General features: G+C 33.2%; 1 protein-coding gene across 1 annotated transcript; it reads left to right on the top strand.

Moving 5' to 3' along the window:
- The first annotated feature begins 34,677 nt into the window (after nt 1-34,677).
- Nucleotides 34,678-37,202, top strand: LOC149534753 (CASP-like protein 2BC2). The gene is made up of 3 exons (XM_089805215.1): nt 34,678-34,971; nt 35,136-35,268; nt 36,645-37,202. The coding sequence occupies exons 1-3, from the start codon at nt 34,781-34,783 to the stop codon at nt 36,885-36,887; spliced, it is 567 nt and encodes a 188-aa protein (XP_089661341.1). The 5' UTR covers nt 34,678-34,780; the 3' UTR covers nt 36,888-37,202.
- The last annotated feature ends 34,887 nt before the right edge of the window (nt 37,203-72,089 follow it).

A 72,089-nucleotide genomic window follows, 5' to 3' on the forward strand; every position in this document is an offset into this window, starting at 1 on the left:
ATGAAAGATAGTCGCAAGATTGCGACTTGAGTCTCCAAGGGGATAGAGCATATAAAAGCTTTAACTTAGGAAAATTAAGGGATAAGCCAAAGTTTGAATATATCTTTTATAAAATTTGATCATTTGAATATTTGAGTAGATATGACCGTTGGACATGCTTGATAGGAAAACTCTCTTTTTTTGTGGGAGGGAAAATATGGCTAACAATTTTGGTGACTCATAAGGGATACTAGCCTACTATGTATGTGACCAATGACCTTAAGCATCAATTGGGCTATGGAGTCATAAAAATTGAGATCTTGTGCATTATGAAACCATAACTCTGCCTCTAATTTCTTTGCAACTGCAAAACTTCAAAGCCTAGCTATCTTACAGAGAGATAACCTATGTTCAACACTTCTTGGAAAAATGGAAACTAACCTAATATGTATAAAAAACCTTAACCCTCTTTTAGAAGTAGGGTTTGAGGTAAATCCCATTAACTAGAATGGGTAGAACATCACCATTGGGCCTAGATAGCTAGAAAGCATTAGGCTTCTTGCAAGTGGTGATAACATAAGGCCTACTCCTGATAGCATCAAACTTAGAATGCCTTCCTGGCTTGGCTTTGTCAACATCCCACTTGAGAACAAGATCTCCTTCCCTAAAAATTCTAGTTGTAGCCTTTCTGTCAAAACTTCTTTTGACCTATTATTGACGAGCCTCAAGTGTATGGATAGCCTGTTGCCTTTTTTCTTCTAATTTAATTAGTTCTACTAACCTAATTGTCATGGGATCATTTTCCTCTAGCTCCAATTAATGAGCCAGCTCAAGAGAGGGGAATTTCAAGGAAATAGGAAGCCTAGATTCTCTTCCATAAACTAGCATAAAGGGTGAATTCCCAATTTCTCTCTTGGGTGTAATTTTGTCAGCCCAAAGGGTTGTCTTCAACTTGGCATGCCAACTTCTCTGATTGTCTCCAGTTTTCCTCCTCATGATCCTAATGAGGTTCTTGTTAGAGGATTTGACCAAGCCATGGCCTTGGGGATAATAATTTGAGGAAGTGCTCAGTTGTATCCCATATTCTAGAGCCCAAGAACGTATGGGAGCTCCAACAAAAGATTTGGCATTATCAGATATGATAGTTGAGGGAACACCAAATCTTGTCACAATTCCATCCAAGAATTCAACTATTGATGCCTCTATTGCATCCTTCAAAATCATTACCTCAGTCCATCTTGTGAAATAATTTGTGGCTTCCAAGATCTATTTATGACCAGCACTAGAGGGTGGATTTATTGGACCAATGAAATCCAAACCTCATTCGGCAAAAGGTTGGTCAACTTGAATGAGATGGAGGCGAAGTGTAGCCAATCTTTGCTTTCCTGAGAAGAAAGAACATTTCTCACACTTCCTTACCCACTTATGACAATCATTAAATAGGGTGGCTAGACCTCATTATCTTCATCATAGTGACTTTGGCTGAGAAATGACCACTAGTAGGACCATCATGAAATTCCCTCAGCAACCTGCTAATTTGATCTGTCTATATACATATGGGTAGGACTCTATCAAAATCCTTTTTGAATAATACTTCATCCACCAAGACATAGGGAATAGCCTGCAATCTCAATTGTCTCCTCTTAGCTTTGTCTAGGCCTTGGGGGCATCTTCCTTCTATCAAGAAGGTAGTCATGTCCTATAACCAATCAATCTGATCTTCATTCTCTAATAGTTTCTCATTTTGGATTAGGATGATAGCCTCTTCATGTGTCTCAAAAGATGAAGCCATCTGCTCATACAATCCCTTACCTCTTACTAACTTGGTGATCTTAATATCAATATCATATTCCATAACTCTAATAATCCATCTGGCTCTCTTGTCATTGATATCCTTGTCCAAGAGGAAATCCTTTACACTTGCATATGGAACTAAAAGTTGGACCTTGTTGTGAGACAAGAGATGTCTAAACTTTTTGAGAGGCCTCACAACAAAAAGGACCTATTTCTCTGCATAAATGTATCTTTCCTCATAATCATTAAGCCCTTCACTAAAAAAAGCAATGGGCTCTTCCAAATTTTCATCATTTAACTATGTAAGAATAGTTGAAATGCTTCACTTTCCTCCAAGGGAGTAAAGGATGAAATCTTTGTCAAAATTGGGGTTGACAAGTGTAGGGGTTGATGCAATTGACTACTTGATTTCTTCAAAACTAGCCTTTCCCTCTTTAGTCCAAGTGAACACCAGATTCTTCTTTAACATAGTTGTGAGAGGCTTTACCATAGAAACAAGGTTAGGGATGAACCTCCTTATGAAGTTGATCCTACCAAGGAAACTCGACAATCCTTTCTTATGGGTGGGAAGTGGGAGAGCAAGAATTGCTTCTACCCTCTCTGGATCTATTTTTAACCCATTTCTTGACACAATATGCTCTAAGAGCTTTCCTTGGCTAGTACAAAATACACACTTCTTGGGGTTTAGGGACACACCATACTCTCTGCATCTTTCAAATACTTGTCTTAGATGATCAAAATGATCTACTGCATGCTTTGAAAAGACAATTATATCATCCAAATATACTAGCAAAAATTTTCCCAACATACCCTTGAAGGCCATCTCTATTGCCTTCTGAATTATGGCACCTACATTGGTTAGTCCAAAGGAATCCTACAATAAGCATAATTGCCCCATCTAGTAGTGAAAGCAATCTTATATCTGTCAAACTCTTATACTAACACCTTATTATAGCCTAAAAAACCATCTAAGAATGAAAACCTTTTTGAACCACTAACCTTGGATAGGACTTGTTCCATGGAGGGAAGTGGGTGGTGATCTTTAAGAGAAGCCCTATTAAGGTCTCTAAAGTCTACACATAGTCTAATCTCTTCACTCTTCTTCCTAACCAGAACAAGGTTAGCCACCCATGAGGAGTGCTTGATAGGGAAAATAATGTTGGCCTCTATGAGCCTTGACAATTCTTTTCTTATTAGTGGTTCAATCTTAGGGTTGACTAGCCTCTCCTTTTTCCTAACAAGCTTAGAGTTATTATTTAAATATATGGTGTACTAAGATAATTTTGGGTCAAAACCCTTTAGATTGTCATATGTCCAAGCAATAAAATCATTGAATTATTGACATAATTTAATGAAGGGCTCTTGTTCAATATTAGTACATACCTTTCCCAAGTTAAGAGTCCTTCTATTAGAAACAATGATAGGTATGTGATCATCCTTACTTGCAATCAAATTTGAACCATTACCCTTTGCTTGATCGTTAGAGTTGAAAATTCCCTCCAAGATGACTAGACCTTTAGGTAATTTGTTGGAGTTTAGGTTCAAAATCTCGTCCCCATACTAACTTTGGAACTTAGACTGATTCTTAGAAGAGAACTCTACTTCATTTTGCAAGAAATTGACAATCTGCACATCAGAGTCAAAAACCTACTAATTTGTGCAATTATCAGGGACAATAGACCTTACAAAATTTTTGATTTGTTGCTCCTTTTTGTCAACAACATGCTCTGTTATATCATAAGAAGCACTAATTGTTACAAGCTAGTCAGCATGTTTATTTTTTCTTCTAGGGACACTCTAGATGTTGAATGCTTGGAAGCCCTCAAGTGAATCCCAAACTCTATGCTTATATGATTTGAGGAGGTTGTTCTTGGTAATATTCTAGCTTCTTACTTGATGACTGACCAACTCACTATTCCCATATACCTTCACGGGTTTGATCCCTCTCCTTTGGGCTAGTTGAAGACCTTGGATTAGAACTACTCTGCTACATTATTAGTGCAACTAAATTGGAGCCTATCAAAAAAATATTATTTTTCCAATTCAAGGGAAATGAGCATGACACCAGCCCTTGAACCATTCTTATTTCTTGAACCATCAAAATCATGCTCCACAATCAGTCAATATTCTCTTCCTTCTTTATGAGATTAGGAATGGGAGCATCCCTCTCTAATATGCAATATGTACCAAGGCCTATCTCTAGAGCTTCTTGTACTAGATCAAAATGATGAGCAGTGGCCTCATCCAAAAGAAAGTCAAGAACTTCTACCAAAGTAGTAGACTCATGTGCTATATCTCCATACTCTTCTTCAAAAATAGTGCAACTCATGTTTATGGGACTAGGGGTATAGGCTTCTATATGATTGAGGGTTAGAAGCTCTACTCTTATGGAAGCTATCATTTCATACCTATAGCCACCTCTTTGTGTAGTAAAATCTTTGGAAAGATAGATGGCAAAATGTGGTTTGACCTCAACTACTAATATATCTTGTGTTATAATACAACCAGGGCAGGCATGTAATGCCATCTCTACATTCTTTAAGACTCCTATGGTCTTGACAGAGCTGCCATCTAATTGGAGCACATCTCTAACCATTGGTTCATATTTGATACCCATGATGTCAGCTACACACCTAGGCATTACAAAGCTACTAGCTCTTGAATCTATCATACAATTATGGACTAGTTTATCTCCTATGATTAAAGAGACATAGAAAGGAGGCTTGATTTTCTTACTTTTTTCTCCTTCTTTGGTTGGTTGCACCAGGCTTGTTGCATTCCCCTCTCTAGGTGGCTGATCTTTCACTTCTATGCTCTCTAGCTCTTGCTACAATAGCTTCTTCTATGCTGGTATAGTAGCAACAACATCCCATATAGAGATATTGAAATTAGTCTTTTTCATTTGATCTACCACATTGAATGGAGGAGCACTGCCTACTTTGGCTGAAGCTTTAGGAATTGTATGGATAAGTGGTTGAATTTGAAGAATCTAAGGTCCAGTAAACTTCTAAATGCTCATATCTTGTCTCCATTGAGGAGTAACATCAAATTGTACATTCATCACTAGCACATGAGAAGCAACATCTAAAGATGAATCTTGAGTTGGTGGAGGAATGGCATCCTCAATAGCTCTTCTCTTACTTCTGGTGATGTGTGTAGACACCTAAATTTGATTACACTATTTTAGTAATCCTATTTAGTTATCTAAAAAGGCAGTATTAATTAAATTTCTATTTAATTAATCCTTTGTCATCCCCTAGTTGATTAATTTAATTAATCATCTATAGTCCTAATTGATAAATCAAATAATCTATTATTTATCAATTAAATCCTATTCTTCTATCTAATTCCAAAAATCCCCATTTATTAAATAAATCTATTTGATAAATGAAATCCTCAAATTCAAAAACCCCTAACCTATCTCTAATCCTCCATTTAGCCTAATCCACCCCATCCACCCATACTAACCAAGCTTAGCCACTAACTCACCCACCCTCATTAATGCCATCCACTTGCACATCTCTAACATCCCTAATCTAATCCTAAACCCAAGCCTAATCCACCCCCTAATGTTGTCACATTCCTTAAACAAGTTTAAGACTTTCCTAATCCAAACCAAAGTCTCCCCTCAAAAAAAACCCAACCACTAAGTCATGAGTGCTCTTACAAAACATAAAGACTCTTACAAGCCCACTCATGACTCTTACACCCATCTTCCACACTCTTCCCTCTTCCACACTCATTCCTCTTACATCCCTCTTACATACTCAACCCCACTCATCATGACTTTAACCAACCCTTAACCCTACCCTCTCACACTCATCCTCCTTGTGACAAGTGTCACCTTCCCATTGGTGCTAAACAAGCACAATCCATGTGCTCCCCTTTGAGTGCATCTTAGCCCTCCTTAAGCCTTCATCCATCCTTGCATCTAAGCCCTCCATCCCTCTACCCCTTAGCCTATAAATTGAATCCCATCCCAAGCCATTTCATCAACAATATTTGAGCTAAAGTTACCATGCTATTTTGAGAACCAAAGCCATCAACCATACCCTTATAATGCCAAATTGAGAGCTCACAAAGCTACCAATTTGCCATTACCCATCTCCATTGAAGCAGCTTTTGAGCATCTTGAGCATACATCCACAGCAAAAGGACACATCTACAGAATCAAGAAAGCATGGAGTGTTTTCTCTTGTGAGGTTTGCACTTCTTATTTTCTTTCTTAGTCTAAGCATATATGTGAATTTAGTTTTTGGTTTGTGAATGTTTACTTCATTTGTTAATGTTCTTTGCATACTGATTCTGGTTCTACAATGTGAGCTATGACATTATGATTAGTATGAAAGTGTTCCTCTAAATGATGGTTCATGAAAGAAAAATCACCTTGCTATTGTAGATGAGAAGCATCAGTAGGCTGATTAGCATTGTGTTGCTACCCTAATACTTACTCTTTTGTAGTTAGTGCTAACTAAGACTGCCCTCTGGCACATGCAATATCCATAGGAATAGTTACAAGAAGGTCATTAATCTTGATCTTGAGAAAGATTATTTTGAGGGACTAAAGCCCTATTTAGGTTGGTATTCATAGAATGGGTGTTGTCAATAGGTCTACTTTGATAGTAGGGTACATGACTCTGGTTTGGGGATCTATTATGTATGGGACCCTGATACTGAAGTTGGGGAGGCTTATTATTTTGAGTTTGTTTCCTCTTCATAGTCACCAACTCATTAGTAATTTTTTGCATCACCACACAATTGTCCTCCATCTTCTTTTCTTGATCCTACAATTTCTTGTCTATATTTTGCATCAATTTTTGCATCATGGCCTCAATCTTATCAACTCAATTAGAAGATGTGGAAGCTATTAGGACCACAACAAGGGACTAACTTGTAGAGGAAGTAGGAATAGGGGCTATTGTAGGTTGATGATTGGGCATGTCAAGAAAGAAAGGCATTGGAAGCCTTGGAGCTAACTTCCCTCCTTGTATAAAGATATTTTATGCCCTTATGGCTATCTCAAAAGAATTTGGTAAAGTGTCTCCTCCCATAGATTGCAAAGTCGTAGCAATATCACTATTAAAGGCTCTAAGGTAATACGAGAATGCATTACCAAGAGAAGGCTTTACTACAGTGGGTATTCTATCCCATGTCTTTTGAAACCTATAATTAAAATTAGTCATGTATTCATGGATTTCTCTCTTGATGGTTGTCAGTTGCTCTAAAAGTGATAGGTGATCACTTTTATCCTCAAAATGCTTACAAAGCCTTGCTCCTAACCCATCTCAATCAGTAATAGAATTATGAGGCAAACCTCTATACCATTGTAATGATTTTCCCTTTAAGGATGAGGCTAGAAGCCTAATAGCAACATCATCTTCTGTAGTACCATGTATATTGTAGGCATTTGAAATCTCTTGAATATATTCTACAGGGGAGATGGAAGTTTCACCAGTGAAATCAAGTATACTTTTGAGAGCTAAAACTTGGATATCATGTCTTTGAGCCAAAAGGAGAGGACTCCCACCATTAAAGGTGGAAAATGCATGTGCTCTCGGTTGTTCCATAATGAATAATGCCCTATTTATATGAAAATATTGTAACCTAGGTTGTGATCTATAAAGAGAGATTTTGCAGGTGTATGTGTTACTATTGCACTCCTAACTAGGGATAGAGATAATCTATTTATCTTTCTCCTAGGGTTTGAAAATGAGAGCTCAGTGTATTGAAAATTACCTCTAGAATATTCCCTTGTGTGAGCCTTGCTCATGAATCACAATAACTTTGATCTAGAAACCAAAATGTAGAGATGGAGTCACCAAGTACTTGAAAATGAGCCTCTTGAAGATGTGGAATACTGAGAGCGGCATTATCTTCTCAGCATATATTGGAACTTTTCTTCTTTAACACCAGTGAACTTATAATGCTACAAGTGTTGGTCTCACCGAGCATGCAAAAAATTGTTGACACAAAAGTTTGCACCCTCACCTAAAGTCTTACCTAAATGCAACCTTTTGTAACATGGAAACTATCTAAGTGTGGGACTTTGTGACTTGAGATTGAGTCTTTGGAGAAGGTCAGCTTCCTTACTATCATGATGCACCTAACTATTTCTTGAGAGGAAAAGGGAGAAGGAATGTATGAAAGAAAAATACCTATTCTAATCTAAGAGGATGTAACACACCAAATAGTATGTTCAACCTTATCTCTACCAAAGAATGCATAGTTCATCAATATAACCTCAAAGGATACAGATTCAACCCTTTCTTAATCCAACAACCATATGTAGATTAGAACCAAAAGAATACTATAAGGAAGAGACTTCACTTTATATCATTCAAAAGCCAAGTAGATACAATCATACAGTTGAGAAATGAAAACAATACATTAACACAAGGGAAAGAAGGTATTGCACTGTATATTAATGGGAGAAAGAGATACAACAAAGGAGTATATTAACTCAGAGGAAAAGGAAATTACAGTAGCAGAGCATAGACATGCAATGCTACAAAATCAGAGAAAAAGATTGACTCTAAGAAAGGTTACCAAATCTTTTTTTATAGTTCAAGCATAACTTAGATAGCTTCTACCCTAAGGCAAAACTCAACAACTACATTCAAGATTGCAAAGAAAAATCACTGCAAATCTAGGAAAGATTTGACCATGGCACAAATCCAGATGTAAGAAAATTAGTTATTTACCAAATAGAACCTTGAGAAAACAGAAACAACAGCCATTATCATTCTGACTGATTAGATGGATCACTAGGCAGTGATGAAGTGTCCATTTACGTTTATCAAGCTTGGGAAATGATGAAAGTGGTTGAAGGAGATTGCAAAAATCGGATATGTTATCAGAGAATTACTTCATTTTTTATCAACACGCGAAGTCAACCATGTCATTGATCAAATATAGTCAATCCTCAGGCTTTTCAATGTGTACCATTCATATTCTATCTTTCATGTTTGACCTCTAACTAGAATTGATCACAGCTTCACAACCCTTTATCGCCATTAACTTTTTTACCTTGCAAAACTGTGAACAAACCAGATCGCTACTTCATAGCATGTCCTTAACATCTTCCCCTAACTATCACTATCAAGAAATGACATGAAACTAGCATCTTCACATCATCACCACTTAATATCCAAATTAGCATTAGATGCCTATGACCATGTAGAACTATGATCCAAACTGACAACATACCATTCACATTATCACAACTTGAACCCTAACTTGACATGAAATGCCCATGATTGTGAAAAAATAGACTTAACTAGCATTGCTTGCTTTCCACCTAGGATTATCTTAACTCATTGCAACAATACAAATAGGAAGAGATGCATGATTGCAGAGCTAACTGTGGTTCAAGCCACAACTCCAGCGAAGCTAGGATGACCATCTAGTCTACTCATTTTATGTTATCATTGTTTTGTGGCTTGATTTTTTAACCCATCACTAACTCTAGTGACCATACACAAAGGAGATTCATGAATTTTCCATCTTGACCATGGTTAACACTAAACTCTCTATGATCATGCGAATGAGGAAGGGTCATGACATCACAACTTAAACCTTGAGTTAAAGTCATAACCCTTCGATCGAGCAATAAAGAGAGATTGATATGTCACCACTCATAACTAGATGTTATCCTTCTAAACTATGAAGCCACATTGACCATTGAAAAGATTGTGTCACACATTCACACCTCCTCTGATGATTAAGCCATAGATTACAACAACTAGCCAATGAAGGATAGTCTCAAGATTGTGACTTGAGTCTCCAAGGGGATAAAGCATAAAAAAGCTTAAACTTAGGAAAAATAAGGGATAAGCCAAAGTTTGAATATATCTTTTATAACATTTGATCATTTGAATATTTGAATAGATATGATCGTTGGCCATGCTTGAAAAGAAAACTCAATTTTTTGGCAGGAGGGTAAATATGGCTAACAATAAATCATGTTTGTGTGTTTATATGAAAGGATTCAAGAAGAAGTTTGGAGAAGCTTCTAGAATAGAAAAGAAGAGATGAAATTTTGGAAGGATTCGATGAATTTTACCTAATCCTAAGATCTGTGGTGGTGTTTAACCAGCAAAAGATTAGAATTACCTATTTAAGGAGGTACAAGGGCTAACCTAATCAAGGTTGGAGCATTTTGTTGATGTTATTGATTGGTGAACTTAAGAAGATTGCTGAGAAGAGTTGAGAAGATGTTAATAGCGATTGCTTAAAGGGTTGCGAAGTGAATCAGAGACTAAGATGACAATGAAGGCTAGTCAGTGGATAAGCATGTGATATAAACTATGATATATATTTGCAAAGTAAGTTTTATTTGGTAGATTAAAACCTGGTATTATTTTCTAACTATTGTATTAGTATTGAAATCCTTTAATCAAGGTTAACTTAATAGTCATATTTAAATCCTTTAATCAAGGTGGCATTCTAATAAAATGTTCTAAAGTCCTCTAACAAGGCCATTCCTAATAGGGTGATTAAATCCTTTAACAAAATCACATTTAACAGAGTGTTTTGTAACCTTTAATAGGGTTGCTTCCTAATAGAGCTCACTTCAGAAGAGTGAAAAGATCGGTGACATTTTATTGGTAGTTTTTCCAAATTGGATATCCACGTTAAATTTTAGTGCTAAACTTGTGTGGATGATTATTTGTGATGATTTACTATTAATATTTTACATTCTACAAGTTTTTTATATTTAGGATAGTAGACTACTAGTTTATGTTATTGAAAGTTTACTATAGAGGTTGAGCTAATGGATGTTGAGATATGAAGTAATATCAGAGTTTGTTTGTTCAATTGGTACATTCAAAACTTGGATAAGTTATTCACCCTCCTCCCCTCTCAGTTATTCTAAATATTCTAACAATTAATATTAGAGCATTGGTTCTTGTAGATAAAAATTTGAAGGTACTTGAAGCTAAAGATCAAGATGTACAAGAAGGAGGTGTCAAGGTTGAACAAAGAGAACTTCCTTGCATGGAAAAGTTTGATGAGACTACATCTAGAAGGAATTGGAGATGGTGCAATAAATTTTGTGGACAATGCATATATGGAAATAGCAGTTCTTCCTCTGATAGCTCATCAACTAAAGGAGAAGCAAGAACACAACCAAGCTATGTTGGAGATTGCATCAGCCCTAAGCTATGCTGAGTTTGATGATATTAAAGACTGCAAGACTACTAAGGAAATGTGGGATACACTGTAGACCATCTATGGAGGAGACAAGAATGTCTTAAGGGAAAAATCAAAGAGCTTGAGAGGTAATTTTTATGAAATGAGAATGATAGAAAGTGAAAATATAGTCTAGTATTAACAGTAATAGATTTCCACAATCCATTTGTAAAATACCAAGTTTTTTGGATTCGATTGTGTGTGTTTATTTATCATCAATGTTTTGGATCACACTACATGATCCATCATCAAGATGAGAAAGTGTAGGATAGTAAGATATATCCTACACTTTCTCATCTTGACGATGGATCATGTAGTGTGATTCGAAACATTGATGATAAATAAACACACATAATCGAATCTAAAAAACTTGGTATTTTAGTCTAGTATTGTGGAAGAATCAAAGAAGTTGTAAATGCTATAAGAGGATCACATGGAAAATTGATGATGAGACTGTAATCAACAAGGTATTGATAACTCTACTTTTTATTTATGTTATTAGGGTTTCTACAATACAAGAATTGAGATGCAATCCTTGTAATAACCTAACTCTAGAAGGTGTAATTGGTAGGCTTATTGCTTTTGAGATGACAAATTTTGATAATTTCACCCCTACCACTATTGAATATTCTTTTAAGTCACAATTGGTTCTTAGTAAGACAGGAAAAGGAAAATGTGTGAAAAGTGACATTAATATTTCTAATGATGAGCTTGATCTTGAAGCACTAATGGCTAGAAGACTTCCAAGAGGCAAAGGAAAATATAAAGGTAAACTTCCTATAATAGGTTTGTCATGTAAAAAAGTAGGCCATATTGCTACAAGATGTCTTGATAGAGAAGACAAGGATGAAAAGAGGGAAAGAAAATCACTGAGACAACAAGAGAAATAAGGACTACGAAGACAAAGGTAAAAAATCTTATTACATTGCTAAAGAAGAAAATAATAATGAATCTGAAAGCAATGATGAAGAAGTTTTCTATGTTTTTATGAGAGAGGACTCTGATGAAGATAAGAAAACTACATTAGTATCTTATGTGAATAAAAGTGATGGATGAATAATTGATAGTGGTTGTTCAAATCACATGACTGTTGATAAAAGAAAATTTGAAACCATGGGACCATATAAGGTTAGTTGTGTCAAGTTTGGTAGTGATGTACCATGTCTTGTGAAAGGTAAAGGATTAATTCAATTGACTGATAAGATCACGTGTGAAAATGTTTATTGGGTTGAAGGATTTAACTATAATTTGTTGAGTGTTTCACAGTTGAAAAAAGCAGGATAGATGTTTTAATTCCATCACAGAAAGGCCAAGATAGTTGATCTTGATGGTGAACTAGTTGGAAGTGGTGATCAAACAAGAGGTAACTTGTTCTATCTAGATTTATCTGATGAGACATGTTTGTTAGCACAATATGAAGAAATATAGTTATGGCATAAGAGGTTATGTCATGTGAACTTTGACAATTTGGTAAGCATTAGTAAGATGAAAAGAGAAAGAGGTTTGCCAAAATTGAACAAACTTGATAATGCTATGTGTAAACAATGTCAATTGGAAAAAATGACAAAGTCTATTTTCAAGAGCAAGACATATTCATCTAATGATATTTTGGAATTGGTTCATATTGACCTTTGTGGACCTATTGGTATTCAAACCTATTGTGGAGACAAATATTTCATTCTATTTTTTGATGACTATTCTAGCGTGATGACTGTGATGTTTCTTGAAGAAAAATAAGATGCTTTTCAGTTGTTTAAATGGTATTTGGCCAGAGTTTAAAAGGAGACAGGAAAGAATCTAAAGTGCTTGAGATCTAATAGAGTTGGAGAATTCATTTACAATGAATTTAATATATTTTGCAATGATAGAGTAATTAGAAGACAGATGCCAGGACCTAGAACCCCTCCCCAAAATGGAATAGTTGAAAGGAGAAATAGATCAATCATGGACTATGCTAGAACACTGATGATGGAGAAGAATGTATCACAAAAAATATTGGAGAGAATTTGTAAGTACAATAGTTTATACTTTGAACAAAGTGCAAGTCAAGAAAGGTACAAATGTTACACTCTTTGAATTGTGGTATGGATATGCACCTAATGTGAACTATTTTAAAGTTTTTGGAAGAAAATTCTATATACTAAAGGATAGTAGAAATGGAAAACCTGATGCTAAAAGTGATGAAGGCATATTCTTAGGTTATTCCACTAAGAGCAAAGCTTATAAGTGTTTGAATTCTAACACCAAAAAAGTTGTGGAAAGTGCAAATGTGAAAGTTGATGAATATGCAAAAAAGAATGAAGTTGAATGCAAGATAGAACCTGAACACCATAGTACATTCATAAATGTGAATAAAGGTGCTCCCTGCACCCTACCTAAGTAAGAGAATAAATCCAGAAAATCAGAAACAAAATGGGCATGTCAAGTTACAACAATAAGTTGTTGAGTAGCAGACTATGGGTGTTGACCAATAGCAAAATGATGTCAACATATATGTTGAAAGAATTGATCATCAGGAAGACAATGTCAAGCAAGAAGAACCTGAACCAAAAAGAGAAAATGAACTTGAAATCATTTTTCAAGATGAACCAGTAGAAGAAGAAAGCAGGAAAGAACCTATACTAGCAAAATATGTGAGAAGACATCATGCACCTGAGAAAATCATTGGAGATGAATAATTTGGTGTTATGACAAGGAAAATAATCAAAAGTGATACATGTTTAATTTGTAAGTTTGAACCTAAATCAGTAAAAGATGCTTTGGAAAATGAGGACTGGATTCAAGCAATGAATGAAGAAATGGAGCAGATAGAAAAGAACAAAACATGGACATTGGTACCTATACCTAAGGACAAAAATATTATTGAAAAAAAATGGGTATTCAAGAATAAGTTGATTGAAAAATTTGGAGTCACAAGGAACAAGGCTATATTGGTATACAAAGGATATGCACAAGAAGAATGAATTGATTATGGGGAAACATTTGCCCCCTGTTACAAGATTAGGAGTTAGAACACTACTTGCTTATTCTTCTTATAAAGGATTTAAGGTATATCAAATGGATGTCAAATCTACATTTCTGAATGGAATATTTGAAGAAGAAGTCTACACTAAGAAACCATAAGGATTTGTAGATCTCGGCATGAAGAACATGGTATGTAATCTACACAAGGCTCTATATAGTTTGAAACAAGCCCCTAGAGAATGGTATGAAAAGTAACATAATTATTTGGTGAATATTGGATTTGCAAGAACTAATGATGACAACAACTTATACTTGAAGACTAGTAACAATAATGAGGTATCAATATCTAAAAATTTTGTTGATGATATCATATTTGGAGGAAAGGAAGCATTATGCAAATCATTCGTTGATGAGATGAAGAAGGAATTTAAAATGTCTATGTTTGGTGAGATCAAATTCTTTGTTAGTTTGCAAGTTTATCACATGAAGCAAGCTATCTTCATTACACAATCCAAATAAATCAAAGTGATATTGAAAACTTTTGGAATGGAAGATTCAAGACTAGTTAGTACACCTATGGCCATAGGACATAAGTTGTCTAAGAATGATGATTTTGCTAATGTGAACCAGATATTGTATAGATCTATGATTGGAAAACTATAATATGTTGTTCACAGTAGACCTGATATTGCATTATTATTTGGGATAGTTGCAATATTTTCTACAAGTCCTAAGGATAATCACATGATGGTAGTGAAAATGATACTGAGATGTCTCAAAGGAACAGAGGACTATGGATTATATTATAATAAGAATGACGAGTTTGAACAAAAAGTGTTTACTAGTTCAGATTGGGTAGGAAACGTTGATGACAAAAAGAGTACAAGTGGAGGAGCTTTATTTATAGGCAAGAGACTAGTTTCATGGACAAGCAAGAAGTAGAACTATATTTCTCAATCAATAGCTAAAGCTAAGTATGTGGCATCGGTAGTAAATTTCTCAAACATTATATGGATAAAGCAATTGTTGGGAGGAATAAAGAAAGAGATCATTGATCTAGTTGTTATCTATTGTGATAACACTAGTGCTATAAACATATCAAAGAATCCTATGATGCATACAATGACTAAGCATATTGCTATCAAGTATCATTTCTTGAGAGAGCTAGTTTAAGACAAAGAAGTTAGATTGGAGTATGTGAACACTAAGGAGAAAATAGTTGATATTTTCACTAAGGCATTACCTAAGGATGCTCATGAATATCTAAGAGATAAATTAGGGATGATTCCCCTAGACAAGGCTACTTAAGCTGAAATGGTGCTCTACATCAAATGTGTTGATCAACATATCTTACAAGCTGATGCAGAAAGTCATACTTTATGAGTTGCCTAAACTAGTAGTGAAGGAAGGACATAATGTTGTATCAGTCATACATAGATGGCAGAGGAAAATTCAATACTGACATGAAGATATCTACATAATAAAGATGTGTGAGATAGATAAAGTGTCTTTGGAATTGTTGTCAAAGAGGGAGAATTTTGAAGCAGTTACATATGTAGTGATCAGAAAGAGGGAGATTATATATGTCTACAAAAGAATTTGATTAATTCCATTATCTAATATGATAGATGGAGCCTATGTGTTACATATCAGAGCTACATGGATGAGAATTGGAATGAAACTAAAGAAAGAGATTGGTGGACACAAAGGGAGAATCAAAATGAAGCTAAGGATATTAATGAAGATCTAATACTATACACAAAGGGATTTTTCTCGATGTAGTACATGTTTTGGATTGCATGGTAACTAGAGGTGTTTCTTTCAATGCCAAAGAGATAGATTGTTGGAAAGTACAATTAGATCATTTTTTATGTCATTGATGTCAAACCTAATTAGTAAGACAATTTTCTATCTAATTTGAGTTCCATATCTAGATGATTCATGAAAAGGATTTGAGGAGTTGAACACAACAATAGCACCTAGAGGAAAGGTTGAGTTATGAGAGGAAACTACAATGGGAACTTGATTAGTTAGGCTTTGATAAGATAAAGTGATTGTTTAATCATGCTACAAGTAAAGAAGACAATTATACTAAAGCTTTGAAGAAGTGATCAAAGATTAACCAAATGCATAGGCTTGACCAAGCAACAGAGCATAAGGTTAAGGAACTTGAAGTTTGTGTCGAGTGATGCTAGTATCGACCGAGCCACAGTATGTGTTGAGCAAAAGTACTATCGATCGAGCATCAGTATTGATCAAGCATTAGTATATGTGTCAAGCATAATGTTGGTAGCAACCAAGTAATCCAGTGATAACTGAGTGTCAGAACACAATGTTGGTTGAGGGACAACATTTTGATAGTTTATGAGGAAATTATGATTTCCAGTTGATAGAGTTAATTTCTTGGAATATGTAAAGCGTGTGAAAGATAAGGATGGATGACCTGGAACATTTAATCAAGGGAAACCATGTTTGCACATTTCTATGCAAGGACTCAAGAAGAAGTTTCTAGAATAGAAAAGAGAAGATAAGATTTTGGAAGGATTCGATGAATTTGACCTAATCCTAAGATCTACAATGGTGTTTAAGGGGAAAAATATCACAATTGCCTAATTAAAGAGGTACAAGGGCTAACCTAATCAAAGTTGGAGCATTTTTTTGATGTAATTGATTGGCAAACTTAAGCAAAAGGCTAAGAAGAGTTGAGAAGAGGTGAATAGTGATTGTTTGAAGGGTTTCCAAGTGAATCAGAGACTGGGATGACAATGAAGGCCAGTTAGTGGATCAACATGTGAGCCAAACTATGATATGTATTTGCAAAGTGAGTTGTATTTAGCAAATCAAAACCTGTTGTTACTTTCTAATCATTGTATCAATATTGAAATCCTTTAATCAAGGTTGACCTAATAGTCATATGTAAATCCTTTGATCAATGTGACATTCTAATGGAATGTAAAGCCATCTAACAAGGCCACTCCTAATAAAGTGATTAAATCCTTTAACAAGGCCACATTCAACAATGTGTTTTGTAACCTTTAACAGGGTTGGCTCCTAATAGATCTCACTTCAGAAGAGTGAAAGTTTACTATAAAGGTCGAGCTAATGGATGTTAAGATCTAAAGTAATTTAAGAGTTTGTTTGTTCAATTGTACATCTAAAACTTAGATAATTGATTCACCTCCCCTACCTCCCCCCCAAATTATTCTAAATATTCTAACAGGTCATTCAAGCTGTAACGCCCCGCCAAGGGATCCAAAAGAATTAACCTAAAGTTTCACTAAGTTTGCTAAACACATTTTTTTTTTTTAAAGTAAGAATGTATAACATACACATCAAACACATAGTAGCGGAAGCAATAACATGTAATCATTGACAACCATACATTGCAAGTTACATTTCTTAAAGATCCCAAGACGTTGAGTCACGTTTAAATTTAATTAATTCTAAGTCTAACAACTATCACATACATATGAAAGAATAATCAGAAAGTCCCATGTCCATAATATACATTTGATCCGAATGCCTCTCGGTAAACTAATTCGGAATGCTCAATCATCCACTGTACAAGTCACAGGGTATGAAAGGCTTAAAAGAATATACATATGTAATAATAGAAATGCATCAACCTCCATGAATCCATGATACAAAGTACAGTAAAGATATATACAAAACTATTCACCATACATGATACATCCATACATCCATAATGATAAAACATCTATCATAAAATCTACCCATCCATCATAATAATCTAAGAACATAGTGAAGGTAAATGCCAATCACGAACACTCCAGCCACGGTGACCATGGAACGGATCTCAATGGTAAGAGTAAAAAGCACTACCACCCGACCGCGTGGAACCTAAATGGTCCACTCCCACCGCACTGAGGAGATAGTCTCAAGTCCCAAATAGGATAACAAACCTATAATCATAAATACTCTCTAAGTCTAGGAAATCCTATAAGTATGCTAACTTAAGGGTTCCTAAAAGGATCAACATCTGAATCCCAGAGGTACCACAAGACATGTAGGAAACCTAATATGCAAACGGGAAAGTGTCATCGCAAAAGTCACGTAGAAGTTACCCGAGCAATCCCTTAGGAATCTCGGGTCCCTACTGATCCCTACGGCCATTAGTATCCTCTCGTATTGACGAGGCATACTATGGAATGCAAGGTCGTAACCAAGCGTTCTCTCTACCCCATCCTAGTCTGTACTAGCACTCAAGGCATGGGAGAGAACATACAATTATCTTATTAGGTTCATTTTCCCTTATTTAGTGTAAATGTTTTCACTTATTAAAACAACTTACAATGGGTTACTCCAAGCAGCCTCTTAGGGCCCCGATCCCCATTGCAAGCCACTTCCCGACTCTACACATAGATAACCTACCCTAGGCTCATGAAATCACAAATCGAGAATCATAATAAAATCACCTCAATCCTATACAAGCAACTGAAAAACATCATAAAAGATAAGCCACAAAATTACATCAGTTCTTCATGAGCAACAGATAAGCATCCAATAATAATCATATGATCACGACAGTTCTCTATCAGCAACTGAAGGCATCAATGATAAATCACAAAATCCAATGGTTCTCCAATGAGCAACCAGAAAGTAACCCAATAGTAAATTACAATATTGATCGAAGATTCCAAAATGGTCAAGTCAAAACATGACATCATCAAGAACATAACAAACACTTCAGTCCTCTCAAGCGATCGAAAAGCAAACCAAGTATAACTGATCGAGACTCAAAAATGGTTAAGTCAAGTATCTCAAATACATACACCTCAGCTTCACACAAGGAAACTGGAAAGCAATAACAAACAGTAAATACATCCATCATAGAGCATACTATCACATTACCTTGGTTGGTTTGAAAAGATCGAGAACAAATCATAACATCACATTCACAATCACCGAGCCTCTGGTAACAACCTAAACTGGTCAATACTAGAACAAACCCCAAAACCTCAAAACATAGACAATATAACAAAACAATATAGTTCATATTCTCACTGCTAGATTGATTTGAACGTATGTAATCAGGTTAAGTGTAATATTTTTGTTTCTAGTTTAATGTATGTTTTCACGAAAATAAGTTCACAGTTTGACCTACTCGTTAACCCATTTGTCTCATAATTAACATATAAATATAACCCATATAGATATTCGAATAAATTTGTACAATTACTTTACTTTTGATTCTAAGTCAATTAATCAATATAATTAGAAGAAACTTATTTATTTAATTATTGAAATGATGACCTATTATTTTAAATAAGAAATTTCAATTTAACTAAAAATCAATCCTATATAAATCTACAGTTCTATTAACAATTTTCATTATTAATTAAATTTAATTAAACTAATTTTAATTAATTTAATCAATAATTACTGTTCTTAATTACTTATTTTAATATCTACATTAATTACTAATTTATTAATATTTATCCAAAAATTAATTAATAAATTAATACTTACATAAAAAAAAACTATATTAAATGCATTAATATTTAATTATTAAATATTAATAAAGATTATTATTAAAATATTATTAAATAAAAAAAAACATATTAAAATTTATTAATAAAAGTTTTAAATATTAATAAAAACCTTTTTGAATAACATTAATTTAATTAAAAATCGAATATATAAAAAAAAAATTGCGTAATTTTTTTAAGCCCGCCGGCTTATACACAAAGGCCGCCCGCGGCCTACCACAAAGGACTGCGGCCGCCGGCAGTACTCTGTACTGCCGCTGCCGCAGTACTCTGCGGCAGGGACGGCAAAGCTGCCGGAGCGGTACGGGGGGGGTGTGGGTATTCCCGCCCCCTCCCAAAAATTTATTTATTATTTTTTTTTTTTTAAAGTTTAAAGTTTATTATTTTTTTTTTTTTTTATTTTTTTATTTTTATTTTTTTTTTTTAAATTTGATCTCCACATTACTCTGATAGAGAAACTATCGCCAACTATCCAAATTATCAATTTAAAATTGTGTTAAAAGAAGGGTGCAACACCGGGACTTCCCGGGAGGTCACCTATCCCAGTACTACTCCGGCTATAAAAAAAATTCGAACCCTTCCCAATCCAATCGTGTCTTCTTTAAGCTAGAAGATGAGGGTTCCTAAGTAAATTTATTTTTCTACTATTCATAATTTAACAACACCCTAATGTAGATACAGAACCAAAGAACAAGAGATTCATGCAATGGAACCCAGAGACTTGATTTTTCTTTAAAACACTCACGAAGAAAACAGGAATCTCAAATTGCATAATTTAACCAATGATCAAAGCACAAGACCCTACCTGATTCTGATGCTAAAATGAAAACCCCGAGAATCCGCTCCTCTGAAATTCGCTTCTAAAAGTTCTCTCCAAAATTCTTTGTCTCCCCCTAAATTCCCAGTCCAAAATACGTCTCCCCCAAAAATGAACCTCCAAAGTTGTGATAAGCAATTTCTCCTCAAATCAGGGCACTAATTGTGCGTTTACCCGAGAAGACTCTTTGCACCACTCAGTTAACTCCAAATTAACCTTTATTATCCTTTCTTTTATTTTGCATTCATCTTTCATGCACATTAAGTTGAATTATTAAATAACTTTATTTAATATTCCACTTGACTTCTATTTTTAATCTTTATTACTTTTAATCTCATGCGCACTTTATGAAATTAAAGTAACATTATTATTTTCACTTTTTTTTTTTTTTTTAATCTTTTAATAAATTTCTTTTATTTAATCTTATGCATAAGTCATGCGAACTAGAATCTTTTATTAAATAATTATATTTTCACTTTTTAAATTATTTTAGAAACTAAATTGATAAAAATATTTATTAACTCAAATAATAATAATATTTAGCATTTATTTAAAAATGAACTCTAAATATATTATTATTAAATTAACTAAATATTATCACGTTCTAAATTTAGACTTAAAGCTTTTATCTCCAAATTTAATTCCTTTCATTTAATTAATTTCTCAATTTAAATAAAAATAATAATTAAATATTAAAATGTCATAATAATCTTCTATTAAATTAAATCATTAATTAATCGTTTTAATTAATTTCTTTTATATTTAAACTCATGCTTAGATCATGGGATCTATAAACCTTTAATAATTTAATATCTTTTTCCACTTTTAATTTATTTAAGAAACTTTAATTGATAAAATATTTATTAATTCAATTAATAATAATATTTAGCATTTATTTAAAAATGAACTCTAAATATATATTATTATTAAATTAAATAAATATTATCACATTCTAAAATTATACTTAAAACTTTTATTTCCAAATTTAATACTTTTTATTTAATTAATTTCTCAATTAATTAAATATAATTAAATATTAATATATCATAATAATTTTCTATTAAATTAAATCATTAATTAATCCTTTTAATTAAACTTAATTAATAGAAAATACATCAAGGACTCATAAAGCAACATATGAAAACCCATCATAGAAGAACACATACTAAATCAAACAAAAAGGGTTATAATCACGAAATAACATCATTTGATGCATTCGGAGGGTACTTAACTCAGATACTTGTCCTAATTATCAATTAGGACAATTGGCTAAAGGGTTTAGGATTTGGACTTAAGAGTTTATCTCCCCTCTCTTACCATTGAGATAATGCGATAGGGTACGCTCATCCTGGCAATTCAGGGAAGTCGATACCCGGTACCTGCAACCTGCATAAAATTCATGCATGTACAGACACAATATTCTAAGCTAAACAAACAATGGCAGGAAGTGGTGCATCGTGTAGATCCCGACTAGCAGGTGACTACGACTCCCTTCCTTAACCACATCAGAAACACCATACATAAAGAAAACACACACGCACACCATACACATGCAGTATGGGGTAAGTATCCATAAGAAAGCACATGTGATAATAAACCATATAACTAATCATCATTGATAATTGAAAACATTGAATAATCATCATACATGCATGAAATATAGAGTACCAAGTCATCTCATCATATAATAAATTGAGTGTAAAACAACATCTAATAATCTGAAAGTAATGCTACTAAACATCAAGTATAAAACTGGCCTAAAAGAGTTTGGCAATGAAGACTGAAATGGGACTTAGGGGCAGGCACTACACAAGCTTGGGATGTTCTAATTTCTTCCCTGGAGGTTCATTTTAGATATATCAACTTGTTAGTAAAATTTTATCACAATATCAAGTTTATTTGCAAAGTTATAGAAATATTTTTATATTGGCAGTAGGGTATGAAAAAACTTGAACACAATTTTGAAGGCTTTAGAGGGTTTGAAAAGGGGTCAAACCTTGACTGATTAGAGCTTGAGCATGTCATGTGTTTTATAAAAGTTTGTGGATTTTTTTAAAGGTGTCATAATTTTTTGAGCATGTCAAGCGTTTTATAATAGATAATTGAATCAACTAGTGATCGGTTATGGTCTCCAAAACTTGTGATACTTGAACTCAAAGAAAACAAAGTTTTTCAATTTTTATTTTGAGTTTTGAAAGTTGTTAGTTCCTACTCTAATGCAATAATATATATATATATGTGTGTGTGTGTGTGTGTGTGTGTGTGTGTGTACATATATATATATACATATATATGTATATATATACATACATATATGTATACATATATATATACATATATGTATACATATACATATATGTATACATATACATATATGTATACATATACATATATGTATATATATGTATATATATATATGTATACACACACACACACACACACACATATATATATATATATATGTATATGTATACATATATGTATGTATATATATACATATTTATGTATATATATATATATGTATACACATATATATATATATATATGTGTGTGTATATATATATATATATATGTATATACATATATATATACATATATACATATATATATGTGTATACATATGTATATATATACATACATATATGTATATACATACATACATAAATGTATATACATATATATGTATACACATATATATATGTATATATGTATATATATATGTATGTATATATATACATATATGTATATATATGTATATATGTATATATATGTATATATATGTATATATGTATATATATACATATATGTATATGTATGTATATATATATATGTATATATATATATGTATATATATATGTATGTATGTATGTATATATATACATATATGTATATATATACATATATGTATATATATATATGTGTGTGTGTGTGTATATGTATACATATATGTATATGTATATATGTATACATATATGTATATGTATACATATATGTATATGTATACATATATGTATACATATATGTATATGTATACATATATGTATACATATATATATATATATATATATATATATATATATATATATCTATATGTATATGTACATATCTATATGTATATATATACACATATATGTATGTGTGTGTGTGTGTGTGTGTGATAATATCTTAGGGTTGGCCAACCTCAAAGTTTAGGGTTAAAAGTTATAGAACATTTGTTGATATAATGAAGGCCCATAGGGTTGTCTAGGATAGTTCTAAGGATGTTTATGGTGAGTATTTCTTATAGAATATTGCAAGGAAAATATCCATGTGATTGTGGATGTTATATTTCAAAATAAATTACTTTCATACTTTTGGAGATAATAAGAAGCCAATTTTATGTTCTTGCAACTTGCTTTTGTTTCTTTATTTATGTTGTGTGTATGTGTTATTAAGTGGAGTACCCTTCATCAAGACTTACAACAGTTTACCCTAAAATTGACCACTTTAGGCCCCCAACCTCTATAGTAAGCCACTCTCTTAAGATAGACCAAGACAATCTCCCCAAACTCATAGATCATCATAGACCATCACTATCACAAAAAGCTTGATACGCAACAAGATCTCATACTAGTCTTGAAACTATAATACCATAAATGCTCTTAAAAGTAAACTTACAACATGAGCTTAAGATTGAAAAAATGTTAGGTAAATAAAAGTGAAAACATATGACATACCCTAATCTTACGTAAATAATAAAAAATACCCATAAGCCTAGCCTCTGATGCACATTCCTAAGTGGTTGACTAAATTTTTCCAATTATCATCATAAAGAAAAACACTACATAGATCAACAAGCAACCAATTATTAAACACAAGTTCCAGTCACATCAAATATTCAAGTTATTCTCTAAAGTCCAAGATGACCATAAAAGTGTGTATGGAAATAATGAATTATAAATATAACTTGCTAAAACTTTATTCCTAAATTCAATATTCATCATTTTGAAAAAAAATCATTATCAAAGAAGATAATCAATAATAATAACTTGATTAATTGATAAAAAATAATTATCAAATAGTATGATTAATAAGTTTTTTTATTAAAGGCAAGTTTTGAGCAGACCCAAAACCCCTTACAAGTAGATTTTATCGAGGATCTAAAGCCCCATCAAAATGAAACTCTACCACATATATTACCAAAAAAATAGTCTAGTAGCCCAAGAGAGACAAATGGACTACAATAAAAAAGAATGACAAAATAGGAACATGCTACTAAGAAAACACCAAAATACTATGCTAGAAACACATAGGAATACTCTACATAGTAGAAATTAAAGGGGTTTTGAGGCTCCCCAAACCATAAGAAAGAGAATACATGAATGGCTTCCTGAGCCATCATATCAATCCAATAGAGTCCTTCAAAGCATGTATATTAAGAAGACTTGGACTCCACCCAAGGATTGGAGAAACCCAAAACCTACCATCCATAAAAACCAAAAATATCCAACCACTAGAAAGGGCCCTTCAAAATCAGTAACATCCTTCTGAAAAAACAAAATAGAGAGATCAAAACCATCTAAAGGGGATCTTCAAAAATATGGAACATGGCCACCCTCCCAACTTCAACCATGACCAGTTGGGGTACATAGCCCCCAACCTAGGAAAATTGAAGAAATAACATCACAAGTTGTACAACTAGTAGTAAAATAAATCTTACCCAAAAAGCTAGCCCATCTAAAAATATATGGTTTAGACTTGGGGATCAAAGGCTAATCCAACATTAGCCACCATAAAAAAAACCCAAAATGATAGAGGATATCCTCTTCAACTCCAAAAAAAGAGACAGAGCTCAATAGAGAAAGTGGGGAGCAAGACCAATGTCAAACCAATTCTAGTCAAGATCCAACTAGTCACTAAGAGGCCTAGTAAAAGAGAAGATCGTCGAAGCCCACTCCACAACTCAATAGACCAGCACCAAACTGCTAAAAACTGTTGAGCCTCCACCTCAAAAGGATCTTCCAAGTCCATAGAAAGTAGCCACTAAGAGATAAGGAACAACGAGGCCTTTGACTGCCACAGGGCCAAAAAGTGAGATCCCCCCTCAATAGGTATCAGAGCCACCATAAGAGAAGTGAAGCTAGAAAAAACTAGCCATAAATGAAGGCTTGCCAACAAAAAAAATTCATAGAAAGATAAGAGAATAATGAATAAGGTCATATATGAGAGATTCGACACTAAAATTATCAATTGATAAAACCCCAACAACACTATGGGGTAAAAACCCAACTCAACATTGCATCTATCCAAAATAGGGACACCCATAAGTCCATCAAAGAGCCAAAGGGACGGAAAGAGGAAAAAATCCCCAACACTCATAAGAACATAAAGGCCACAAGCCCCCACTCATAAACCAATAAAATAACTGTAAAGAATAGGTTATGGGAGAGGGGGGAAATTTTGTGAAGGAAGCTCAATGGCCAAAGGAAGAAGCAAAAATGTTGAACCCCTACTCAAAAATGAACACTATATTGCCCAACAAATGTGAGAAGCACATGAAACTACACTACACAGTGTTTCCCAACAAATGTAGGAAAATAGAACTACAAGCCTCCATCATCGTCGTCAGAATCTTCCCCATCACCACCATCAGAATTGTTTCCCCCCTTGCCACCATCATAGGACTCAAAAACCCTAACCCCTCCACTTGTCAGCATACTCATTTCATTCTAAAAATTATATGGCTAGATAAACATTATTTTGATTAATAAGTTTAATTATTAAATATTAATATTTATAATGAATAAATATTAATTACTATATTCAAATTTATAAAAATAAATCAAATTTTAATATTTAAAAAAATAGTTTTAAAAACAATTTTATTTTACTTAATTTTTAGATTTTTTTGTGGAAGGAGATTAACCCACACCCCCCCCCCACTACCTACTATGAAAACTATGTTGCATGTGGCAATTGAGACTGTATGTGACAGCCTCAAGCTACCTATGTTATTTTGCCTACCGCAAGGGGTGGGGATTGGGTTTGCCACCCCCATTTAATAATTTTTTAATTAAAAAAATTATATATTTATTTATAAATATATTTTTCTTAACATTTTCCTTTTGGGTAGTCAATTGGGAAAAAAAAATTAGCAGTTAATAATACTTTTTTTAAAAACCAAATCCATTAAAATTAATAAAGGCATACATTTTTATGTAAGAAAATAACTTTAAAATTCATGGTTTAAATTAGAATTTTCTGATCAAACCCTAGTTGATCTTATTTTTCATTCGACCAATTTTATTGTAGGATTTTCTCCAACAAGCTAAGGTTTTTACCAAATTCTATTGTAGCTTAGTTTTAGTATTTTTAAATCAAAATATCACCAAAATTGAATGATTCAACATAGGTTACCACACAGGCATACAACCAAATGTCTTTTCTCAAAATTTTAAAGATAATACAAAGAAAAACTAAATTTCTCCCTCAAATTCATGTACAAAGTCATCATATTTTTTCACAATCAATTCAATCAACATAATAGGCACAAAGCAACAAATCTTTCATATAGAGAAATTTTAAACAACCTAGCTAAATCACCTAATCTAAAATTCTAAACAACTTGGCTAAATCATACAATCCAACTACTCTTAAGCTTTGAAAAATGTTCTTTAACTTCAATTCACCATAAATGTATAACTTTGCTCTCCAAAACCTATCTCCCCTAAAATGACCAGAAGAGGCTCTAATAAAGAAACCTAGCTCCCCTCAAGTTTTCAATTTTCTATTTTTAAATAAAGCAACTCAACTTAAAATTATAAAATAAATGTTTTAATCCATTGATTTCTCCCTCATGTACCTAAATTATTATTTATTATTTTATTTTCCATGCTCACTTTAATTATGCATGCATTTTTAAATCGCACAATTAATATAAATTTATTTATTTATAATACACTAATTATATGCAACTCATAATTAATTATTATTAATTTAATTGTGCATTAAACTCCAAATTACCTCTATTATTTGATTAAATTATCAACTTTTAGAATTTGACTTTTAAATTAAGTCTCCAAATTAAATAATTATATTTAATTAATTTATAATTAATCTAATAGTCTCATATTTTAATATTTCTATATTCTGATAAATATAATAATTTTACCAAATAATTAATGTTATTTAATTGTTTTAGCTAATTTAATCCCACATTTCACAACAAAACACATGACATACAACCAATAAGAAAAACTGACAAAATATAAAATACAAAACTAAACTCAAGGGATAAGTTCCCATATTTATGTCATCTTTGTGATAGGGCACATTCATCCTAACAATTAATGGAAGTCAATGCTTAATACCTGCAATCCTACATAAAAGATGAGCATGTACAAGCATATATCTATATATAACAAATAATGATGGGGAGTGGTGCATTGTGTAGATCCCGACTTGTAGTTGACTATGACTTTGCCCCTCAATCACATCAAGCAAAAATGAAAACACACAAGCTAACTACACATGTGCAAGTATGGGGTAAGTATCACTAGTAAACTAAGAATATAAATACAGAACATATAAATTAAATCATCATGAAGGTAGTTGTAGTCATCAACTGAATAACATCATCATGAAAACAACTATACTCTACTACCAAAAGCATATAAAGTATCATCATGATGCTAGTAATCATCATTATCCACTAACATGATTAAATACTCTATATATCAAAGTATTGTGTTGCTGGAAATATAAATGAAGAACTAACAAACATAATCTATAGTGATAGAAAAAGTGTGGGTATCACATTAACTATTGATTAGATTCTTGCTTCCACAAAGACACCACTTTGCTTATTAAAAAATGATTCCCATAACAAACCAAAATGAACATGTATCATAAAGTTAATATTGTTTACATTCATTGATGAACTAAATGACAACTATATAAAAACAACCCTTTAAGAACTTGGCATGTTAAATATACAAGTGCACTAATTTTATTTTGTATCAAATAGATTCTAATTATGCTTGCTTTCAAAACCAAGATGCTTTAACACTTCTCATTGTATTCTACCCACTTATAGGTCACTAGGTTACTTAGAGCAAAAAATGGTTGCTTGTGACCATACCAACCACTATGCGTCAAATGACACAGCAAAATATCTTTTCAAACAAACACTTATTCTAATAACAACACTCATTGCACAACACGTGGAGATACAAAAACCTTTACATATCAATCATACTTGCAATGCATTATTGATGCTATAGACAACACAATTCATTGTAATCTACATACAACCCCCTTATAAAAATAATTCTAGAGCTTCCCAATGTGTCATTTGAAAACTACAGAAAGATATGCCCACCCTTGTGTATGTTGTGTTTATATTCCAAATACAAGGGATTTTTAGAATTGCAATGAATAACTCTATCATTGTTATTGCACAAGATACTGCAAATGTAATATTTTGAATACTATTATTCTCCACACATTCATGTTTAAAAACATTTTTTTCCACTAAATATCAATACTAAATTTGTCACTCTATGTCAATTGTTGCACATAGCAAAACTCAAAGTTTAGGCATTTGCAAAAAAAAAGACTATATATGCTATGTCATTGATAATATTGTTAATTGTCTTGCTTTAATTCGTTGTCTTAGTCATTGGAATGTTTTTTTCCCTTTTTCAATTGTTCACATAGAGTTTTAAAATTGACAAGTGAAACCATAGCTTGCTAATAAGCTATAGCATTAAAAAAATACCTCTATACATCTTCTCTTTGGTAAGACATTTTTCTTGGTGTATGTAGATATATATCATTTACATCACAAAGCATGATATCCTCACTCAAACAAAACTTTTTCTTTGATCTTTTATTTTCTAGGTATACAAAATTTGTTTCTTGTCCTTCTATTTGATAAGTTTTGGTCATTTTAATACTCTTATTATTTAAGACAAACAAGCGAAAACTTTTGTGATGCTAACTATGTGGGTCTATTTTTTTATTCTCTTATTTGAGTAACAATAGAACTATATTGATCAAATAGTTGCATAGCATGTTTTATACCCAAAAATTGAAAAATCTAAACAATAAATGTCTTGACTTTGGATTTGATCAATTTATTTTGTACTCTAATTGTTATATACTAAATATCAAAAAAGAATTTGATTATTTGTACCATTACTTTGTATTTATTATACTAGACTAGCCATAGAGTATAGCTATTCTAGAACTCATAATCATTTTTTTAAACTTTTACTACTAAATATTGCATTTACATTAAAACTTAGCTTGAAAATAACAAAGAAGTTGTGAACATTAATCTTATATATAACAACTTTGCTAATTCTCTATAACACAACCATATTTTTCCATAATTTCTTAATCATCAAGCAAATTCTTATTAATGTATCAAGAGGCAAATACAATTGATGAGAAAATTACATTAATCATGATAAGGTCGCTTCCCTCAACAAGATTCTTCTCATGTTTATATTCAAAACTCTCTTCTTCTCAAATATAGTTTTTGAAAATAAAAGCAACCAAAACAATGGGGTTGGCCCATTACAACAGCGGTGGCACAAATAACAAAAAATCAGCTAACAACCAGCAGACAACCACACACAACACTCTTAATGATTTACATCAAAAATAAAAGTAGCAGAATAACAATAATTATAAGTACTAGGGATCCAATCCTTAGGACCAACAAAGTCTAACAGTTTAACGAAAAGCATATAGGTGGTCATCACATTGTACCACCTATAGCCCAAAACAAAGTTTTACCAAAAAAAGCAAAACCATCAACAAAGGATGGAGAGTGAAAACCAATAGAATTCCAAACACATCATAAAACAAAAGGCCACTACGTGGCATCTTTTTTCTTTCCTTTTCCATCCAGGAGCACGTTGGCCCAGTTTTTAACAAGGAAGCCATAGAGAAGCTTTGAGTCCTCCTTCCCTAGGTTGTCCTCCTTCAACGCATCAGCCAACAGTTGCAGAGTAGTAGCAACCGCATAAGTCACCGTAAGGGTGAACTTTGAGAACAAGGAGAAGCCCTCCTCCACAACATTGCACCTATCTTTGAGCTCTTGGAGATCCTTTCGAGTAACCTCCCCTTTCTCCTTCATTCCCAACTTTAACACCTTGTTGTTCACTAGAGTTTTGTTGCTATCCTACACAAGATTGTCAAGGGGGGCTTTAGGTAAACTAGACCATCTTTTTTTATTGGGGAGGATATGGTGTTAGGGGAGTCAATCATGGTTTTGGAGTTCTCCTAGTTTTCAGTAGGAGGTTGGGTGATGGTGGAAGAGACATGGGTGGGGTCAAGGGATGGGTCCTTAATGGGATTGTCCACCTCCAAATCCCATGTACCATCTAGGGTATCATCTCATTTCTCCACCTCTTTCTCTATTTCATCTTTCCCCTTCTCCTGGCTGTCCACCTAGTTCTTGTCACTCTCCTCAGAGTTAGTGTCATCCTCTTCATCCTCCTGATAGCGACAAGCCAATTGCTTAAATCTTCCACAGGTCTTAGCAATTTTTCTTGACCTTCTTCTACCCCCACCAACTTCCTCATCTGAATCCCCAATTTTCACCTCCACCCTCTTTTCCACTTTAATTCTCTTATTAGCAGTCTGTTCTAGGGCCATCTTGTTCTTCCTAAACTTAATAGGAGTTTGGCTAGGGGAAGATTGGGGGGTGGGGGCATAACTGCCACCTGCAAATGCAATCACACAGGGTGGGCAAAGGGCAAAGTGAAATGGAAAAGGAGAAACATGACCCCTTGGTGAAGGATAGTGAAGTTGGCCCCTTTCTTCCTTTTTTCTTTAACATTCATCACAGTCTCTTCAAGTGCGTGCATTAAAAAGAAGGGAATGCAAACAAGCTCCCTGTTACGAAAATGGTTAATAAGTGGGAAGTGATAAAAGTAATACACATCATGCCTTCCTTCTAGTGTCAGGTATTTCATGATCAGCAAACAAACATCGTCCCAGGGTTCTGATAGCTTATCCCTCCTAAAACCACCACGGTTGAATCCCCAATTTCCACCTCCACCCTCTTTTCCATTTTAATTCTCTTATTAGCAGTCTGTTCTAGGGCCATCTTGTTCTTCCTAAACTTAATAGGAGTTTGGCTAGGGGAAGGTTGGGGGGTGGGGGCATAACTGCCACCTGCAAATGCAATCACACAGGGTGGGCAAAGGGCAAAGTGAAATGGAAAAGGAGAAACATGACCCCTTGGTGAAGGATAGTGAAGTTGGCCCCTTTCTTCCTTTTTTCTTTAACATTCATCACAGTCTCTTCAAGTGCGTGCATTAAAAAGAAGGGAATGCAAACAAGCTCCCTGTTACGAAAATGGTTAATAAGCGGGAAGTGATAAAAGTAATACACATCATGCCTTCCTTCTAGTGTCAGGTATTTCATGATCAGCAAACAAACATCATCCCAGGGTTCTGATAGCTTATCCCTCCTAAAACCACCACGGTAATGGTCCAAGGCTTCGTTGCCTCTGAAGAAACTAGTCATACTTGCCTCATCCACCACTTTCGTAACCTTCTGACATTTCCTCCCAGTAATGTCCAGTCTTGTCGCCATGGCAATAGACTCCTCATTCAGCTGAAACGTAATGCCATTAATGGTCACACACCTATCCTTCTAGCTAGCAATAAATTGTTGTGAACAATTCTCATTGTAGCCCACCATAGTCTACATGTAGGGGACGAACCCTCCCTCCTTCAAGAAAATCTAAATGGCCTATCTCTTGGAGAAGTCCTCCATTTTAGTGGGCTCTAACATATTTAGGTCCCCCCATGTGAACAACTTCCTCAACAATATCCCCTTCCTCAATCTCAATAATTCTCATTTGCACCCAGAAAATCGTGAAGGCGAGGCTAGAAATGTTATAACTAGTGGTAAAAAAACTATCTTTCTTATGCTTCACGAGACCGCGAATTCTAGAATGTACTAACCAGTTTAAAGTATCATTCCAAGGAGTTAAAGAAATCCACACATAATACCTTAAAGATCTAGCCTTAGTCATAATGTGATTTCTTTCTGTAATCCTGCCATAACGCCGAAAAATGATGGTGCACATTTTGAAGCTGGTATTATTAATTGCATCCCCTTCTCTGTGCCCATTCATGAATTGATCAACATAATTAAACCTTGTGAAACGTCTTGTCAAACTCAAGACGATCTTAACTATCATAATGATAGCAATTCCACCAAATTATCCCCTTCTCCAAAATTGGAAGGTCATCTAACCTGATTTAGAGGAGTCTTTTCCCTATTAATTAGGGAATTTATAGAGTTAGGCAATGATTCAACACTCTTCTAGCTTTTTATGTTCTCCAAATCAAACCCCAAACCAAGGTGTCTACCACCGCTTTGCCTTCCTTGCAAGTGTGTTGTAAGTCATAATGATCCAAGGTTGTGAGGTACTACCATATGTTGCCCAATATGTGACGCAGGGCCCACCTAGGATGAGTACCCCCTTAAACAGAGTCAATGATGAGTTTAGAGTCCCCCTCTATGGTTAGTCTTTTCACCTTTAATTCCACAACAAATTTTAGCCCCCAAAGTAAGGCAGTAGCCTCCACCACATTATTGGTTCCCTGACCAAAATGTCCCAAGTAGGCAACCAACATATCACCCTTTCCATTCCTCAATACACCTTCAGCTACCGCTTGCCCTCCCCGTGTAACACCATCAAAATTTAGTTTGACCATGAACCCAGTGGGGGGAAACCAATGGATATTTTTTCTAGCAACCAATTTTGAATTGTCAAAATTCTAGAAGTCGGGGAGAATATTCCACTTCCTAGCAATATCCCAACTCCTTCCTACTTGAGGGTTCCTGTGGCACTTTAAATTTTGCCACCATAACATTCTCCGTGATGAGCTTACTCAAAATCTCTCCCACCACTTCCTCACCCCTTTCCTCCTCCCAGAAAACCCTGTTGTTTCTCTCCTTCCAAATACCCCAACAGACATGTGGGGGGAAGAGACTCTAGAGGACTCTGAGGCGTGGGTGGAAGAAGGGGCAGTCCTAGTTCTTCATGAATTGTTCCAAACCTCTATTGATAACCCAAGCCATCAAGAATTTATTCTAGATATAGGACCAAACTTTTAAATAATAGGGGGACTCCAAAAAGAGGTGATCAATACTTTCCTCTTCCTCCTTGCATAGGTAGCATCCGTTGGTTATTTGAATCCCTCTCCTTTGGAGGTTGTCAGTAGTGAGGATCTTGCCATGCATGACTATCTACCCAAAAAAATTGATTTTTGGCAGTAAGTGTCTCTTCCAAACCTTGCTCCAGCTAATCAAGATTTGAGTATTCTAAACAATAAGCTGGTAAGCAGAGCCAACCGAGAACCAGCCATTATTCCTCCTATCTCAAATCACCTCATCCCATTGGGCATGTATAGGGAGAGTGTGGTGGCACGTCATTTGCTCCAATTCTTTAACAAGGGGATCCTCTCTATTAGAGATATCCAAGGTGGATAACAGCTTCTATTTCATTTGATTATCAATATACTCTTCCACCTTTGTTCCCACATTACCTTTGTTCCCAAATACAGTTGCATTGAATTTCCAAGCTCAAATTATACTTCATAGCTTTGTAACATTACCATTTTGCTGATGACTGAAATTGTTACTGAGTGAGCTTTAAACTTCTGCCATGTACAGTGGACCTCACTACACTCCTTTCACGTTTACACCTGGCTGGGCTTTACATGTCTTCTTGAGGAATATTTGGCGCCTTCTATTCAGTACTTTAATCCCATTAATGGCACGGAAAATCGCAGGCACTGTTCACTATCTGCATTAAACGCATTGTTTTTAAGCATTGAATGAAGCAGTTATGAGATTACAGAGAAGTGAATAACACAGCAGCAGCATAAACGCATATCGCACAAAAATGAGTGTAAATGCATTGTTTTTTAAAATCAAAACCTGCAAGATTCAGACAGATGATTCCGTTTTTAATTATTCAATGGGGGATTCAGTATCATTGATAAGATCGTTTTGCTATTTGAGATCAAAATAGGTCCATTTTTTTTTCGGATGAAATTTAACTATACAATTTTTTTTAATCGATCTGATTGACCCATATGAACAGTAGTTGCACGAACCCATTTATGATCCACTCAGTAATCAGAAATCTAAATTATTCTCATAAAACTAAACCCTAAACCTTAAAATATATTGAATACTATGATATGCAATAATTATGGAAAAGAAATTTTGTTGTTGGTAGGGAATACTAAATATCACTTTCAAGGATTCTAATCAAGGAGATTGCATGTATGTGCATGTCGGTTACCTTCTCCACAATCTCATTACAGCAAGACATGTCGACTTCTGCTATCATTAATACCACTACTCAGTGGTATTAACAACCCCACTCTCTCTTCACATTGCACGCCCATCTTACACATTTGATCTTTCTTCTCTTAAAAAGTAAACCCTTTGTATGTTCTTGGTAGTATTGTAGTAAAGCAAGGTTGAAAATAACAGGAAAACAATGGGGGAATTGACAGATTTTGAGAAGAAGGTGAGGGTGGAGAGGAGACTGAAAACGGGGGAAGTTGTTTTGAGATTTGCAATGGTGGCTCTGGCCATTGTTTCTCTAGAACGTATTGCAACTGACACACAAACTCGGAATATTTTTTCCATTTCCAAAAGGGCCAAGTTCACCGACATGAAAGCACTTCTGTGAGTTTCATATGTTTCTATTTCTTTCTTCTGATGTATAAAATTTTTCCGATTTCAAATTTTGGTGTTGAATGCATGCATGGGGGATAGTTATGAAGAACAGTTCTGAATAGGGTTTATAATTTTCTGTGCATCTGATGTGATTTGAGATGATTTAACTGCAGGTTTCTTGTTACTGTCAACGGAATTGTGGCGTCCTATTCTTTTGTTCAAGGGGTCAGATGCGTTTTAAGCATGTGCATTGGAATTCCTTTGATCAGCAAGCCTATAGCATGGCTGATTTTTGGTTTTGACCAGGTAAAGATAACCCAAATTCATAAATGTTTCATTTTCTTTGTTTCTTTCCCTTTCTTCGTCGACTGATTTGTTGAAGTATAGTTTTCCTCCAGCCATGGCTGGCTTGCAAGCATGGTGAATGAGTTTCTGGCTGGGAATTTATGCTTTTGAACCAGTTAAGGGTTTGTAATAGGTTTAAAATGGGCCAAATGTTTAGGAAAGTTTTATTGATCTATGTCGATATAAGCATTTAGCTGTGGGCCGAGTGAGCTCAGGGTTACATGTTTTATAATACATTAGAATCGTTTAAGATAATACCCAAAATACCCACTTGCAATGAAGTCCCTTTATTTTTTTTAGATGAACAGAACCTCGTTATCTTCAGTACCCTCAGCCTCTGTATCTTTCAGCATTTCCCAAGCGTTGCATACTCAAGATTTACTTAAAAATAAACTATGGGTTTTTGCATGCTATATTATATTATTTTCCAGGGTTTTAGAAGGCAACATTTTGGATATATATAAAGCTACATCTGCAATTTTAATATTTCTTTTATTTTGACGAATCGTCAATCATCAGGGAGTGCGATCTGAAAAATGTTTTGTATAGAATTTCCAAAAGATTTTTATCCTTTCATATCTTTTCAGCTCAACCTTAAGTGTTTTGCTTCAGTTGCTTCAGAGGTCTACTCTTAAAAGACAAACTTTGCTCTGTATGTTTTAAGTGTTTCTACTTCTTGTGCCTGGTTACAGAGAGAAATTGTTAGAGATGTCAACGCTTCTAAGATAACAGGCAATGTTTGACAAGAAGCAAGAAAGTTTTACAGTTCATTTACCCCAAAATTTACAGTAGCATTCACAATCTTGCATATATAGATTTGATCCTGTCAAATATTGGAAGAAGAATTTCTATCAGATTTTCCCTTCTTAAAAATACCTTTCTGTCCAGCTTCATTCCAAAATGGTTTTTAACATATTTGTCTAACATACGGAAGAACCCCTGCAGTCAGATTTTCCCTTTCTCGGGTCACTTCCCAGTTAAGCTTTCATCCCACTTTTTAAATTTTTTTATATGGGGTGCCCCCACGACCTAGTCCATCCAGTGATGACCAGCAGCCGATGCAAGCTAGGGTGAGACTAGTCCTTCAAGGGTGAGATCAGTCAACTGCAAGATGTCTCACCTCTTAAATCCGGGAGAGATTTGAGCCGGAGACCATGAAGAACTACCCACAACCTCAAGCCAACTCATCTACCTGTACGGGCTTAGAATGTAATCTTCTCCTATGTTAAAAGGGTTACAAATTACAAGCTTGCATATTGTATGTGATTCTTATATTATAAACTTGTGGGCTGCTGTATTATAAACTAGAGATTCTAATTTTGTTTTGTTGGTTGCAGACAATAGCCTACATGTCTCTTGCAGCAGCAGCTGCCGCTGCTGAGTCAGCATACCTGTCAAAAAAGGGCCAAAAAGAGTTTCAGTGGATCCGAGTCTGCGATTTCTTTGGCAAGTTTTGTACCCAAGTTGGAGAAGGGCTTGTCACTGCATTTCTTGTGAGTCTATGTCTCATAGCTGTTTCTGGACTATCTGCATATCATCTCTTCAGACTCTATGGTACAAAAGGCAAAAGTATTCAGTGAAGATCATAAGCCAGAAACATGTACATATAAAGTGAAATATTGTATATCTATGGTTTCATGTTGCAACTGGGAAACTAAGTTTGCTGGTATCTCTATCAATGTAAAGGAACAATAATGTTTGGGTATCTGGCATATAAAGAAACAATGCTGTTAGGGTTTTAAGGGCATTTGGCTATGTCAATTTTTTAAGTTTACAGACTTTTTAAGTTGTAATGTATTGAAATATGAGGTGAGTCTCATGTTCTCCTCTTTCACTACTTAGATAATTTAAATCACTCTACTTGAATGAGAAACATCAAGATCAATTTTGCCAAACATTTTATATCTGAGCATGTGAGTTCCAGATGATGGCTCCAAATGCTGATCCAAATCATCTTTAACACAAATTTTCTCTAGTAGCTCTACTGTTCTAGTTTTATAATTATATTATTTCATTACATTGTTCATTTAGGGATTTGTTGATGAAATGAGGATACTAGTTCTGTAAATCCATCCGGAACTTTTATTCTGAGTTCTTATTGCAATGTATATGGCATAAGCTTTTCTTGCATCGTTCAGATTGTCTTAATTGGTTCTTTGCCATCAATAGGAATGCTTTACAGAATGGTTCATTTTCAGTCTAAGTGGAATTGATATGCCAAATTTATTGCCATATAGAAAATGGTGGGAACTTGGATTACACAAAAGTTCGATCAAAACTCATGTTCTCATCTGATCCAGTGATTTGGTCATATAAGAAGAGAATAGGTCTTCTGAAGAGTAGAAGAGTGGACTTTTTAAATCTGGGTAGGTGTTCTGAAGATTTGTTGAGGTGCTGCTTGCAAAACTATTTAAACCCAGTAGGTAGTTGTAGGGAAACTATTATGCAATGCTTGGTATATTAATGCTCCAAAGGGCATTCAGTACAAAACTTTCACCTGTCATGGAATAACTTTGGCAAACATGAATACAACATGAAAGGTAGGGTAGGTACATGGTGTTATTTGACAAATTGACATGCATTTCATATCTTTTTTGGTAATAACTGGTGTGCCCTGCCTGCTTGAAGTTTCTAGTGGACTTTCTGATGGGGATAATATTTGGGAGTTGGAATGTAATATTTCATTGAATCATGTTTCTAGTTATTAACTTAACAAATATTATTGTTTTCTTGCAGTTTGAGAAACTGATTTTGGGCTTGATTATCAAGATTATATGTCTTAAGAAAGAAGTCGTTCTAGAAATCATAGTTTGTCTATGCAACGACTGCACCAAGAGTTCAGAACTCAAATGACTAGACTGGGATGAATACCTGAACTGTATATTTGAGAGTATTCATTCATTAAGTGACCTTTCAATAACTGCTCACTAAAATAATTTCACATTTATCTAATTAATTATTAATTATTTATGTAGACTTAAAATTAATAAGTAGGAGATATTTTTCCACAGCAAGTTAAATTGTGATATTGTTATTAGGGTTTAACTATGTAGTTTTTGAGTCAAACTCGTTGCTTATGTTTAATGATTAGTGATTTACAAGAATCCATCTCTTATGATAATAAATAGAACACTTTGCAGTCATTGGACGAGACTTCCATTAGTTTAGTGTTTAGTATTTATAATTATTTCAGTTTATATTTTTTGCTCCACTTTATACATGTTTTTTTTTCATATTTTTTCTTATTAGTTTTTCATAATAGATTTTTATAGGAATATTTTTAAGATGATAATTTATTAGTATATTATAAATTAAATAAATAAATATTATTTATTTGGTTTATTACAAATTTAAATTTTATTTTACTTAAAGTAAACACCTATCGGCTCATCATGGGAGCTTTGTTTCCAGAAATTGAAATTTATTGGCTGGAAAATTGTAAATCCTCGTCGTTAATTATTTATCGGGTAGTTTTTATCTCACTAGACTTATAACCTTGCTTTGATATTTATTAGTTGTCATCTATACTTTTAACTATTATTTTTTTCTTTTTCTATTTATTAAGCCGCCGAGAGGCTTCTACAATGGAAGCAGCTTTGGTTGTAAACTATTTGACATTTGAAAAAAAATTAACTTGCATTTAAGTGTATGCTTAGTCCTTTTTTTATATATTGTATAATTCATATAAAAAATAATTAAAATAGTTTTTAATAGATAAAGTTTAGTAAGTTCTAAATTGAAACAAGAAACCTTATAACAAATCAAATTTATTTTAGAAATTTACAAAAATTTATATATTTTATATTTTAAACAAAAATAATTAATACAATCTCAAAAAAATTTAATTTTTTGAATAGAAAATTTTTGAGAGAAAAAATAATATATAATTTCATTTCATTAATCATTTTTAAAAAAATTAAATATAAGTAAGTTACATTAGATGTGGTTGATTTCATAAATTTTGTATTTATATTTTATAAAAATTATGGAAAAAATTATATACTAACATTCCATAGGAAAAAATGTTAAACTTTTTAAATATATATTGTTTTAAATTATAACAAAAATGAGTTTCAATATGTCTAGGCAATTTATAAAATAGGCATGAGAAGATAATTCTCGGCTTATATATATATATATATATATATATATATATATATAAGCTAGTTAAAAAAATTAATTACTTGTGATCTTTAATTAGCTCATGTTGTGATCTCTATTTATTTAACTTTTAATTTTTAAATTGATTTAGATTTGATTTTAGTGTTTAAATTATTTAAATTTATTATTTATATTAGTTTAGTTCTTTAGATATTATTTTTTAATTTTTATAATTTATTTAGTCAATATAATATTTAGACTTTTTAAATATTTCTCTTATTAATTTTTCATAATATATTTCTTGATGTGGTTTTTTTAAATAATTTATTTTTTCATATTTAATAAATTGAATTTGAATAAATAATATTTATTAATCTATTTAAAATATTATAAATATTAAGTTATTTAAATTAAAAATTATAAATAATCTAATTTGTTCACATAAGATTATATTTTAAATCATCCCTTTTACCTATTATTTTTCTTTTCCTATTTTATTTAAAAAATAATTACTTGTGATCTCCACATTAACTCATGTTGTGATTTGTATTTATTTAACTTTTGCTTTTTAAAATTGATTTAGGTTTTGGTTTTTAAAATAAATAAATTTATTTTTTAGCCAATAGGCTATATGATAAAATATATTTTTTGCCCGGAAAATAATCAGCCTTTGACCAAAAAACTGTTAATTAATTAGCTATTATTTACATTGTTAACTCTTGTTTTTTTCTTATTTATTTATTTATTTCCATTTTTAACTCTTGTATTTAATTTACAAATTAATTTATCTATACTTTGAACTCTTGTTTTTTTATATTTATTTAGAAAATTAATTAGTTGTTAAATCCACTTTTAACTCATGTTTTTCTTTCTTTTTATTTAATTTTGATATTTTAAATTGATTGAAGTTTTAGTTTTTAAATTATTTTAATTAGTTTAGTTTTTTTACTTCAAATATTAATCTTTAGTTTAGCCAATAGGTTATTTGTGGGAGGAGTTCATATTTTTAAATATTTCTCATATTAATGTTTTATATTATTTTTTGGAGATTTTTTACAATAATTATTTTATTCATATATTTAAGCCAATAGACTTTAAATTAATTTAGTTTTTAGTTTTTATAATTATTTTTTAAAGTTTTAGTTTTTAATTAATTCCGACAAGCATTCTACAATGGCAGAATGAGTGGAATGGGATGGTGTGAGCGTGTTAATGTTAACTTTTATTCTTCTAGTTTAAATTTGACAATATCTACATGTTAAAAGTTTAAATCTTATCATAAATAGAATATACTTTTAAAAATAATTTAATAAATACCAAATAAACTATTTATTCAAATTATAATATTTGGAGATATAAATCATCCATTTTTTATAAATTAAATAAATGAAGATAAAGGAAATATAAATAATTTTAGATATAGTAAATTATTTTGTAGTGGATATCTATCAGCATTTCTTTAGATAGAACAATTAGTAGTCATTGGATCTAGGTGATGCTCACGAGGTGAAGCACTGGGACTTACCTTATTTTAATTTTTAGTTTTTATAATTATTTCAATTTATATATATATTTGCTCCATTTTATACATATTATTTTTTTCATTTTTTTTCTTATTAGTTTTTCATAATAAATTTTTAAAGAAATAATTTTTAGATGATAACTTATTAGTATATGATAAATTAAATAAATAAACATTATTTATTTAGTTTATTACAAAATTTTATTTTATTTTACTTAAAACAAACACCTATCGGCTCATCATTGCAAGCACAAAAGCTTGCGACTACTAGTTTTTTTCTTTTAACATTTTTTATTCATGATTAGTTCATTGGTAAATCATTACTGGGAGATTTGTGCACCACTACTAGGATATTTGTTCATAACTATTGGTGGTTTTGAATAAAGGATTATGTAGGATTTGAGCAAAAGTGCATAACAAATCCACGAAGCCCAAGAAAACTTGCATGCAGAAAACTTGTCACGAAGAAGAAAAAGACAAGAAGAGGCAAGGGTTTGATCTGAAAAACTTATACGAAGAAGAAAAATATTATTCAACGGATTCTTGATTTACAAAGAGATCAATCCTTAAGAGAGATCGAAATCTGAAAAGGGTAACCTAAAGCCTAAAAAAGCTAGGGTTGCACATTATAATTAATAAAATATTAATTATATGCACCTACAAGATAGCTTAAGAAAACTAGAGTAAAAGCAACTTAATTAATTAAATCAAAGTGATTTAATTAATAAGTGAAAACAACTAATTACTCTAACACCTCCTCTTAAGCGAAGCTCAGGAGGTAAGCTAACCTAGCACAGCTATGAAAGCATAAAAATGGGTCCTGGCAACAAGGCCTGATAAGGTACCCAATACAAGAAAATCTCTATAAATTGGAGAAATAGAGAAAACCACATGGGAAAAACCCTACTCCAAAAAGAGATAACAAAGAATGTTCCACAAGATAGGAACAAAGAGAGATCATGAAGAGAACCACTGAAGCATGAAAAGCCACAAAACTTTTTCAAAAAGTGCTAATCTGAAGAACCTCCACTGAAATAGAAGGCACGGACTGAGCGTGTCTATATGGTAGATGATCCATCTCACCGAAATGCATAGGTAGCCAACCACTGCAATTGCCTAGTATGTACGATCAGGTACTAAGTACATAGCTCACACTAACGAACCATCAAACCAAGGAAGCATTAGACCCAACAATATTACCCCCCCTTAATGTAGACGAGGCGAGGTGACAGGCAACTAAAAAGATGGGCCAAAAATCTCCTACAACACATAAACCAAACACATCAAAAGTGAGGTATAGACACCTATAAAGGCATGTGTCATCGACACATCATGGGGCTAATGTCGTGGAAGGAACACTCACTTGACAAAGGAAGAGGGCCTAAATGGCAATCAACTATCCCCCCTCATAGCACTTTATAAAATAGTGCGAGTACAACGAATCACAATGATGAAAATGATCCGGAAATGCAAGAGTGGCACTTTATCTCAGTGTGTTTGCATAAAGATGCTTACAATGAATATCAACAATGATCATAAAAAGCATAAGATTGGTACAACAAAAAGTACAAGCCAAAACAAAGCATCTTAAGCAACAAAATCGATCCTCGGACCTGAAACAATTAGGATATCCACCAAAATGCTAAAATGCAAAAGACTGAATAAGATGTGCTTGGAACAAAATTTGAAACAACCAACATCACTAGAAAGAGCGCAAAAAGAGCTTTCCAACTATATAAAGAAGTCCAAAAATGAAGATCGGATGCTCAAGATACGCCTCTTAGAGTGCAAAACAAAACATCTAGCTTTAACAGCAAAAAAAGGCCATAAACCTGTATCAAAATTTAAAAAATACTGCACCACTGTCTCTGTCTTGGAACCAACTTTCTGGCGCATCTTTCGGATTGAGAAAAGACCTTCGTATGCTCAAGATATGGCCAAAAAACTGCAAGTAGATGAAAAAGGGACTTAGAGTGCTAGCAGGGGTGCTGATGCAGGATGACATCATGCTGATGTCAAAAAACCCATAGCTTAAATTTGACGGCCTAGGGGTTGTTGCAACAAAAAAAGAAGGCCACATGGCATGCCATGTGGTATTCCACGTGGCAAAAAGATGATGTGGCTGCTAACATGGCAGGGGCCATGTGGCAAATGCCAACATGGTACCCCTGGCCACGTGGCAGCTATGTGTCACATCAACAGTGCAAAAGAGTGACATGGGCTGCTAAATAGGTGGGGTTGTAGGAGGGCAGCGGCCACTGGCAGTAGTGACCACAGGGGTTGCTTCGTTGGTGGCGTCGCAGCAAAGGAGGAGGACGGGCGACATCGAGGTGACCGCGGAGTGGCGGAGGCTACTGGGTGGTGCCACGGCGGCTCCGCAATGTTGATGCCAGTGGCGGTGGTGCGGTGGCGACGCGGTGGTGGCCGCTGGGCGACGGTGCCTGAGCCCGCTTTTTAAAAAAAATTTCTCAAAAATCATGTCCATACGGCCTCCCAAGGGGTAAAAAAATTTTGCCTGACACTACGGAAGCCAAAAAATGAATATTTTATATGAATCTTGACTATAAATGGCCTTCTGGATCCAATGGCAACATCTATTTGGGCCCAAAGTGCTCCAAAAATTAGTGACACCCCTATTTTCTCAAAAAAACACCAAATCTGATCTGCCAAACCCTTATTCTCCTTTTTCTTGAAACACCGAACAAGCTACAGTAGATTTGGCTCTGATACCATGTAGGATTTGAGCAAAAGCGCATAACAAATCCACGAAGCCCAAGAAAACCTACATGCAGAAAATTTGTCACAGAGAAGAAAAAGACAAGAAGAGGCAAGGGTTTGATCTAAAAAACTCAGACGAAGAAGAAAAATATTATTCAACGGATTCTTGATTTACAAGGAGATCAATCCTTATAAAGGGGATCGAAACCCGGAAAGGGTAACCTAAAGCCTAAAAAAACTAGGGTTGCACATTATAATTAATAAAATATTAATTATATGTACCTACAAGATAGCTTAAGAAAACTAGAGTAATAGGCAACTTAATTAATTAAATCAAAGTGATTTAATTAATAAGTGAAAACAACTAATACTCTAACAGATTATTGGTGCAATGGAGGTCATGTATCACACACTTCAAAATGACCATTTTATGGCCCTTTTGCACATAACAACTCCTACAGTGTGCATGGTTAATAATTAGCAGACTGCTTAACTCTAATTTTTAAAACATAATATTCACCTATTTTAGTGGAGCAGTGACTACTTACAAAATGAAAATGCATTGAAAATCAGGGGGAGAGGAGGGGAGGGGGGAAATAAGCAGTCACTTGCTAATTGGAAAAAAAACATGCGGCTGCACAATTTGATCTTCTTCTTTTATTTGTCTTTATTTTTTCTCTTAATTATTTTTTATTAATGATTCTAGTTTTAAATAATTTTAAAGATAACTCATCAAAAAATAAGCAACTAAAAGTCATAAGCATGGGGTAACAAGTTCTACAAATAGCTCCTTAAAAAGTTGAGTAGCAGCTGCTAGCCAAAATAAGCTTGGCAGTTGCATGGGGACCTACCCTAAGCGTACAAAGTCAGCTATGATTGTTACTAGTGTCTTTGTTATATTTCAAAGATAGAACTCTTTCTAAAGGAGAGAGGGATCTAGATTGCAAGCCAAATAATTAAGAATTTTAGTGTTTTTTTTTTTTTTAAATATTTATCTTAAATATCAATATTCAAAATTGGGATGCGATGTATGCAAATAATCGAATGAACCCAACTTTAGCCTACATCTATTTGACAGACATGAAGCCATATTCTTATTGAACTCTTATCAAGGAAGAATGCATTCAAATTGTAGATCAAAGAGTTATGGATTTAAAATCATACATTCTTGGCATGAGAATATAAATATTTGAGATTGGGATGCATGGTTGGACAATGGGATGGATTGAACTTTGTTCTACATCTCACATAAAACTTCAAAGAAAATGGAATCGTATCAATAAAAAGATTTGTTTTATAGGATGGAAGGTTTCCTATGTATGCTTCTTATTGTGAGTTTTTCACACCATCGCTCCATTGCAAATCAAGACCCCCTCTTTCATTTACTGCTTAGGTTGTTGAGTTGAGCCTTCGTTTGCTACCTATGAAATTTGTGTGTCCTCTCAAGGCAAGTGTAGGAAACATCATCGCATCTCAAGCCCTGGAGTTGCAACCCAATCTTAGAGCAATGATTTTTGAACCTTGAAATGGAAGTTGAGCCTAGAAGTTTATTGCAAATTCAAGTGACCTTTTTTTTAAATGACATTGGGCCCAAAATTTGAGGCAAAACAACCTTAGCAAATAATGTATGAGCATTGGGCCCAAAATTCAATTTTGCAAATTATGGATTGATATTGAAAATGAATTAATTAATTCAACCATTGTTACATTAAAATTATCCAAATGGTATTGATTTTAATAAATGGTAATAATTAAATATTTTCCAAACAGATTTGTATTACCCAATTAATTTTTTTAAATTGAAAATGAAAATGGCAAGTTTGTGATAATTTTCAAAGTCTTTATTTAGAATTTGATAATTATTTACAAGTGGTTGTTTTCCTTGCAAAATAAGGAACTCATTTCCCAAAGTGATGAGATGGTGTTCTCTACAAAGGGCTCTCTTCTCATTAGTCCACGTATCATTCATCCTTATCAAGTTATGGATTTGAATTTTCTCATTGGCCCGTGAAAGCAGTAATGTTTTCATTGGTGAGCAAGGTGGTACTTAGTTGTAAAAGGGTGAGCATTTAATATTTGTAGTTATGGTTATGGAAACCTTAAATAGGGATGATTCGGATTAATCTTGCCCTTTGATTTCAAATCAATTTTGATCATTTGTTGTAATTGAGCTCCCTATATAAGGATGGTTGGCCGCATCTGTAAAAGAGGGATGTTGGAGAATTTTGTCTAATATAAATCCAAAATTGCTTTACTTTTCATTGTTGTTTCTTGCATGGTGAATTATTTCGATCAAGTTTGCATTATTGATGTTGATCCATATTTCCTCACTTAGTTTAGGATTTCATTTCAAGGTGTTTAGAAATAGTTTAGTTGGATGGAAGTCTTTTTGGATTTCACGTGAATGACTTGGCGAATCTGGTTCACTAGCCTCTAGTTGATGGTAAGAATACCTTGTGTGGTAAGTCGATGATTGAATGCACTTAATTTCAATTGATATCCAATATCATTTTGCATCCACTGACAAGATTGAAGAGGGTAGATGTTGATTTCAAAATCATTTGAGCATATTCTTAAAAGCTTGCACTAGGTGGGTGGAGTCAATGGCGAGATTGCATCTAGTAGATTATATGTCCATTCATGATTTATTTCATTCATTATAGAAGTAGAAGTAGAAGTAAAAATAGGGGTTATAAGTTTAAGTTGGAGTTGAAGTGAAAAAATTATATATATTTTTATTCCATGTAAAGTCAAATCTTTAGAAGTGCAAGAGTTGGTATCCATTATATGAATAGCATAAATCCCTTTGCGATAACCCATATATCACATCATAAAACTAAGTGAAGGCCCTAATTGAGAAGTAACCTCGAAGTCATTTCATGATCTTACTTTGCAAGCTTACGATGAGAGATGACCTTATATCAAGAGAGAGTTGAATATTTGGTTTTTCACTTTGAAAGAATGAGTGTTTGATCCTGCATATTGTAGTGGACTAAAAATCACATCAACACCTCTTTTTACTAAAGGAATGTCACAAACCTCTTGAACACAAGAATAATTAATCAATTGAATAACATGTTATTCCACTCTAAATTTGTGGAACCCTTTCTTTGGCCTTGGGTGTCTTTATTCTATGGAAAACTCTCTGAAATTCAACTCTCTACTAATGTCTTCTAGCATAGAAAATTCAATGGAACTAACATCATCCAAATTTGCAAACCAATCAAGGAAACTATTTGGGTCCTTATGTACCTTGTAATTGGGACTTAGTATATATCTCAAATGCTTTTCAAAACATAAAAAATGTAGTATAGAGAAAAGATCTAGTACTTACATTTAATAATTATTTTAGCGTTTGGTTTGATGTTTGATATTCTATATACTATTGTATTAATAGTTTTAATTTTAATGAAAAGTAATCTTTAAATCTAAATAGCTAATAATTACATGATGTGAGTGCATCAAGACAATATTTTTTAGTGTAGTAGTATGTGTCTTTCTTTTTATTTGGGCATTTTCAACTACTTTGACAAAAATACATGTTGATGTGGTATCACATTTGATGCAGTCCCGAAACCTTAGTTAAAGTGGACTTGTCAAGTCGAATGTTAGACAAAATTGGGAATGATTTGAAACTTTGTGATAAGATTATTTTTTAAAGTGTGAGATTGAATACCCTACATTAATTGTATAATGTAATTGTTAGTAATTAATTAAAAAGGATAAGAGAAATGAATAGGTTTAGAAGTAGAGTCAATATGGAATGGCAAAAATGGATGTAAACATAAAAAATGAGCCATTTGGAAATGAAGGATAAAAGATAAGAATGTACTCAAACATAAGGCAAAGTGGAACAAGATATACTTAGGTGGTTGAATAAGGACAATAAATTTCGGGTCATTGCAAGATTATTGAGATAGAGCCTCGTAGAATATTGAAATTTGACTATCATATTGTACTAATGTGGCAACTTTACAATAATGGAAGGAATTTTGTTTCTTTATATATTTGTTTTGTTTAATTTATTTTTCTTTCATGAAGATTTTGTAAATTGAGATGATTTTAGATTAATGTTTCATTTGTGTTTTTAGCTTGAGTATTGGTTCGTATTTATTTAATAGAATCAAATTATTTGTGGTTAACTATTTATGGTTTTGGTAGTTTTAAACTATTGACTATTTTATATTTGTGATTAAAAGAGATGGTTTCATAAGTTTAGATCAATGTAAATTTAAAATAAAATGGAAGAGGGGTGAAGAATTTTTTTTCTTTTGTTAATTTTAAAGAGGGTGAACAAATTTTGAAGTGTTTTTCTTATAGAAATCATTAATTGTGTAGTATAAATGGGGTAAATTTGTAGATTTTTGTAATAATTTTTAGTAGAAAAGAATGAGAAATTTTAAAATAGGTTTTACTCTCTCAAACTAAATTATGCTATTCAATTAAAGAAAAGAAAAATATTTGTATTTAAAGATTTTTTATTAAATATAATATTGAATAGTGAAAAATCAAAAAAAGGGGAATAAAAGAAAAGAAAAGAAAAACTAGAACTTTTTAACTTAAAGATAGCATATATTTATTTTCCAAAGACATCTAAATGTCAAGATTCCATGTAGAGATGATATTTAGTTGAGAAAAGTGGGGTAGAAGGTGGTACCTATGAAGTCGTATTCTTAAAATATTATATGTGATGAAACAAAAGAAAGGACAAAGTTAAATGTGCCTAAAGGAGCTCCTAATAACTAGAGTAATAGTCATTAAACAAATAATATTTTCGTAAGTTTGGGTTAATTTTTTCTATTAAAAAAGCTTTGAAACAATCTTTAAAAGAAAAGTTTGAATCTAATATGGTTAATGGCATAATCCATAAGATGAAAGACTTTGAATTGGAAGATTACATGTTCTAAAACCACAAATTTAGTTATTTAGTCACATCCTTGAATAGAAATGTTGGTAAGATGAAAAATGTATTCTAGCACAATGATGGTAAAGAAAGTTACAAGGTAGCATTGTGTATTGTCCTAAATTGTAAGAACCTAGAATTCAATGCTCAATTAGATCCATTTTTGTGTTATCAATCTTTCATGTTTTTTATGCTTGGTCTAACTACCCACCAGCTATATTTTTTTCTTTCTTAGATCCTTCTGAACTCTCAATTTCAATTTTGACCTCTTTTGGCAAGAAGAAAACCTAATATTTTGTCCAAATTTTAAATCGTGGACCTATCTTGTGGATTTAGTAGGATTTCTATATTCATGTTGTTCTCTTTCACGTTTTGAGCTCTAAAATGTTGTGAGCATTATAAAAACAACCAATCATTCCTTATTTTGAAAAACCAATATTACTACTTGAAGTTCTCTCCTACAATTGTGCATCTAAGCATTTAAGATCAAGTTTTCAAGCATTCCAAGCATCTTAAAAGACAATATTCTCTATTGAAACTAGCTTCTCTCTCATTATGGCCAAGTAGACAAGACAAGACAAGATAACATAAATCTATTAATGTCCAACAAAATACCACCAAGGGTCTAAGGGACTAAGAGCATACAACCAAAGAAGCAGTGTTGGACAACAAGACACCAAATGGTGTTTGGGAAAGAGCAAGCGAGAAACAAAAGAAACAAAGAAACAAAGGAGCTAACAAAGAGGAAAGAACTAGGGATCCTTCCTCCATTGAAAGAAATCCAACACTGAACGAGACTGTTCTGGGCAAGAAGGAACTTTGGTCCATCATTGCGAGTTACAAGAGTGGTGTTGGTGAAGAGTAAGAGTAAACCTAGTGTTGGGTCTCACTGATCTAGAGTGACCAACCATGGGGGTACTGGAGGAGGCATTAGAGGTCTGCTTCACCCCCGACATCAGAGACAAGGGGGAGAAGAAGGTGGTGATGAGGAGCTAATCTGAGGCTTTTTGGGGGGTCAAACATTGTAAAGTGTGGTCCTAAAACTACATTGCCTCCCTGAGATAGAGCTCCAGACACCTTTGATCTGTGTATGCAAAGAAAGCCATGAGGGAACTACACTCTCTAAATAGATAATAGAATATCCCTCTGATCTCATAGTAGGATGGGCAGTGGAAGATGAAATGGGTCTCAGTCTCAACCTCAGACAAGGAGCACAAGTGACAAATCCAGTCCTCTCTACGCATATGATGATCATTTTGGATCTGTATCTAGTAGGAGCTGACTCTAAAAGGTTTAAGGGAGATGCGTAAGGCATGACACCAATGCCACAAAAAGTAGCTAGGTCATGTAATAATCCCATCAATGATAAGCAATAAGTGCTCAGCATAAAAGGCCATCTTAGGACATAACCCCCCAACCAGATTACTCCAGGTCACGGTGATATACTATCTGTAAATGTTCATCCTGACATGCCTATTTAACTCCTATTGTGATGGGAGGAGATGAGCAGGAGCATCTAGTGCAAACTAGAAGGGAGGGAGGTGGTCAATATCAATCCCTATTGAGCTCAACAAAGAGGTTGTCTAAGCATACCAACATCGACCTCTAGGGGAGGGATCCAAGGAAACAATGACAATAGAGGAGCAATAGGCCAAGTAAGTGTATTTTTGATGACCATCCATAGAATCTGCAAAGCCATGAAGCTAGTGAAGACACCAAACTAGATAAAAAAAATGGCACCTAGTCTAAAAGGATGAGCCCTAAATTCTGCCATAATAATGTCATAGGGGGTGAATTTATGGCATATGATAATGCATCATAGAAGTAGAGTCTGAACACACTCAACAAAGGCCGAATCTAGGTCAAGAAGATACTCCAGTTAAGCAAATGATCATTTTTTTCGTCTACATACATTCATCCATCTATTCTTTAAGAAAATAACAACATTAAAGAACTTTGAGAAGTATTTGTGGGTCTATGCATTTGAAAGACATCCTTAATTCTTCTTTACATTCCAAGATTTAAATTTGATATATACTTCTATTAAAGAAACACAAGCATCACAACTCAATATCAGTTTATGGAGTTATACACAATTATAAGGTAGATCTAATTTTACCTTAATTTATATTCTTTTATTTCATGCCATTTCATTTCTATTTTGAGGAATCGGTTGATTCCTCAACTGGGGTTTGATCACGGAAACCCTCTTTTAACCCAACATTTTCCCCTTTTTTTTTTGTGTACAAGAATAATTAGAAAATTTATCATTTTTTATTTGGAAAGTACAAGATTGGTGAATAATCTACAACTTAGTTCAGTCAAAAGTGTTTGGAATAGGATACCTTCCTCACCCTCTTCTATAAAAAAGGAACCCTAGGCAATCTCTTCCCTGCAGAATATCTTGAAACTAAAATATAAATCAATGGTGTTATCTAGTTCTTATTTTTTGTACCTACATGTTGTTGTCTATTTTTGTCAATCTATGTATTCCAAAACTTTTCATTTTTTTTTTATTTTGTCTTATATCTTACACTATTTAATTACATCTCCCCAATCTATTCTTGCATTTATACAAAAATAAAGGATAAATTGCACTCAACTAGCATTCAAATCCTACTATTAAAATAACCACAAATGTTCCCCTTCAAGATTTATGACATAGCTTAACCATCTATTTTAATCTAGAAGTCTAGTGGTTGTATTAGGCATTGATAGGATGATCTTTGAGTGCAACAACAACTGCATAGGTTCAAATCTCCTTGGGTAACTTTGAGATGGGATTGTTAGACTAAGTGCAAAATATATCCTTTAAGATTCATGACATGTCATAACTACCTCTAGTGCTCTATAAGTATAATTGGTGTATCAAGCATTGATAGGTTGATCTTTTGGTGTAATGGAAACCACCATTCTAACTACTACTTGGGCCAAAGGGTCATATACCTTTTGATTGTGCACTATGAAATAGTGTCAATCCTCCTTGCACCATTTTTCTTATTGTACATTTTGGTGAGCCTAACTAATAACATTTATATTTTGGTTTTTATATTTTCACTTTATAATGGTTAGATTTTCGATTTGATAGTTAGATGTGTTATTCTTAGGTATCATGTGCAAATATATTGTCTTAATAATATTTTATGTTACATAAATTTAATGACTGAACATAAATTTAAATTTGTTAAACATATCTTGATCCTTCTTTTTTGTACCATGAGTGAATTACAACATTGATTCCTACCTATGGCATTCCAATTAGAAGAATTTGTAGACTTATAGGTCCTTTTGATCATAATTATTCTATGTTCCCTAGGATTTTTAATGAAAATAATATGCCTACCAACAAGATTGCACTATTGTTGAGAATCTTTCTTTCCACTCTTCTTAATTGTCTCCTACCCAAGTGAAAAAAATGTTCTCATAGTTTTGATAAATTTGAGCAATCATTACGTTAAGAACATTCTAATACAAAAACCATCTCTTTAGTGTAAACAATGAATAAGATGATTCACAGTTATAACCATGGTGGCTATTTTTGTGCACTATTTCCCATCGTATCCATAAAAATGTTTAAAAATAAATATTGTGCTCAAGATCTTGCTTTAACTTAACCTAACACTAGTGTTGAGCCTTTTATTTCTATGTCTACTTTATCACTTCTTATTTCAACATATGCTCCACCTCTATTGACTACGTCTATTTCAAACACTACCTCACAAATGATAGTCTTGGAAGTGTTCCTAATCTTATCATTCATCCTCCTTCAAGTGTTTCATGTGCTTCCCAATGTCTAGGCCTACCTATAATAATGCGTCATTTTCATGTGCAAATGTCTCTTTCATTTTTCATAGTGTTCCAAACCTTTCACACATGTCTCATACCAACCTCTATCAAATATACTATCAATATTCTATCTCAAACTATGTCATCCTTACAACAAGTTTTCTCACTAACTCAATCTAAATTCAATATTTCCACTTGTGATATTATTTTCCTTTTGTCCTCGGATATCATTTGTGTTATTATCCTTCAATATATAGAAATACCTCACTTGAAAACTTTTACTAGAAAAAGCAATCCTTAAATCATGTGAGAACATTTAAAACATTGTGTACTAACATCTCTCGTGATCACAAAGTCGTGGCTAAATTATTTACTAGAAGATTTGGAGATAAGGTCTTGCAATGGTATTGTCCTTCATCTCCTTGTTATATTAATTCTTTTCAAGAAATTGATAATGCCTTTATTCCATAGCAATATTGCCTCTAATATTTCTTTGACTAATTGAATGCATTGTAAACAAGGAACATTAAAGAAAAAATAGCTAATTTCATTAATAGATTTAAACATTTGAATGCTCACATTTTGTATCTTGTTCATGATATTGATGTATAATGTAATTTTTAATTTATAATACACTTAAAGAAATTATATAAGATATCACTTGTTGAATTATCTCCCTTTACTCAATTGTGTGCAATGCTTCATAATTATCAGCTTCAAGTGATCCAATTTGACAGCACCACTTTAATTGCTCTAGTTGATAAGAGTGCTATCGCATCTCAACATTTCCAAATGCTCTAAAATTTTAAGGAGTCATCAAGAAAAACAACTCATCAAACAAAGTTGATGTCAAGTGGCACACATCCAAATGTGTGGCTCCTTTGTCATTTGTTATAAAACCTTCTTGTAATTTATACCATTTTTAAATTTAAAAAACATAATATGATATTGAAGTTAATTTATAGTAGTATTTTAACACTTTATCCCATTAAACCAATTGATCCTTCATAAAAAGATCATCTAAATCTTTTGATCCCAAATCATTTTACTAATACCATTGTTAATTTGATCATGATATTGAGAAGTGTTTCCATTTTGAAATTTATTGTTCAAGATCTTATTGATTTTAGTGTTATATTTGTTGAGGATGTTAATGATTAAGGAAAAAAATGTGTTCTGCCTTCCAACCAAAATTTTCAAATCTATACCAATCTCTTACCTATTCTACTAAGAATATAGAGTGCATCCATTCATTTCCATCTTCCAATGTTATTGATAACCCTCTTACTATTTTGAAATATGATAATAAGTTTATTAAGGCCAACAATGTTGTCAATCTTATTGATTGATTTGAACCATGTTTTAATGTAGAGCCTAATTAGACTCGGAGGTTAAATTTTCTCACTTTATTCGGCGTGGTTTCCCCCCATATTTTACTATGAGGATTTGGGGGCAGCATGTGTTGTGGAGTTGTGGGGAAGAAAACTAGATGTGCTCCATGTCGTAGTGGGTCGAGGGGCAACTCGCCTGTGAGGGTTTTGGGGGGTAGCACCCCCAAAGCTCAACTAACTCTATTATTGTAAAAGGCATTGGCTACTATTTTTCTATTGGATAACTTATTCTAGCCCTAATTTTGTAAGTGACAAAAATATTGTATAAAATGGTTTAGGGTTAGGGATTCATAACGTATGATGAGATTATAGCTTCTTACAGTGGTATTGAGCTATAAGGGATTACATATTTTAATTAGGTTGTAGCCCAAGGATTGAGTGAACCATGTTAAATCTTTGTGTCTTGTGTTCTCTTCTATGTAATTTATTATTTTCTAATATTGGCTATATTTGCATTTAATTGATATTTATGTCTCTTTAATCCTAACGAACCCAAACCAATACTTGAGATTTATATTAAATTTTATCTTAAGATGACTATGAGGGCACTTGATGGTCCTCTTTACATTATGGAAAAAGTTTATGATCTTCCCTATCATGGAATTAGATTATAGATTCTACTTGTTGTTGGAGATTGTTCGGATATTGTTGGAGATTCCTATTTTGAATTTTTTTTTTTGTATATGGCATTAATGTTTTTCATTCATGTCAACGTTTATGTTTATCAGAAAGTGTTCTTATTAATGACCAATGCAGAAAGAGTTTCAGTGAAGGCAAAGTTTGTTGAACCTGATTTAGCGAACATTGTAGTGTCTCCCATGTTTGCATTTAATTCTATGGTTATTTGTATCTAAGAGATACTTTAATTGTTATTTCAATTTTATTTGCATGTTGAAATGCTTTGAAGGCTATACATTATTTGATTACCAATATCATAGTTGCTAGATGTTATATGATGTTTCTATTCAGTTTGATCATATTTGCATGATGATGCTAGTGGTGTGACATGATGCTTTATGATGGTACATGATTTATTTTTTATTTGGACTTGGAATATAGTTTATATGTTATCAGATGGATACTATTGGATTCATTTCACGTGTTCTTTGATGTTATGGATATCTATCTTTTACTTTTAGTATGTTTGTGTGTGGGTGTTGAAAACAATTATTCAAGTATGTTGTCTTTGATGTTACACAAAATGTCAAGTCTTTACCGAGTAGTCAGTGATAGTCAAGCTCACTCAAGCATCGAAGGCATTTTCTTGTGTATGCTGACCATTCAATTGGTTAAAAAAGGGAAGACAACATGAAGTCAGTATTGACCGAGTTAGGTTGGTTAACATTAGAACTCCTATTCTAACCAAGTTGGGTTAGTTAATGAAGGGATCTTTTGTGTTGACTGAGTGCTCAATTTTGTATTAGCCGACTGTCAGTATATTAAGTTTGATAAATTTATTGATTAATAAAAGTCGACTTAAGGGATGAAAATTGTTTGATTAAAATATTATTCAAGCCGACTTGAAAAGGTGAACACTAGTACATTTGGACCCAATTTTCAACCAATGTTCATTGCTATTTTTCTCGTCAAGATTTTGACCAAATTACCAGTTGATCAAAATTTTGACAAAATTTTTTGACCAAATTGTAGGTTGGTTAAAATTTTGATGAATTTATTTGTCAAAAATTTGACCAAATTGTAGGCTGGTTGAAATTTTGATGAATTTATTCATCAAAATTTTGACCAACCTGCAATTTGGTCAAAATTTTGACGAGAAAAATAGCAACGAAGAAATTGGTGAAAAATTGGGTCCAAATTTACTAGTGTGAATTATATATATGAAAGGTCAAGTTGAAAATTGAATGTGGAATTGAAAAAGATGAATTAAGGAAGCAAATTTGAAGGATATCTATAAAGGGCAGAGCCTTCGAGTTGATCGAGCTACAAAGAACATTCTAATCAAGGAGGATCAAGTAATCAAGACAAAACTGAGATCTGAATCAACAAAGACAATTGTATTAGCAATTAGGTCTTGTCATTGTTACTATCTAATAATTGTAGTAGTGATTCAAATCTCTTAGCAGGTTTAGCCTAACATCTATTTAGCAAATCCTCTAACAAGGTGGCATTTCTAGATTGAAGTGTCTAAGGACCTTTAAAAAGGACACTCCTAACATGGTGAATTAAATCCTCCAAATAGAGTCACACCTAATAGTGTTTTTTTTAACATTTAATAGGGTTGGCTCCTAACAGGGCTCCCTTCAGAAGAGTGAAAAACAATAACTAGTTGCAATTGGTGGTTTTTCCAAATTGGGTTTCCACATTAAATCTTGGTGTCTCTTTTGTTCATGTTATTTCCCCTATGTTTTTGCAACTAAGTTAATAAAGGATAATCACATTAATAATTTAAGATGTAATTATTTGTGCTAATCGAGTGACAATAGAATATTCAATGTTAACTGACTTACAATAGGATTTGGTTTTATATTGTGTTGACATCTTAAAAGGAACTTTGTATTTTTTTGTAATAACTAATTCACACCTCCCCTCTTAGTTACTCCTGTCCATTTCCAATTGTGTGTGTGTGTGTGTGTGTGTGTGTGTGTGTGTGTGTGTGTGTGTGTGTGTGTGTGTGTGTGTGTGTGTGTGTGTGTGTGTGTGTGTGTGTGTGTGTGCGCGCGCGCATGCTCAAATGATTAAGAATGATTACTAGATGATTTAATTTAAATGTTTTATCATATTATTATTATGTTTTTATGTTGTATTGCACCACTTGTATGTATTATTTTCTGTTGGCGTTAGTTCTAAGTGGGAACAACCATAGTTATTTGCTTGTGGCATAGACATCATGTCTTTTTCTCTTTTACATGACTATTTGTTCAAATGTGCTTTGGCTATTTATATATTGAGCATCTACACTTGGTGTTTTTTATTTACTGAATAGGTATTAGATACATTCACCTTGAATTCGGGATCTAAGTGTGTACCTATATCCCTGGTAATAACAATAGGGAAAAGTGACATTGGTCATTCATATTGAGCCAATGTTGTCCCTATATGGATGACATATCTATGTTATTGTTATTGTTAACCCTTTGGTAATTGGTAATCCATATTCATAATGTATTATGTGATTAAACCCTTGAGCATGTTTGTGCATTCTGGGTTTCACAATTGTTGGGAAAATGTTAATTAACTTCTTATTTAATTTATCTTGGGGGATTTTAATTATTTGATTTGGAGGATTTTAGTTACTTGAATTATTATTTTTAACTTACCATCTAACTTGTCATAGTTGAATTCTAAATACCTAGAATTATCTAATTTATTTGGGAAATGGGCCAACTAGTCTATCAAGTGATTTAATAATCTAATGTATAAGTCACTTGAATAAAAGTGCTTATATCAAGAAAAAGAAAGTTTTAATCCTCACTTTTGATTTTGTAATTTGGAGAATTGAAGAATTTGCTCCAAAAAACCCTTTGGGAGAAATTCTCAATTTTCTCATTATGGGAGATTAACTTGTCATATCATCATAGGGACAGACTCATTGGATTAGTACTGGGATTTCCTTATTTGTTGAGGTTTCCATTTCATTCAAAGTCCTCATTGTTTTATTATTTCATTTTCCAATTTTTAGTATTTGGTGAGAGATAGGGCTCTCTCATTTGTTTAATTTTGATCTGTTTAATTATGTTGTTTTGGTTGTTATGTGTTTGGAGGTTGAGAAATAGTGTTCCCCTCCATTCTTATGCATTTATATGACCCAGTTAGATAGGTGTGAGTATTTGATTGGATTATGTGTGCTAAAATACAATTTTACCCTTGTTATTATTGAGTGTTGTTGCTACATGATGACAATAGTAGAAGTTCTTGTGAATCTCTCTCTTGCAAAGTCGATAAAACACCAACTCCAAGGTTTTGGGAGGTTATTTTTTAACTGCCTAGATAACTCAGTTGAAGACTGATGTTTCTGTTCACAAGGAGGCCTTTGTTGGTTCTGATAAATGAAATTTGTAATCATACAAAAACTTGAAAAAATAATTTTTTTTGTATTTTCTAATTTTTTTATGAATGTATATTTTAAAATGCAAGTGAATTCCTAAATTAACCATATTTATGTAAATAAATTGCAAAAAGAGTATTAGTTAATGAGAATTGTAAGAAAATTACATGAAAACAAAACCTAAACGAACATAAGCAACAATGGTAATGTGTCTATGAATTAAACCTTCAAGACAAAATTCAGAGCAGCACAACTGTAACTTCACCAATGCAATCGTCAATAGAACTTTCTAAAATTATATTATTTTTTACAACTTATCAAATCATATAGCCACTAATGACATGCACACACACACACACACACAAAATTTCTATAAATTTAATATATAAAGTCTCCTCTCCAATTCATCACAAGAGAGGTATTATGCACCTATTCATGGAAAAATCTACTAATTTGAATGATCACATAAGCATTCAACACAATAAAACAACTAGCTCTATCATCATTCATAAAAATAAGTTTCATGAAAATGCATATTCAAGTAGGCTTAACCACATGAAGAATAAGAGTGGTAAATTGCATACACTTTATTGCATAAAATATCAGCCTATAAACTTTTTACAATATGGTTTATATAGGCAATCATCCTCAAAGATGAAATTTTTGGAGGTGGGGTCTTTCCCATACAAAAAGTGTGTAAAACAATCCATTTCTAACTAATTATATACAAAAGTAAGTCCTAATATGATGTTAAGTAGGTATGTACTTTTATTTTTCATTATTTTAATTTGCATAGATCTTAACATGGCATGATATTTATAGAAAATGTGAAGAGAAGAAAGACTTAGAACTCCATCTCATGTACACTTCAAAATTGTTGTTAATGTCTACTCTTCGACATTAACACAATATAATCCCCAAATCTCATCCTATATTTTTAGCTACATTGTTAGTTTTTTTTGCATTTTGCATTTTTCTTTTGGAAAGCCTTATATTTATTTTCTATTCCCTCATCTTAGTTAGGAAATCACCTCTATGATCTACTCTAGGTATACCCAACCCCACCAGGAAGCATCTCATAACACTAGGAAAATCATCCATTTCTCCCTTTTCCTATTAATTTCCTTCTCATCTACCTTTTTCTCAAAATAGATCCACAAAATATCATATTTGTGTTAGTTTCCCAAGGAGGCATGCCTCTCACCATCGTTGTTTCGGCACGACTCATGCACCCAATTTTGTCGAGGGAAATTTATTTACTTTCCCTTGATGTGATGTCACTTGCGACACTATATCAAAGGGGCATAAATTTAGACATCCAAAATTGTCCTTGTTAACTAAATTTAATTTATTGAATGTTTCTCTCAACATTAGATTTTATTTTTATCAATTAATTATGTTTGTTATTATATTTTGGAATTCTTTAGAATAATTGAAAGTGGGGGGTGAATCAGTTATCCAAGGTCCAAATGTACAATTAAAACTTTTCACAACTTAGTGAACCCATATCCATAAAACATTTTCATCATGCATGCATCCATCAGATTATGCAATCACTTAAACTTGTAGGTTACAATCAAATCAATTTGTAGAAATGTAAACATGAAACATAACAAATTCAATAACACATTTGACACAATGACTTAATGTGAAAGCCCAATTTGGGAAAAACCACTAGTAACATGCTACTCGTTCTCACTCTTATGAAGTGATGTCCTGTGAAAGGCCAACCCTGTTAAAGGTTACAATACACACTGTTAAATGTGACCCAGTTAAAGGATTTCAATCACCCTGTTAGAAGTGAGCCTTGTTAGAGGACTTTAGATCTTTCACTTAGAATGCCACCCAGTTAAAGGATTTACAAATGACTATTAGGTCAATCTTAATCCAAAGGATTTATCTTAGAATGATACAATGATTAGAGAGTAACAGTAAGGCTTGATCTAATAACAACTTACAACTTCATTTGTGGATTACAGATCTCTGATTCGGTCCTCCATTCTGCTTGGCTTTCACACTCTTCAGCTCTGATAGCTTGTTCACCCTTAAGCCTTCTTGCTTTGTTTACCAATTCAATCTCTTCTCTTGGGTCACTGAATGGAGCAAATACCCTAGACTCCTTGTCTTCCTTAAGTTCTCGCACAACGACTCTTGCTTCTAACTAGCCATCTCTATAAATAGATAAGTAAGATATTTTTTCATTCATCCTCCATCGTCCATTTTAGGGTTAGGTTAGATTAGATAGGATTCAATGAATCTACCCCTCATTTCATTTCATTCCCTTCTAGAAACTTCTCCTTCAATCTTCTTTGAATTCACCTCAAAATAGTTTATCTTGAATTTTGTGCCACCAACTCATCAATCTTATCTTCCACACAGTTCACACAATTCAAGAAATCAAACTTGTCAGCTCAGATTCATTGAATTCTTGATCTTTCTCATAATGTCGACACTCAACATTAACTGACTTTTGATGCTTGACACATACTGCATTGGTTGGCATCCACTATCAAAACACTCGGCACGAACTAAAGTTTACAAGTGCTCGACATCAACTAAACTTTACTCAACTTACACTATTTCACTTGGGTTACTCTAAAATTTACTTTGCTCAGCTCCAACTAATTTTCTGCTTGGCTTGCACTAACTTTGCTTGACACCTACTATCCACTTGGTCAAGCTTGGTAGACAAACTTTGTTTAACTTGTTCTTCTGAACTTACTTAGTGTAACCAACCTTTGCAACCTTAAGTAGATTATCAATGCACTATAATATCATTGTCTTAATTGATCTTTGTACTCTTTTTCATAGCATAACTCAACATTTCCTCTACGTGCTATTGTTACCTCATTTGATCAAATCCTCTTCATCAATCAAACAAATGATAGTACTTAAATCATATAAGCAATTGTCTTACCAACAAGTAGCAGGTTTGACACCAATGACAAAACAATGATTGAAACATATTTTTCATACTTGTATCAATTTTTTTTCAACATTATATTCATCTAGCTATTTAGTTATATTTATTCAATTAAATGTATTCATATCCTAAGGTGTTTAAATTTAATTTTAGTATACCTCCTTTCTAATGTTTTCAATATCATTTAATATGTTTCGCCCATAAATCCCTTTTAAGTAACTTGATATTTATGCATTCCCCTTATTTATCTCATTTGTTTCTAAACTTGGTTTAAATTAATCCTAACCCCTATCTAAAGTCTAGTCTACACCATCAACACACTTGCTAAACCTACTCCAAATTCCTAATCACTCACTAATTTCACTTAAAAAGTGATTCCTAACCTAACTAATGCTAATGAGTTGCTGACACATGTGAGAAATTATTCCTAAGGAAGCTACCTACCTTCCATAAATTCTCTAACTCTTTTCTTACTACTTTGTGCCCCACTCATTTCTCCAATATTGTTGACATGTGTACGCAACCTTGGGCCCTTCAAACCTTAAATGCCTATCTTGTCTCAAATTGACCTTTTTGCATGAAGATCTCCTCTAGCCTATGTGTCTCCTATGTGGATCTGATGTCCATGCCACATATTTTCCACCTCATTCAAGCCTCCAACTTTCACCCAAAAATCTATAAATAGAGCCCTTGCCAAGAGAAAAATTATCAATTAGAATTGAATTGAATTATGTTGTTTTCTCTCTAGGATTTTATGATCATATTATAAGTCTTAACTTCATTTTTATCTAGATGTTATGCATTAGAATAATAGCGAATTAATTTTAGCTTATCTTGCATTATCATGGTCATTTTTAATCTTTGAATCATCTCTATTATTGAGAGCTTGAGACTAGTTCCTATTAGAATTCTTTAGAATAACTGAGAGGGGGGATGAATCAGTTATTCAAAGTCCAAAATTCCCTATTAATGCCTTTTTACTACTTTTAATGAATCCATATACTTTTCATCCATCCAATACTTAAATCAATCATATAAGAAAGTTACAGTAAATCAATATGCAATGACAAAACATCCAAAATCAACACATGACACAATGATTTACGTGGAAACCCAATTTGGGAAAAACCACCAGTAACATGTTACTTGATTTTCACTCTTCTGAAGTGATGCCCTATTAAAAGCCTGCCCTGTTAAAGGCTTACAACACCATGTTAAATGTGACCTTGTTAGAGGATTTCACCAAACTGTTAGGAATGGGCCTGGTAAAAGGTCTTTAGAACATTCACTTGGAATGTCACCCTGTTAAAGGATTTATCTTATGGCTATTAAACCAACCTAAGTCCATAGGATTTAGACTTATTGTTACAATTGCTAGAAAGTAACGATAATAGTCTTTTGATCTGATATAACTTACAACATACTTTGCAGATTTTAGATCACACTTTCAATTCAATCTTTATGCTTGGCTTCAATCACTTCAGCTTTGACTGCTTGTCTCCCTTTCAAGCTTCATCTCCTTGAGTCTTCTTACTCATTCTGCCAATGCAATCATTCTTGTGGTCATCTATTCAAACAGAGTTCCTGTGATTTCTTCTCCTTAGCACATTCTACAACACTTCATGCTGTTATGCTTGACCACCTCTCTCTCCTTATTCCTATTTTCGCTCTACTTCTTCATTAACTTATGTCTTCTTATATAGAAGTCTGATTTTCCTTTTGCCGTTCAATTCTCCCTTTCCAATTTTAGGGTTTCAAGATGGATTAGGTAGGATACAATGTATCTACCCCATATCTTGTTTTCTTCTAGAAACTTTGCCAGTTGTTTCTCTAAAAGAAAAAATGTTCTACATGGTGTTCTGTGCCACCAACTCATTATTCTTATCTTCCTTTTAATTCACAAACTTCTAGATAACAACCTTGTCGGCTTAGATCTGGCGAATCTTCGATTTCCAAAATAATGCAGCAACTCGGCATTATTGAGTTACTGGTGCTCGGCACCTCTATGTTACTCGGCACCTATACCTGCTCGGCACTTGGTTCTGCTCGGCACTTGGTTCTGCTCGGCACTTGATTCTGCTCGGCACTTGATTCTGCTTGGTACTTGGTTCTGCTCGGCACTTGGTTCTACTCGGCACTTGATAATACTCGGCACTTGATTCTGCTCCGCACTTGGTTCTGCTCGGCACTTGATTCTACTCGGTACTTGGTTTTGCTCGGCACTTGATAATACTTGGCACTTGTTAATACTCGACACTTGGTTTTGCTCGGCATTAACTAAGAATTTTCTCGGCTCTTACTAGCTTGCTCGGCTCCTTGTCTCTAATGAACTTAGTTTGAGCTTTACAAAAGACTTAGCTAAAACCTTAAATATTTGATATGTTTCAGTGTGCCCATTCTTTGTAATATGTCATCAAATACACTTTTTCATCAATGGCTTAGCCGATCCATGTCATCAAATACACTTTTTCATCAATGGCTTAGCTAATCCTTGTACTTCATTACAACATCATAACTTCAACCTTTCTCTAGGTGTTCTAGTTACATCTTATTGATTGCTTCCTCCTTGACAATCAACTAATTGATAGTATTTGGATCACTAAAGCAATTGTCATTCCTGCAAGTAGCAAGTTTGACATCAATGACAAAACAATGATTGAGGACATTCTTTACCAGTTCCATATATTATTCCAACAACTTTTCTTATGATCATTTCAATCATTTCCAACAGTTCCTTAAATTAATTTTTGAGATATTCAAATCTTTCATTGTCTTGCATTTTTAGTTTCATTCATCATTATATTTATATTCCTATATCTTGAGCGAGCACATCCACATTCCCAATTCCAAAAGAGAGAAAATCAAACAAGCCTTTACAAATGCATATTTTTAGGCTCTATTAGATATTGTGAGAAGTCTTTTTTTTTTAAAGATTTATTCATACTTTGAATCTTTGTTATTGCTAAACCCTTGAACATTACATATTTTAAGAGTGACTACACAGACTAAATATTTCCTCATACACACTAATAATGAGGCTTTAAATTTTTTGACCTATGAGTCCCTCAACCGACTAGAAAAAGCATTGAAAGCACCAAAGGAAAGATTGATAATATTGATAATGAAAATAGATTTTTGGATGCTATAATAAGTTATTATAGTGTCTTGTTTACCAATCTATTATTTGAGGATAAAATAGAATTTATCCTAGCTAACACCACCAAGAAAAATACATCCCAAATGTTTAATCACCAAGAAACTCCTAATGATGACAATGCTCAGAAAAGGCTTAAAGCTCAAAAATTGACCTTGGCCACTATTACTGAAACAACAAAAGCACATAAGAAACTTAATCGAAACTTTTTAAAATGTGTTTGAAGTACAAAACAATGAGGATATTGTATGACAATAGTCACAATTAACAATGAATTAAGTATGTCAGAGACCAAATTAACAAAGGATTCTCCTCCAGCTGGAAGTATTGAGGAAAAAAGAAGAAACTAATGATAGGCAACCTCTCTCACAATTGAATGGAGAAAAAAACATTCATAGAAAAGGGGGGGAGATACCATAATGCTTTAACAAATTTTATGAAAACTAGGGAAAAAATACTTATTGATAAATGAGTGCTAATATTGCAAGTTGGAAGAAAAAAAACACAGTGATAAATGAGTGTCACAAGATGAAAGAAAGATAATTTATTTGGAGTTGATCCAAATGTTTTATTATAGAGCATGAAAGGAGTAAAGGAGCTGTAATTTTGGTGGATTGATCATATTTCAAACTCAAAAGGTATTTGGTTTCATTGGTGTCATAATTAGTCTATAGTCAACAAAGGATATATTGTAGACTTAACATAATATATGTGAATGCTTCTACTTTAAATTTTGTGTGGAGAACGAAATTAATGTGGTGAAAGTTAACCATGCAGCCATATCCAAACACTCCCTATTATGCTCATATCAGTATAAATTGTGTCCCCATTTTCTCCAAAGGATAGGGGAAGGAATTACTTGAAGTCTTCCTTGCTTAAAGATGAGGATAATGTAGATGTTATCAAGATGGCCACTTTCATGACTAACATCTGCAATAAATGTCTGCCCAATTTGTGGTGTGGAGGAAGATGTTTCAATTTGTGGGTGATAAAAAGGCTATGGATAGGAACAAAGTAGAGGAGGCATTTCAAGGGAAGTTATACAAAAATTGGAGGGCTTGTTGTAAGATGATATACATGATACTATGATACTGTTATTCAGGTTCAGGTGGACTACTAGGTTCTGGCACAAACCCATTTATTCCCAAGTGAAAGGGGGCTTTCTTGAAGCCTAGACATGTTGTATTGTGAGGTTGTCTGGATGTAGCTTTAATCAGATTGATCAAGCCTTTGTTGTTTTTCCCTATAGGACTATTTCCCTTATAGCCAAGTTGTTTCATTAGCTTGAGGCCTTTCCTATACCTTTTAGGATTCATTTCACAAGTTTGAGTTGTAGTATCAATCATGTCCTCTCCCCTATATAGCCAAGCAAAAATGGCTTTGTTCTTGTCCTCATGTTCCAAAGGTACATTGGCTTATACAAAAGTGTCATCATAGATAGTTTTGGGTTGTACAGCTGAGGGTTTCTTTGCTTCAGAAGGTCTCCCATAGTGATAAGGAGACAATGGGAGAGATGTTAGAGATAGTACTACTTCCATTTTGTACTCTCTCATACCAGTATCTTTCAGTTTGAGAGACTTTTCCATGTCCTTTATCTTTTTGACATGGCGTTCAGTAGATTCTTGGTTGGTTGGTACAAAGTTATCAACAGATTGATTGAATGTGTTACATGTGTAGCTGACATTGGCAGGTATAGTCACTTTCACCCCTTGAAATGGGGATTTTATGCATTAGTGATAAGTGGAAGGAACTGACTGCATCTTATGTATCCAAGGCTTACCCAATAGTATGTTTTATGCCAAAGGTATGTCAAGAACCTAACATGCGACATTTCTCCCTATAGGTCCCACTCTGATAGGTAATACAACAAGACCCTTAGATTTCTTTCCTCTTCATCATATGGTTTTATGGTAATCTTGCTGCGAGGATCAATGGACTCTTCATCATAGCCTAGTTGATTCAACAAACTAACGGAATAGATGTTAAAAGCAATACCATTATCTATTAGCACACTGTGGATGTGCTTCTTATGGATCATGACCTCGATATGCAATAGTTGGTTAATGTTAAAGTTTTAGCTTCAATCAGATTGATTCAATTCGATTGATTGATTGATTGTATATAATATATGTGTGTGTGTGTGTGTTTGTACACATATTATATATATATATATATGTACACACACACACACACATATACACATATAGTACGTGTGTGTATTGTTATACATATTTATGTTAATATAATAGTATTAAGTATGATTACACCATAGAGGCATGTCTCTTCATGAGATATGTCTCCTCCTCATTTTCTACATTTGGAAGATATCAATTACAATAGTCATGTTAGTACATTTGCAAAAAACGATTCATGTTACTTCAACATGATATCAAAGCTAGGCTACAAATGACAAAACACTAACGAGCCCAATGGAAGAACCTTGACGAGAGAGAGAGAGAGAGGCAGGTATTGAGTGCTAACAGTAAGAATAGGGGAAAGGATCAGCAATACTTTCAAAGAAAAATTATTGATTACATACGAGATTCTAATTTAGTCACTATTTGTCATGTCTTTGAAGGGGTAAATATCCAAGCAAAACCAGTGGGAACTTCGTAATGCTAAGGGACGTAGAATTGGCTAAAATCAACAATTCTTATCATGTTTGTGCGAAGAAAATTGTTTTGGTGCATGTCAGAATTAATTTTTGGCTCCAAAATGATATGTATGGAATTAATCGCAAATATTCAGTGAGTCTATGGCGGTGAACAATATCACACAGGCGACCCAGCTATTCGGCAAAGCCAAATACAAGTTGTAGGAGCCGTAAATTATGTGTGTAGAAGTGTCGTATTTGGCAACAGGCCATTGATTACAGAGCTATTCATAATGATATTTCATATTCTTTCCATGTCTTTTCATATTCTATCGGTTGTATCTACCTGCTGTAACTGAAGGCATCACACAAAAATTCCAGAGACACCTTGAGTCGAAGACATGAACAGTGAACATGGATATTGCAGCGTTAGTATTAGTATTACCTGAACATTGAACATTACCGTGAATATAATTCCATGAATATTTTTAAGTTCAAATTGTTATCGGTTTATAAAATTTGAGATTATCATCAACTGAGATAATCTAGCTGAAAGAAACCTTGAACAACTATGAAGAAGCTAGTTTTAGGAAGTCAAATGTCATTGGGAGTGTATTCAAACTGCTAATTGGGCATTAACAGTCATGAAGAATCTGCAAACAAGTTGAATGGGAAACTAACACAATTATAATAAAAATGAATAAAAATCATGTGGACAGTAGGTATGTGAGCGTCATTGGTGAAGAAACATTGGAGGCCATAGGAACTTAGAATAAGCTGTTATGAGAGAAGCTTAGTCAAGTAACATTCCAAACAGGAGCAGAGATGACTTTTGCCAACTAAGACACGGAGATTTAAAGTCCACATTGATAAGACTTAAGCCAATGGTCTAAGACCAAATTGAGTTGTAAGAAATTAACTATTAAAGATGAAAAAATGAATTAACATTATTGTTGGAGGAGAAGATTCGCGGTTCATGAGTCACCAACTCTATGTTATGAAAAAGGATGATGCTACGAAGATCACATGTAGTAATTTCCAAAGTATAAATTGAACCCAATAAACAGAATAATAATATTGGCGTAAAGTAAAGGAGGTTGCTGATTAAATGTTGACACAGCAAGGAGATATACAGTCAGTTGAAGCTCCATCGAGCATTGATCAGAACATTGTCAATTATAAGCATTAAAAACTAAATCAACTCCATTTCTAATTATCAAGATAAAAGATAGTACATTTTCCACTATTCAAATTTATGTTGGTATATGTTTAACAAAGCCTAGTATCTGGCGTCTAAATTTAAAGAGATCCCCTCCAATTGTCATAGAATCAAACAAGAGACACTACTCTCTTTATTCTAAAGGTATGAGCTATAATTTGAATATTGAAGAAAAGGTCTTATCGAAGTTTTTACTGCTCAAAATAATGAGATTGGGATAGTGGAAAAGGCACAGATTATACATATTAAAGACTTTACAATTTTCAAATGTTCTAAGGATTTGATTAAATAATAGCATTTTAGTGTTGGCTTGGTCATTGTGGGTTTACATTACATCTACAAGCAAAGAAATAATATTTGACCTTATAGGCTCTAACTCGTATCATGGAGACATTATGGAGAATGTGTTTCTCATTACAATAAAGAAGATTGTCAAGAAGTTGGGTGTTTCTTACTCTACCAGGGATTGAGTTTACTTTATAGTGCTTGTGGGTCCCTAAATTAAATATGGCAAATCACAAATTCATAAATTGTTATAAATTGATAATCAAGAAGGCACCTTGAGGAGCTTCATTTTATGTGGAGTTTGAACTATAACATATTTGTCACAACAAATGTAATTTTGTGAACCTTTGTAGAAGATGGCATAGGGTTTGACATGGAAATGACTCTATTTTCTCCTTTCGAGTCCCTCTCATAGTACAAATAGACTAAGCTTTTCAGATTTATGAAGAATAAAGAAGTTTGATGTCAAATTGTTTAGCAATATAAGAATAGGAATATTACATTGCGGGAGGGAATAATAACCAATGTTTCATTCCCACTTGAACCACCTTTAGAAGGGAGATGTAAGAGAAGGGACATCATCATATTTTCAAATCTGAATCATCTCTTGGGAAACTTGTATTAATAATAGCGGTGTGGAGTTAAGTATTTACTATCCTTAAGTATTATATTTACTTACTTATTGTAGTCTCTAGTCTCTCTCTTATTTGTAATTCTACACATACTATAAGAGTTATTTGCCTTTATCTTTTCCTTTGTATCTAAAGTTGATCTTGTAGGAAAAGAAGAATGGCACATTAGGCAACTCATGACAATAGCTTAAAAGAAATTGTGATCAAGTTGGACAAAGTGAGGCTATTGAAGCAAATTTCCTTAATGATTGATATTATGGGTATCATACTACATTAAGAGGGAGTATCACACTTCTTCAAAGGCAATGCATGAACTTAGAAGATCAATACTCATAGGGAGTCAAGAAACATGTTTGTGACTGCATGATTTTCATGGGCCTACACTTGAGTCCATCATGAGGAAGTATTGACTTATCACTAGAAATCAGAAGATTGATATCAGATTCAGAGTGAGTAACAAGAATCATTGGGGGAAGAGAGCTTGTAAGGGAAAAACTACAAGACCTGAATTCCTAGGATCATTATTCAGAGGGAGAATTTGAGGTGTAATTATTTTTGAATGATATATTCTCTATGAGGAGAAGTTCTAAGTGAAATTCTTTGTAATGCATTCTTTATGAGAGAGAATTGAGGTGAGATCCTTTATACCGTTGTCTAACTTGGTTCATGTAACACCCTACTAGGGAACCCAAAAGAAATTAACCTAGAGTTTCACTAAGTTTGTCAAACATTTTTTTTAAAGATAATAACTTAACAACAAAAAATATAATTTAGTGGAGGCATTAATCACATACATAAAAACAATCCATAAAACAGATTACATCTCTTAACAATCCCATGATGTTGAATCACATTTAAGTTTTATAAATACTAAATCCAATACACAACAAATCCACATTATAGAATTATTAAAAGTACAAATCCATTTAAATAATATATATAATTATATCAAATACTACTTGGCATAAATAGAATGCATAATCATCCAATGTACAAGTCATAGGGTATGAAAAGCTCAAAGAATATACATAATAAAATAAACTGCATCATCTCGTACGATCTCTGAAATCAAATACAACATAACAAGGTATAACCATCCAAAAAAAATACAAGATCAAAAAGAAAGGTACATCCAATGGTTGGATCTCAATGGTATAAGAAAAATGCACTACCACCCGACCTCGTGGAACCTAAATGACCCACTCCCGCCGTGCTGAAGAGATAAATTAAAGTCCCATATGGATATCAAAGCACAATTCATAACCAACATCTAGGTCAAGGAAATACCTAAAAGAAAACTATCTCAAAGGGTACCAAGACACAAGTATCATATAATCCTAGAGGCAACAAAGATATGTAGGAAATCTACTATGTAAGTGGGCAACTGTCATCGCATGAGCCAACTCTAAGGTTACCCTAGCAGCCTCTCTAGACTCTGGCCCCCAAGTGTCTCTATGCGGCACTAGTATCCTTTCGTACAAACAAGGCATACTAACGAAGCAAGGTTGAAACCAAGCATCCTCTCTATTCTCATCCTAGTCTATACTAGCACTCAAGGCATGGGCGAGGGGAAAGCATTAACTCTTATTAATTTATTTTTAAACCCATTTAATGAATTTTTATCACTTATTAAAACAACTTACAATGGGTTACCCAGGCAGCCACTTAGGGCTCTGGCCTCCATTACAAGACACTTCCCAATGTACACATAAATTACCTACCCTAGGCTCATAAAAGTACAAATTGTAGAATCATAGTTTTTACCTCAATCCTTTACAAGCGAATGGAAAGCACCTATAGATAAAACACAAAAATCACCTCAGTCCTTTACAAGTGACTGGAAAGCACCTAAAAATCAAATCTCAATATCACCTCAATCATATACAAGCAAATAGAAAGCACCAAAAGATAAAACACAATAATCACCTCAGTCTTATACAAGCAACTAGAAAGCATCCAAAGATAACTGATCGAAGACTCAAAGGTTATATCAGGAAATCATACCATTCACCTTAGTTCTATACAAGCAAGTAGAAAGCACTAACAAGCATTGATCAAGACTCATCATAGAAAACACATGATTTCATCACAATGGTCTAGTAGAAAAGATTATATACATAACATCATCATGACATCACATGTCATCACCAAAATAATAACTCCCAAACTCTGGTAGACATCCAAAACTGGTCAACACTCTAAGTCCACCCCAAACCCAACACAAAAGAAAACATACATCCAAGCAGTGTAATTTCATAGATTTTGTTTGGTTGTGAAAACACAAGACTTTTTTTACATAATAGGGTTCAAGTTTTCGTTACCAAAGTATCAAAACTACTAAGGTTCTCGAATTATCAAAAAATGTAATCAATTTGTCCTAATAATAGAAGTTATTTTTGTATAAATAAAATCCGTCAAGTGAATCTTGATTTTATTAAAATAATCATCTCTTTAATTACAATTATCAAATTACTGTACATATACATTTTAATAGTAAATTAATTAAAACTTCAATTGAATATTATTAAAATTAAATCAATAATCATTAAATTATTAAAGATAATAATTATTTATTTATTAATAACATAAATTTTATTAAATTATTAATAAAATAATTATTAATCTAATAGTAAAATAGTAAATATGATTCAATCTCACTATGACCAACATATCATAATAGGGGGCAATTTTGATGTTATCCTAAAACTATCAGAAAAGAATGGTGGCATTAGCCCGCCATTGAAAACCATTCAAGATTTCTCTAAATTTGAGGAAGATAATAATCTTATGGGCATCAAACCAAGTAGTGGCTCATTCACTTGGACCAATAAAAGAGATAATTTTTCCCAGATAGCTGCCAGGTTAGACCAATTCTTAATTTCTCAAAATTGGTAGTTAACTAATTCCACCTTCCTGTCAGATATCATGCCAAAACTAGGATCAGCTCATTTTCTTATCAGCATTCAATTGAGTTTCAACTATGTGAATCAGCCAGTTCAACATAAGCCTTCATTCAAATTTGAGAGAATGTGGTTGAGATATCCATCTTTCCTACCCTCAGTTAGACATTGGTGGAATACTACCCCCCCCCGGCACCACTGACGGAACCAAAATGCATCAACTTGCAACCAAATTGAAATTTCTCAAAGTTCAAATCAAGAAGTGGAATGAAGTGGTCTTTAAAAACATTTTCAAAGAAAAGAATATTGTCAAGAAAAAACTAGAAAATGTTCTTGAGATGATCACCAATCAGAGTATGGACAATGATTCTTTTGCCACACAGAAAAAGCTATCATGTCAATGGGAAGAATTATGTAGTAGAGAAGAGGTATACTAGAGGCAAAAATCACAAGAACTTTGGCTGAAGGAGGGAGATAAAAATACTAAGTATGTAGTGCCTACCCCTAGTCTACTTTTTCGAGCTACATTTCTGATATCATTGCCAAACTCTTTTAGGCCAATTTATGTTTGATGATTAGTATTATTATTTTAGAGATTATCAGAGGTTGTTTTACACTCAGTTTATTATATGATGAGATTACTTGGTAC

This window comes from Cupressus sempervirens, chromosome 10, assembly GCF_028749045.1.
Source record: "Cupressus sempervirens isolate cs-2001-9-10 chromosome 10, ASM2874904v1, whole genome shotgun sequence".
NCBI classification, from domain to species: domain Eukaryota; kingdom Viridiplantae; phylum Streptophyta; class Pinopsida; order Cupressales; family Cupressaceae; genus Cupressus; species Cupressus sempervirens.

What these genes read in the sequence shown, in the direction of transcription:
- LOC149534753 (XM_089805215.1), top strand. Translation starts at nt 34,781, where the DNA reads ATGGGGGAATTGACAGATTTTGAGAAGAAGGTGAGGGTGGAGAGGAGA. An exon ending in ACCGACATGAAAGCACTTCT is followed by an intron (nt 34,972 to 35,135) that starts GTGAGTTTCATA and finishes ATTTAACTGCAG; the next exon opens with GTTTCTTGTTACTGTCAACG. An exon ending in TGATTTTTGGTTTTGACCAG is followed by an intron (nt 35,269 to 36,644) that starts GTAAAGATAACC and finishes TGTTGGTTGCAG; the next exon opens with ACAATAGCCTACATGTCTCT.